Consider the following 70,775-nt stretch of genomic DNA (forward strand, 5'->3'; position numbering starts at 1 on the left):
AAACCAAGAAAGTCATGATTCGTCCTATTAAAACCAAGAAAGTCATGATTCGTCCTATTAAAACCAAGAAAGTCATGATTCGTCCTATTAAAACCAAGAAAGTCATGATTCGTCCTATTAAAACCAAGAAAGTCATGATTCTATATGCGTTTCCATCAACTGCTCTTATACAAATCTTAATATGATGGTGGCAATAAAAATGACTAAATTCATTCGATTTTGAAAATGTGAAATCATAGCAATCCTTACCTGAATAAGTCGTAAATCAATCCTACTATACTTGCCTTAACGTCAATTCTCCCATGTACAAATATGACTCGAATCGATAGCCTGTGTATAGCTTAAGTAGTAGACTAATCCATTGCTCAATCCAAATTCAAGATGTTCATATCCAACCAATGTTATGAACCTCTTGCACAAATCCATCAAAGATCAACTCTTGGACTAAACCCGACCCGAACTTTGGGCAAAATATGGGCCTTTCGGGTCACGGTCATTGGTGAGGATATGGTTGAACAATCTAAAATTTACCTTTCAGATGTGTTTGGAAAGGCTACAAGATCTTATTCCTTGTGGTAGTTTTACTTTTGGTCTCCAAATTTCATTAATTCAATATTTGTGTTGAAAAAAGAGAGAGAAGGAGAAGGAAACCCAATAATATAAATCAAACCAAACTTTTCATCACCAAACAGGGACTCAATCATGCATTCATTGTACAAAGGAAGAACAATTCTCCATAGGGCAATCAGATCTCAAATGTGCCACTTCAGGAGGTGTAATTCTCGTTCTAAGAGGCTAGTTTTTGCAAATTCGAAAAGAAGAAGAAAGATGAATTAGATAGAGTTTACGAACTGAACTCAATCACCTGTCCTAGCTACTTACTCTGGGAGGTGAACAGTTTTGGTTTCAGCCATTTCTCTTTGCACCCATAATACAGCAACCCAAAATCAATACTTTCCCAAGCAGATGAGGATCAAAGGCCTCGAAATCCTTGAAATTTTCATTAGAATACTAAGGAGGGTACTCGGTTTCTAACTTCTTAAGAATGGCTCTAGTAACACCCCAGTCAAAACCCCGGTATTGAAGCCACCTAACTATTCTCGATTTTCTAGTCTCTTTCGGTGCATCCCGGCCTCGCAGCCACTGTTTCGAGGCTTGAACGAATAAATGATCCATGGAAATCTTTGACAAACTCACACTGGACATTTCATCACCAAACTCTTCACCATCTTCAAAAACAAGTTTAATTGCTTTCTCAGCAACTTCCCCTCCTATCCCCTTGTTTACAAGTGCCTGGTTCGAAAATTAGCCTCTCATTCTCAGTATCATAACAAAAAGTTCCCAATTGGTAAACAAGTTTCTCGAGTCCTACCGACTAGCTTTCTTATCAACAATGAGAAGTGAAAAGGTTGAAATAGACGAGAAAATAAAGAAGATCAACTCTTTAGCTGGATCGCAAATGAAAATAGAAGTACGTACCTGCTTGATCTTCCTGGGTCCCCAACTGGAGGACGACCACCTTGAATGAGAAAATCCTTCAGCATACAGGCCATCGTTGATCAACCCCCTAAAATATAATTAAAGGGCTAAGATTAATGTCATATGAGTTGCAACGGTGGTTGAATTAGACATCAAAATTCATATCTATCATGTCAAGTGTAGAAGGTTAATTTTGCCGAGAAAATATAGTTGTCGAAAAGTACTGATGGCTAAGAACATTATTATAAGTTACGTAGCCATTCAGGACCTGCTCTTAAAATCATTGATCACTGCTTCCGCTGTGTCCAGAGAGAACCTCTTGCCAAGCAATTTCTTCCTCAGCTCAACTGCAGTGAAGGCTCTGTAGAATGCAATCACAAGCTTAATATTCTTCTTGCAAAAGAAAATACGTGTATGTTAACAAATTACAAAAGTAGGTCAAGCAACTCATTGATGGCCATCATTTTAAAGCTCAGGCAAAAATCCTTTGGGCACCACGAGACCAGCCCGAATCCAGCCAGGTTCTCTTTCTCATGTCGACTTCCCAACAATTGTACCTTGTCTTGGGGCTTGGCTTTACGAGAGAAAGCCTGCCAGAGAAAAAAGTCTTTCTCTTCCCATCCCGGATCATATTCCGGTGCGTCCACAGAAGAGGAAATCGCAATGCATCTTGCTCAGCAGGCGTAGCTTGGGGTGGGAGTGTAGGGTGGGTAAGGTAAGGAGGCCACCAGAGAGGAAGCCAAACGGCCTATTAAGCGCAGCTAAGCTAATATGCGCCGGAGAAAGCCAGGTGCCGGAGGTAAGCTCTATTCGGGCCAGAGCTCCAATGGAGTCTTTGCCCTCCTCTTGACACTTTAGTTTGGAAGGAATTCAAGAATTCTTTGTGGTCAAGAAATGAATGGAAATGTCTTTTCGGATTTGGCTACTTTATTTGTTTTTACTCTGTCTTCTACTTCAATTTTTTTTTTTTCTTTTTAACTTTCCTTTTTCATTTTTGTAGATATAGCCTAACTCAGATTTACACTAGCTGAACCTCTTTTTTGAAACCCAAAGGCATGTAGGGATATCTATCTCCCCCTCTTGTAAATCACTCATCTAATCTCTCACCGCTCTAAAAATTCTATTATTACTCTCGAGTCAAATTCACCACAAAATTGCAAAATTTTTAGACCGGTACACGTATAATTTAAAGTCCTAGCAGAATATTCTCACACAAATCTGTCCAAAACTTGTTTTGTGTTACTTTGACAGTGTCACCAGTTCAATCAGATCAGTGCAGATTCCAAAATTAAAAGACAGGAATCACAATTTACATACAGTTACCTTGTTGCAAGTAATTCAATTGCCAATTTCTCAGCATCTTGCCTGCTTTTATTTCCCCGCAAATCAACCTTTCCATCATAACGTTTCTTGCCGTAAATATTTTCCGTCTCACATACTGCCTTAGGCTCTTGCAAGTGATCATCAACATAGCTCAAATTGTCATGAAATTCATCTTCAAGTCCTAAAGATGAAAGCTTCATTGAGATAAAATCCACTAGGGAACAAAAGAAAGGGAAGATAGGAAATACTCTGAAGCCAACACTAAAGGAAATTCCCACAAAAAAAAAAAGAAGGAAAAGAAAAAAAAAAAAAAAAAACCCTTCTAATTGGTCACAATCAGAAAATGGAATAACAACAGATTCTGATCAATTCAACTTAATCATTCATCATGAAGAGCAAACACATATAACAACTTCAACGAATTAAAAAACTCCATATATCTATAGATATATATATAGATATAGATATAGATATACCTGCCATACTCCATATAAATGGGATATCTATCTCCATTTATCTCAGCTCGTTTTGAGATAAAAGTACAGTGATAGGACCGGTCATGTCACGAGAGCCCACCCAAAGGAAAAGAAAGAGTGACGAGACTATATGATGTGTAATATTTCAATATTGCTTATGTGGGGCTGTAAATATTATTTAGTTAGGGGAGGGAATACATAGAGACAGACAGATTCTTGGGAGCGTACGTTTTGAGTAATTAATTATCTTGATCTCTGAGTGAGGCAAGAGGGAAAAGACAGAGAAAGGGAGCACTTTAAATCTCCCATGGCTTGTACCATCTGATGCATAAATAAACTGGTTTCTATCACGAAGTTCATCGAACAGTTTCGGTCGATTCAGTAACATAAATAGATAACCATCAGAGGAACACAAGTACTTAAATGAATCTAAACTCAAGGAAGAGATCTATCAGGACACTAGTAAACCTACCTTTCCCCTCTTAGAAGCTTCAGTATGGCGTTCGAAACTCTCTCTTGGATGAAAAAGCTCTTTATTTTTCATATTAATCCTTTTACTATCCCGAAAAAACTTCACTCCACACAAGTTTCTTCATGAAACTTATGACCTTCCCAACCCCTATCTGGATCTTCAGTCTATCGAAGTTCGAAAAAAGATAGCAATTAAGTAAAACTCAGCCACATATTTCAACTTCAGAACGAGTACAGCCATAAAGCAATGTTTTTAAAGCTACATAATGCGCCAAAGTACAAGCATTACAGATTCAAATTAATTCAACTTAATCATTCATCATGAAGAGCAAACACATATAACAACTTCAACGAATTAATGAACTCCATATATATATATATAGAGATATAGATATAGATATAGATATAGATATAGATATAGATATACCTGCCATACTTCCACCAGCTGAATAGTTCTTCTTCTCGTTCGGATTTTGATCACGAAATTTATCACAAAAATTACTTCTCCGTACTGCACCCCGATGTTTAACCTCAATCCTCGGAGAATTAACATCCAACTTACTACTGAAATCGTTTCCATTTACAATTTCCGGTGTCGAAGGTGTTCTTGATTTCTTATCATTCAAAGACCTTTTTGGAGTATACCTAACAGGACCTGACGAGCTATACACTCTAGCATTCAAGCAAGTAACAACGCCGCTCTTCTTCACCCTGGAGATAATACCTCCACCATAAAAATCAACACAAGAACGAACTACTTCAAGAATGATATTACCATATGGAATGAGAAAAACGAAAATCCAATCGCATGTTCGAATCCCTTTCTCTAGCTCGCTACATTCATTAAATTCTTGAAAACCAAACAACCGGCAGAAATAATTAAGTAAGGTTACGAAAAACTAATCACCAGAATATTGAAAGAGCTCTAAGTTGAAGCTGAATCGAGGCTCGGACGCTGAAACCCGCCATGGCTGTCATTTGTCGACGGAGTTCACGAAAATCGTCGTCGGAGTTGTAAAACCTAGAGATGATTGACGTTGCCGTTGCAACGCTGTGGTGGTCGAGAAGAGAGCACGAATGCAGTCTTCCGTTGAACTTGGAACTTTCTTCAGGTGACTGCCATGGCCGCTCACTGGATGAAATAATTCTCCGATCATCAACTAAGACTCAGTTTAATAAACTATTTGGTTTTTCTAAATTAAAGTAATATTTATTTATTTATTTATTTATATATTTTTTAAAAAAAATTTAGTGTTGTTTTTTCCACGAAGTTTTAATATATTTTTTAAGATTAACTTAATAAAAATATTCCTAAAAAATTTTGTATTTTATATATTTAAAATATTTGTTAAATTTTAAAAAAATTAAAAATACTATAATCCAAGTCTTTACATCAATTATATACTCCAACCTTAAAATATTTTTAATATTAATAATTCGAAATTTTAAAAGTAGTATTAACGCTCTTAATTTTTATAAAAATTTTAAAAATTATTAGAAATGGTCTATTATTATTTCCCGTATCATCCCACTTTTAACGATATTAACAACAACAAAAAATTAATTTTGTTCTAAAAGCTTAGTGATATTAATATTACTTTTCAAAGTTTTTAGGTACTTTTAAAATGTGATATTAACGGTTTGGCCAGTAAATTTTTTTTTTTTTTAATTTTTTTAAAAGTTAAAAGATATTTTGTTGAGGGTTTTGGGAGTGAATCTCATTGACTAATTTAGGGGATGATCATTAGTTTATAAGTAAGAATACTGTCTATGGGGTCTTTTGAGTAAGCCCAAAGCAAAGTCACGAGAGCTTCAAGTGGACAATATCATACCATTGTAAGAGTCGTTGTGCTCAAAGTGGACAATATCATACCATTGTGAGAGTCGTTGTGCTCAAAATAGACAATATCATACCATTGTGAGAGTCGTGATTCCTAACATGGTATCATAACTTTACCTCCTGAAAGAAGAATCCTCCAGCCCAACCATGCCCTAAACTTAGTCATGACTGGTATCATAACCCTACCCTAAACTTAGTCATGACAATAGAATCCTCATAGTGGAGCCTCCATTATATATTTATTAATTTAACTAATTTTATTTTATTATTGAAACTAATTTTATAATCATTAGAGTAGGAACTAATTAGAGATAGATGCATTTATAAATTTTAAATACTTAAAAGACCCTACATTAAAAAAAAAAAAAAAAAAAAAAAAAAAAAAAAANAAAAAAAAAAAAAAAAAAAAAAAAAAAAAAAAAAAAAAAAAAAAAAAAAAAAAAAAACTTTAAATAATCTATGAGTTGTCGATGTAGGATTTAATAAAGTTAAAATGTATTTAATGAATTTTTTAAAAATTTAAAGGTATTTTTTGAAACCGTTTTAAAAAATAAAGTTTATTTTTTAAACAATTTTTATCCCAAATTAATGGTAATGATATATTTTAGATTTTTGTTAAAAGTTTAAAAATATTATTAAATTTTTTAAAATTTTAATGATATTTTTTTTTAGATAGAGTAAAAGGTTAATGAATATATTTATTAATTTATTCCTTCTAAAATACAAAGAATAAATTGTTATCATTTAAAATTAAGTATTTTTTAACCTAATATTATTATTATTATTATCTAATTTTTATGTCCATTGTCATTGCACAATCAATACAATAATATATATATTTATCATTAATAATCATTTATAGAAAATATTATAATTAGTGATTAGTAATTTATGATTTTTTTTTTATTATTCATATTTAATTATTTATAAATCACTCCTAAAATTTAGTTTAGGGCATTTACGTCTTTTAACTTACCCTTAACAATTTTTCGTTCGAGGTTTACATTTGGTAGTAGTATTATCGGTTCATTCGTGACACAAATTTTTATAAGAAAAAAACTATTTCCACGAACCAACACGTTTACTTTCAGCAATGTTTTATCTTTCACTCACATGTTTTTCATTAAAAAAAATTTCAAAGTCACTCAACGAATTTGAGAATTATAATTAATATACAAAGAATGACGGAGTGAAAAAATAAAGCTACAAATATATTTTTTTTTAATATTCATACCTCATGATGTTACCAAAAATTTCCCACGAGGTATTGATTTACTCCTTCGAAATTCAGACATTGATTTGTCGATGACTTCACTTTGATTGCGACTCTCATTCTCGACTTTGTTTGTAGTCGGTAAACTTTCAACGTGTACTCTATTCCATCGTAAATCACAAACAAAATCATTTAGTCAGTACAAACTCTATTTAAAAAAATAGATGTCTAATAGATCCGTTCAATATCCTTTCTATTTTCAATTTTGTATGTGATATAATCAAACCTTTAACCGTTCTTATATATTTTTAGCACCCTTCTTTCAGGCGTGGGCTCAAACGCTAACTTGACTCATGTCAAACATAAAAACTCCGAGCTCTATACTAGAATCATCTAATCATTGCTAAACTCAAAATTTTAAACTAATAACTCCGGCTCTACTAGTATCATCTAATCATTGCTAAACTCAAAATTTTAAACTTATAACTCCCGCTCTATTAGTATCATCTAATCATTGCTAAACTCAAAACTCAAAACTCAAAACTTCCGCTCTACTAGTATCATCTAATCATTGCTAAACTCTCTACTAGTATCATTTAATCATTGCTAAACTCAAAATTTTCAGAGTATGAACGTACCTTGGTGGTTCCAGATTCTGAGAATTCCTTGGGAAGTTCTGACGAGCTTTTTTTGCCTTCAAAGCACCATCTCCCCCTATAAAATGCTCATTCTCCATTTCAGAGAAGTCGCTCTTTCTTGCATCCTCCATTTTTCCAGCAGCATTAATGTCAGTAAGTAATGTTGTTACCACATGTTCAGGCTGCCTCTGGTTGTTGTTAATCCTAGCTGCTGCTGCTGCTGCTGCACCAGGCATCTGCTGTTGCTTTGCTTTGCTTTTCCCTTCATTTTTGCTTCTCCTTGCACCACCTTGCATTGTAGTTACAGACTGCTTCAACTGTTGTTCATCTTCATTGTTTTCCTGGCAAACCAGTTGTTTCTTCTTTGTTGAAGCCATTGTTTTTTGGATACCAACCAATGCATCAGAGACGTTTTCATGCTCTTGAGAACCAATGTTTACTCTTCCTCGATTATCGATTGCTTGAATCGAGGCCATTGACTTGTTAACGGGCACTTTCGTTGGAAATGAAGGCTTTGATATTGGTTGATTTTCGTTCGTTTCCGTTCGTACCTTGCTTCTTATAAAGGCACCACGATCGGTTGATATTGATCTCCTAACTGGTGGAGATGGTGACCTTGGGTTTCCAGAGCTGGAACTTGTTGTTGATCTCTCTTCAGCTAATAATGGCATTTTTATTGCATCTTTCTCTGTGAATGTAGAGGGAAATCTTGACCTTCTTTGCTTTCCTGAAGAGTAGCTTCTAGCCTGATATCATCAAATGTTGTTAAAACACATCATATGAAAGAGAGTAATGGTTTTTTTATAAGTTGACATTTTCTTTTTACCTCCAAAGTTTTAGCTTCATCCAAAGGCCTTTGACAATTTTCAGGCTTAGCACCTCCATTGGTACCATGCCTTAGAACACGGAAGGGAGAGGCAGCTCTCGGCTTCGGATTTTCTACGAAGGCTCGAGCGTTTCCACATTTGAGTTGTTCAAGCTCTGCATCCTTCGTCTCCAATGCCGATTTGAGATTTGATATCTGAAAATGAATATGAAGCACAAAGTTAAGGGATAGCTTACATGAAAGGAAAAGAAGAAAATGGAATGGTAAGAACTAACCTCGTCTTTAAGTTCTCTAATTTGACCATTTTCTTTATTGCAGCGAGCTGCACCTAATTCTATAGAGGCAACTCTCTCAGCAAACTTAAGCGTGCTAATTGTCTCTCCAAGTGCATCAACTTCGGGGTTTATGTGTACAAACATCAAGGTCTTAGCATGTCCACCTGTTCGTTAAGGAAAATGTTAAACGTGTCATAACTTACTTCGAATCAAGAACGAGTGTCATTCAATTTTGACAACATTTATAACGAAAAGCCAAGAACGAGTATCGTCCGACAGAAAGCTCGAAAGGTTACCTAAAGAATCCTGCAAGAGTTGAGTTAGTTTGCTATTCCTGTAAGGAATATGTGAACTCTTTTGTGCAAGAGCAGAAATCACATCTCCAAGTGCAGAGAGGGATTTGTTTATATGTTGTGCTTCCTTTAGTCTGTCGCCGACAGCTTCAGATTTGTCCACTCTTTCACTCCCAGCTAGATCTACTAGATGAAGACACCCTCTAAGGTTGGATCCGGAGACTAAATCTCTTCCAAGTACATGAACTGTTAGAACACTACAACAAGATGAAGATGTATAAACATTTAGCGAGGGTCCAGATTGCTCCCACGTTAGCTAATTTAGAGGATGATCATGGGTTTATAAGTAAGGAATACATCTCCATTGGTACGAGGGCTTTTAGGGAAGCCAAAGCAAAGCCATGAGAGCTTAAGCTCAAAGTGGACAATATCATACCATTGTGGAGAGTCGTGATTCCTAACATGGTATCAAAGTCATGCCCCTTAACTTAGCCATGTAAATAAAATCCTCAAATGTCGAACAAAGAAGTTGTGAGCCTCGAAGGTGTAGTAAAAAAAGTGACTCAAGTGTCGAACAAAAGGTGTACTTTGTTCAAGGGCTCCAAAGAAAGGAGTTGAGCCTCAATTAAGGGGAGGCTGTTCGATGGCTCTATAGACCTCAAGAGAGTCTCTATGGTATACTTTGTTCGAGGGGAAGATTGTTGAGGATTGTTGGGAGTGAGTCCCACATTGGCTAATTTAGAGGATGATCATAGGTTTATAAGTAAGAAATACATTTCGATTGGTATGAGGCTTTTTCGGGAAGCCCAAAGCAAAGCCACAAGAGCTTATGCTCAAAGTGGACAATATCATACCATTGTGGAGAGTCGTGATTCCTAACACAGATTTGTAGGAATAAGTCAAAAGGAGAAAAGCTTCTACCTATGTGAACGACTACTTCTCTCGTTTAAAGCCGTTGCACCAACAGCTCGATTCTTCTGGCCAACTCTCATCAAACTAAGAACATCTTGAGTACATGTCACAGGAACCCAACTTGCATCAGGCACATTGAGGCCACTGAGTTGAGAGTTGTTTCGTATATCTAACGTTCAAGTGGCTAAGAAAACCAATATAATTGTAGAGATATTCAACAAAAGAAGAAAGGTCCACTTTGCTAAAAGGATATTTTCTGTTCGAGCCATCACTGACTAACAAATCTCTCACTTGCTCATTGTATATTTCAATCATTTGAACTCCAACTTCATACTTCATCATATCCAACCTTGCATTTGATATCTGGAATAAGTCATTGAGAGCTCGATAATTAACGCCCCATGTGTCCTCAGTCATCAAATCCGGGCCACTCTGCAACAAAATAAAAACTGGTTTACATGTAGTATGTCACAAAAAACAATATCAAATTCTCCTCTTCTCTAAAGGACGAAAAATACTAAGAACTTGGTGCTTACCATTGTATACGTCTTTCCCGAGCCAGTTTGTCCATATGCGAAGATACAAACATTAAAACCATCAAGAACGGATCTGATCAACGGTTGAGTGTCGATATATATTTGTTCTGCAAATATTTGTGGAAACTTATCGTAAGTGACATCTAATTACAGATTGAAGTCCATATGGCACATATGTTGAATATGGGTAACTTTAGTTATAAATCTTAATTATCAATATACCTTGGGTAACATTAGTTCCATAAACTTTATTGAAGGAAAATACTCTTCTTGCTTCTTTGCCTTGCTTTAGAGGATTTGCAATCATAATGTTCCCATTTTCTCCAATATAGTCCACTGTAGAATGCTGGTTTGATTGTCCCGATAAGAAAGGCCTCACTCTACAGTACACCCTTATTGTTCCTGTGTTTACAAAATGACATTTGGTTCAGCACTCAATTCAATTATTCTCATCACCAAATAAGACGTCATTTTATAAACAATAAGGACATCCACACAGCAAGAACACGTTTCTTAAAAATAAACGTTTTTTAAATCCATGTATGTTTACAATATCCAACCTGTGTTCAGTGTGTTTCCTCAACGACTATTTGCGTGTGTCTAATAAGTGTCTGACATGTCTCCAATCATATGTCCAATATATGTCTTTAGTGTTATCAAAAAATGAAAGAAGTAAATTATTATTTACCTTTAAGGTCTTGAACTTGATTGTAAAGTATACGGTTCTCTTCCAAGACCTTGTGGTAAGAAGAGGAAGTCATCTCAAGGCCCTTGAGATGATGTTCTGGGAAAATAAACAGAATATAACACTAGTAATAAGTTCATTCTACTTCAAATGATGCAACTGAGTAAGGAAAAGAAGAACAAAAAAGGTTAGTTCTCACCTAGCCTTTCAACTTCTTCATTCCATTGAGACTGTATGTGTTTAACTTCAAGTTTGGTTTCTTGAAACGCTGATTTTAGCTCCTGAAGACGACAAAATCAAGGTATATTAGAAAAGATGAAAACTAAAATTGGCTTGTCTATGAGAATTCTGTATATTGACAAAATCCACACAAAATACAGTATGTTATCGCATTAAAACCTGAATCTGATTCTGTTGAGCATGAACCAGTTCTTCATGGTCAGCAGGAGCCCTATGAATAACCTCACGTTTTCCTCCACAAACACAGAATTTCGAGAAGTCGCTTGATGCCATATTCGCTCTTTGGTTGATGTATCGGGATATTGCTTCAATGAATTCAAATTTTGATGATGAACTTAAATCACTTTTCAATATTTTCTTCAGAAAGAGTCCAAGCTGTAGAAACAAATAGATAAAACTTAAGAACGCCTTAAACTACCATGCATTTTGTTGAATGTTTGCATCAATTACCTGAGTGCCTTGAGACTCAAGCAGTGCAGAGAAATCCTTAACAACCTTGCTAAGTAATGCATCAATTACCTACAATGTTTAAAATACGTGATGTCAGGTTCAGCATTAGTTCGAGTCGTTTAAGATTTCGAGTAGATGTTTTGAAGCAAAAAAATGGTGTATAACACAAAAAGAACCTTACCTACCATTGCATTTAAAGGCAAATCTTCAATCCGATTACTCTCTCGAAGGTATGCTTGTAAGAGTATAAGTCCAAAACGATCAAAAAGAAAAGCAAGAACACTGCAAGTTCTGGATTCTTCAACTGAAACTTCATTAGAAAGATGGAGGAAGTCTAGTAGCTGCTCAAACTGAGACGAATCCGATTCATCTGTACTATCACTTTCAGTTATGGAAGGTGAACTTCTGGCAAGAGATGTGATCCGTACAGTTCCTCCATATCTCCAAACCCCAATCCCACCAGCTTGCTTCCACTCATAATATCCTTTCAAGCAGAGAATACACTCAACAACTTTTCCTGAAGTACCTCCCTGCATACACCAAATTCCAAGCAAAACATGAACATTCTGAGTAAAAATTTTCATTCAACTAAAATAGACTGAATTATATTGAGATAATGTGATTCGTGACCAAGAAAAAACTACTAAACAGAAGTTAATTAAGGTGTAGAGAAAGAAGGTTAGAACCTTTTCCAAGTCGGAAGCTTCAAACGTCAAGAGCTTCATGTCTTTAACCGCCTCCAAGAAGTTCCTCGTGTTCTCAAAATATTGAATTGCAGATTGTGCTGCTCCTTCTACTGACTGTACAGTTACAACTGGACTCTCCACCACCTATAATTAAAAAAAAAAAAAAACATTTTTTTCACCCCCACTTGAACTATTCCTACTCAGAATATGCACAAGAGGAATGAAGTCAATAACATCAAGAAGTATATTATAACCTTAAGAACAGCACCAGGATTGACTTTGTTGAGGACATTGCAGAGGATAAGACCATTGCGAAGTGAAAGACAGAATTCTTGTTCAGAGGGCTCCTTCGATAGTACTCCTGATGCTCCATGATCCATTTGGCGTAGCCATCCTGCTGCTTGATTCCTCCTAAATGCTGAAAAACATCACATTTACAAGTAGCACAAAGAAAATATTAGCCATAGATAAGTGAGCTTGATCTCATCTGAACCCATTTGGCTCAATTGCGACTACTAAGTTTTAGTTTCATCTCAAATTTTTAATGCACGCTTAGTGATCTTTAACATTGATTCTTTTAAAAAAATTCAATATGATATGAACATACATTTTTATTAAAAATACCTTAATCCTAAATATACTAACTTATAAAACGGAAAATCTGGAGCCACAACAACTGGCCCAAACCAAAATATACTGCGACTTACCAATCAAATCAAAACTTAGGATAATAAATGGAAGTANATCGGAATCAAATTCTTCTTCAAGTGTATCCGCATAGATTTTGGCAAGAGAATGAAACTAACGACATTTGTTTCGACATCCTGATTCTGATATCAAAATATGACTCACGATCAAAATAAGTAAAGAAGCAAACGAAAAACTTGATCATACTGATTGATTTAGGTCGGGTTGATAAGTTTTTCAAATTATGGAGTTTTTTTAACACTCATCTTTAACAAATTTATGAGTAAATGAGGCTTTTTTTTTTTTTTTTTTTTTTCTCTTCTTTTTGTTGGTCCTTAATCACATTTTTCAATCAAGCTTGTCTTCAATTCCTAAGGACAACTCTTTTACAGCCAAATTCAGCCCATGGAGAAACTTTAATATAATTGAGTAATCTAAACTTTAATATAATTGAGTAATCTAAACTTCAATATAATTGAGTAATCTAAACTTCAATATAATTGAGTAATCTAAACTTCAATATAATTGAGTAATCTAACGGCGTGCGGGAGTAATAGTTAATGGGAAGAAGACCCTACGGGGTCTATCTCTACCAATATAATTATTTCCCCTCCATTAATAACGCCTAAAGGCAATGCCTCAATGATGAAGAACAGAGCTCCTTCCCTCTCAAAAATATATCTCCCAGTTCTTCACCTACTACAATTGTTGGTCAAAAAAATACTTTTCTCATTAATGATTAAGCCTCTATACATACACCAAATTTATTTATAAACTACAAAATTGAATCATTTTACATAATAAAATATGATAATTTTGATGAAATCTTACATGATAGAAAAGATTAGAAGTGTGGGGATGATTAAAGGTGTTTTTAACCATAATTGTTCTGTTCCAAAAGATTAAAAAGCAANAAAAAAAAAAAAAAAAAAAAAAAAAAAAAAAAAAAAAAAAAAAAAAAACTTCTTTCGGCTGAAAATGGACCCATCTCTTTAGAAGACGGACCCCAAGATTACTTGAAGCGAAATTCTGGGTTTCATTGGCAACATTACTCCCACGACTTTACTCTCATCTCTCTCTTTTTTCTTTATTGTTCTGTTCACCTTCCCCCACTCACTCACCTTTTCCTAAATTCCAGGAATTAAACTCTCCCCACATTCAAACATCTCACTAGTATTATTGATGAGCATCAATATAAGAAAGTTTTATAGTTAAATTACCATTTTAGCCCTCATCATATATTTTTTTTACCATTTCAATTAATTAATTTATTATATACAACAATTTAAATTTTGTATTCAATTTTGTTTTTGATAAATTTGTGAATTTAGAACAAAAATATATAAGAAAATCTAGATATTAATTTGTAGTTTTGAAGGTTTTTGGACGAAATAAATAAATTTGTAATTTGTAATCTAGAATTTCTATTTTAGAACAGTATCATCTAGATGGTAATTTTAGGGGAAAAGTAAACAAGAAACGAACTGTACGGATTTTTCTCAGTCATTTTAAATTTTGAATTCTGGTAGTTTACGGAGTGAATTTCAAATTTAGAGAGGGAAAAAAAGAAAGAAAGAACAGAATGTGGTGTGGCTGTGAAGAGAAATTTAAGAGGTAGGTGAAGTGGTGAGGCTGTGAAGAGAAATTTTAGAGGTAGGAGAAGTGGTGGTGGAAAAAGAAAGAAGATGAACAAATTGGAAGAAATGAAACCTTGAACAGAGAGTCATCTAAATAACTAATTTGAAAAAGAAAAAAGAAAATCGAAAGAACAGTTCATCGATTCGAGAGAAACAGAAATCAGTGCAACGAATTTTAAATTCATACCAGCTTCTTCGGCTTTGCGATTAGCCAATTCATGATCATTGATAACCTCCTCAGAAATCACAGAATTAGAAGAAACCTGATCATTACAATTCGTAACCAGAGCTTTCAATCCTCTCGGCATATTCTTGTTCGGAGACGTTAAAACCGAATTCCGGAAGCTTAATTCCTGCGGCATTTTCGATGAATCTAGTGTTCCTCTTTTTCAACAAACAGATTTACAGATGATCAAAATCCTTCTCACAACCTAAAAACAATCAAGAAATCAAACAATGTCGATTCTACAAAACAGAAAAGGAAAAAATATCTAACAAATTCAGTGATCAAAGTGTTTACCGGCAAAGAAACTTCAACTTCAACTTCAAATTAATTAGTAGCAGAGAGTTGAACGAGCCTTCTCGTGATCGTCGTTGAAATGATGAGGATTTCAAAAACAAAATGAAAATCCAGAAGCGGTTTATTAAGTGCTGCTTCGACGTGGGGAAGGTTTGAGAGAGAGAGAGAGAGAGAGAGAGAGAGAGAGAGAGAGAGGAATCTAAAGAAAGCTTAAATTGTAACGTTATGGAGTGTTTATGGCCTCCATGAATCCCTTGGTGAAATGACCAAAATCTCCCCCTTATTATTTTCAATATAAAATATTACCCATTTTATTTCTTATATATATATATATATATTTCTGGTTTTATTTATATATTGATTTTATGTTAAATATTGCTAATTTCTTTATTTTAATTTCCATAAACCTTAATTTATATGATTCAAAATCACACGTTGGTTGGGAGGAGAACGAAACACCCTCTTGTAAGGGTGTATAAATATTTCCCTAGCATATATGTTTTAAAAACATTGAGGGGAAGTCCGAAATGGAAAGCTATCTGTTAGCGGCGGTGGGTCTGGGCTATTACAAATTGTATTAAAGCTAGACACGAGACGATGTGCCAGCGAGGAGGCTGAGGCCCGAAGGAGGGCAGACACGAGGCGATGTGTCACTAAGGACGCTAGGTCCCTAACAGGGTGGATTTGGTGGGGGTGACCCACGTCGATTGGAGAAATGAACGAATACCAATGAGGAGACATTGGGTCCGGTGGATTGTGAGATCCCACATTGGTTGGGGAAGAAAACGAAACACCCTTTATAAGGGTGTGGAATAAACGGGGTGGATTGTGAGATCCCACACTGGTTGAGGAGAAGAACGAAACACCTTTTGTAAGGGGTGTAGAAATCTTTCCTAACAGAGGCGTTTTAAAAACCTTGAGCTGAAGTCCAAAAGGGAAAGCCCAAAGAAAACAATATCTGGTAGTGATGGGTCTAGGCTGTTACAAATGGTATTAGAGTTAGACACGTGGTGATGTGTCAGCGAGGAGGCTGAGCCCCGAAGAAGGGTAGACACGGGGTGATGTGTCAGCGAGGAGGCTGAGCCCCGAAGAAGGGTAGACACGAGACGATGTGTCACTAAGGACGCTGGATCCCGTAGGGGAGAATTTGGTGGGGTCCCACATCGATTGGAGAAATGAATGAGTGCCCGACGAGGAGACGTTGGGTCCCGAAAGGGGTGGATTGTGAGATTTCATATTGATTGGGGAAGAGAACGAAACACTCTTTATAAGGGTGTGAAAATCATTCCCGAACATACGTGTTTTAAAAACCTTGAGTGGTTGGGGAAGAGAACGAAACACCCTTTATAAGGGTGTGGAAACCATTCCCGAGCAGAAGCATTTTAAAAACCTTGAAGGAAAGCTTGAAAAGGAAGATCCAAAAAAGACAATATCTACTAGCGGTGGGTTTGGGTTGCTACCGTTAACAAATATACATGTATAATCAAATAAATCCCATCTCATAATATTGCCAAGAAAATTATTTAAAAAAAAAAAAAAGCATAGTAAAAAGAATATACTCTTTAATAAATAATAAATAAAAAATGTAAATAAAAACAACCAATAAATAAATAATATATATATTTATATATATATATATATTTATAAGGGATGAGGTACGAATTCCAATATTATTTTTATCCACAAATAAAACAAATGCAATAAATAAACAAAAAAACAATATTCAAATTTAAAATTTAAAAAATGGAAAAGATTCTAAGACAACGGCCGTTGCTTAACGGCGGGAAGAAGGGTTTAAATTCGGACGTCAATAAACGAAGCACCGTCAGAAGCCCCATACGGCATTAATAATTTAATATTAAATAAGTCAAAGGCTTTGAGTTTTAAAGAAGAATGTTGACTTATTAAATACATTATCTGAAACAAATGTAATAATGACACGTGTACATTGTCCTTCACGTCGGACCTCTTAAAGTAGTTGGGTTTTGTTACGGTACATTACTCACACAGTTGTACGCATGGTCCTTCCGAAATCAACGGACGGCATTGGGACTTAACCGTTACTCCACAAATAGGAGAATATATGTTTACTGGTGAGCTTGAGCTGTTACAAATGATATCATAGACAAACATCTGGCAGTGTGCCAATGAGAGCGCTCGGCCCAAGGAGGGTGGATTGTGAGATCCTATATCTGTTAGAAAGGGGAACGACTTTGTAACAACCCAAGTCCACCGCTAGTAGATATTGTCTGTTTTGGGCTGTTGCGTATCGCCGTTAATCTCATGATTTTGAAACGTGTATGCTCGGGAGAAGTCCCGACCCTCTGTAGGGAATGCTTTTTTCTCATCTCCAACCGATGTGGGATCGCACAATAAATTAGAGTGTGGAAAAACCTTGAGGAGAAACCCGAAAGGAAAAGTCCAAAGAAGACAATATCTGTTAGCTAATCATATTTTAGTTTAAACCCACAAAAACATTCTTCGAGTTCAGCTAAAGAACTTCAAACCAATAAAAACACGATCATTTCTCGTGTACTCCAATTCAATACATATCATCGACCATTTATGGCTCTAACGAATCTTTTTAAAGGGTCGATGGTTTAATTTGCAACCCACATTCTCACGTTCTCATCTATGAGTACAGCTCGATCATTTTTTTTACTTTTCTACCGTGTTCGTATTTCTATAACAGTATGGTATATGTTGAGATATATTATTTATGGAATATATCTTAGATATTATATCTTAATATTCTTCCATTTATGGTTAGATTTATAGTATATTTTATTTTATTCTAGTATTTAATTATTTTATATTTTCCTCATTTGTACTGGCTTGTATCCTATTTAAAGGATATCAATATCAATGATAATACACACCTTCCCAATTATATTTTCTATCTCATTCTTAACATGGTATCAGAGCACCGATCTTGATATTCCTAATATCAAAGCATCGATCGTGGTATTCCTAATACCCCCTTGGACTCTGAGTCCAAGGGGAGTATTACCTAAAGCCAAACCCTAACCAATCAGTGAAGTCTTTACCATCGTCAATCATCCAATATCAAGAATACGTTATAAGCATCTTCAAATTTCTCACCAAGCTCTAAGGTGACATATTCAAGATGTTCGTATTTTCTTTCACAGCCTCTCAAGTGATCCAAAGCACCGATCTTGGTGTCATTATCCACTAAAGCATTTATGCATGGACCAACAAGTGATCAGGGAGGATATTCACTTGTTCCAAATCAAATTAAATGGACAAGTTATCAATCCTCGAGTCAATCATTGCAGTCTATTTCTAAAGCATTTATGCATGGACCGAGAAGTGATCAGGGAGGATATTCACTTGTTCCAAATCAAATTAAATGGGACAAGTTACCAATCCTCGAGTCAATCATTGCGGTCTATTTCTGAGTCTTGCATCTTTCTTGAAAATTCAATAATTTCTTGAAAGTCTAAAAATGCAAACCAATCAAAGGCGGTCTATTTTTTTTACGGATATTTTCATTACTGAGAAGACAAGAGTGAAAGACAAGTTGGACGTGATTAACATACACTCTCCAACTTGAGGGGGAGTGTTGAGATATATTATTTATGGAATATATCCTAGATATTATATCTTAATATTCTTCCATTTATGGTTAGATTTATAGTATATTTTATTTTATTCTAGTATTTAATTATTTTATATTTTCCTCATTTGTACTGGCTTGTATCCTATTTAAAGGATATCAATATCAATGATAATACACACCTTCCCAATTATATTTTCTATCTCATTCTTAACAGTATATTATCGACTTTCAAAGCTTATACTCGAGCAGGTTTCTTTAGTTTCAGCTAAAAGACCTCAAAGCACTAAAAACGCTATCGTTTCTTGCATACCCGAGCCATGGTACGACACTCGCATCTCTAATTCAATCAATTATTCCTTTAATCTTACACCTTAATAAAATCATTCGGGTATCCGAGACGAGCGGGAAAAGTGGAAAGAGTAAAAGGAATTATGAACGTTGGATCCTCCTAACTCAAATGATTATGGAGGCAAACTTTTGGCCATGCTACCTTTTTTTACATTATGTGACCCATTTATTCGACCACATTTTCTCTACCAAAATCATTATTATTATTATTATTATTTTCTCTTTTTAACTTGAGTCAAAGGTGTATTCCTAACGTATCCACTAAAGAAACATTTCCAATTTTACCCTCGTAAAAAATGTTTCGTGCTCCTCTTCAACTAAAGTGGGATCTCACATTTTTACATTATTATCATGTAAAATTCCAATTTTACCCTTATTGTTTCGAGATCAGGCAGAATCTATAATCAAATTGTTATTTTGTTGGGGCGTTTATGTGACCTGATAACTCAATCCATCGGGACTACCAAACTCAAACCATAAACGTTGAGTTGGGTTAATTATTCTTCGGTTTGGATTAGGTTGAATATTTGAAAAGACTGAAAAATTCGATTTAATTTGCCAGTTAACTTTTTGTTAAATTCACTGGACCAACCTCAAAATAAGGTCACAACTTAACCCAACCCTACCTTACTTATTAAAAATATTAAATGTTTGTAACCAATATCAGTAAGTAATTTATTGTAACCTGTGACATTTTATTTATTTATTTATGGGCGGATAAAATAAGAACAATTGGGCTAAAGAAACTCTAATACAATCAAAGCCCACTATGGTAATTGGGCCCAAAGGCTAAATTATCAAGCCCAACTATAATACAATTGGGCTAAAGAAACAATTGGGCCTGACCTCACGTCCACGTCGAAAGGATGAGCCCAAAATCCAAGCCCACGTCGAAAGTAATTTGGTTTTAATAATCGAACTCAAAATTAAGTAATTAGATTATATTTTAATATATTTAATAAAAAAATTAAAATTTTATCATTTAAAAATAAAAAGTATACATCAAGTTTATTTTCTTATTAACTTTTAAATCAACATATTAATATATATATTAAATTTGTGGTGGGTCCCACAACTTATCAACACGAATTTTTTTATATTTATTCTCTATTTTTAATTTTCTCATTAGTAATTAAAAATAAACAAAAATTTACTAATATTTTAATTTAATTTTTCGTGTCTATATATGAACCACACACAAACATGAGATCCGACGAGTATAAAACATCAATTTTGATATATGATGCAATATCGTAAACGTGCGACTGACATAAATACATCATTTAAAAATAATGGATAACATTTATCTTTCATAAAACGTTCATACCAGCTCCATGACTAACGTGTGTTCATTTCTAATAATATGGCGAGCATTCATACAAGAACGACAATGTGACATCACGTACAGCAAAGAGTTCGTTCAAAACCGAGCATATTGCATTTCAACAATAAATTCACTTACCTCAAGATAGGTGCTTGAATAAGAATAAGTATTAGCATCATCAAAATTTGAAAAATTGGTTAAAAAATAGTCCAAATTGAGAAAAGAAAAAAAAATCAAATTAGACTTAGAAGGAAGAAAATGACCTAAGTCGAGAGAACCGAGATACATCGAGCAAAATTTCTCATATCGAGCAAATTCTATTGATTGTTGACTTTAGAAGTTGACTTGCCCCACAACTAAAAATAGATCCACTCGACTCAACCCAATCTAGACCCGAACAGAAGCATATCAGATTTGATCTGTAAGATCCCACATTGGTTGGAGAAGGGAACAAATCATTCCTTATAAAGGTGTAGAAACTTCTCCCTAGTAGATGCGTTTTAAAAACCTTGTGTAGATTATACCCGAACATGAACCAAAAGAATACAGTATCGGCTAGCGGTGAGCTTAGATTATTACAAGATCATACCCGAACATGAACCAGAACCTACTTTTTCTTGGAAGATCGGGTGCATAGGGGTTGGGTCGAAATTTTTTTTACCCATTCAAATTTTGAGTTTAATCGAGGTGGTGAGTAGAATGACCCGGTCACAACCCAACCCAACTCTCTATTTTGAAGTTGGGTTGTTTGTTTTTTTAATAATTTTAAAAAAATATACTTATCTACATTAAATATTATATTAATAACCAAAATATCATAAAACTTAAATAACATTCAAAAGTTACAATCCACCCATTTGGGACCCAGCGTCCTTACTGGCACACCGTCTCGTGTTTACCCCTTTCGGGGAACAGCCTCCTTTTCGTTCTCCTCCCCAACCAATGTGGGACTCTCAAAATCCACCCCCTTTGGGGCCAGCGTCCTTACTGGCACACCGTCTCGTGTCTACCTTATTTCGAGGAGCAGCTTCTTCGCTGACACAACGTCTCGTATCTACCCCCTTCAGGGAACAACATTCTCTTCATTCTCCTTTCCAACCAATGTAAGACTTTCAAAATCCACCCCCTATAGGGCCTAGCGTCCTTACTGGCACACCATCTCGTGTCTACCACCCTTCAAGGAACAGCCTCCTCGTTGACACACCGTCTCGTGTCTACCCCCTTCGGAGAACAACATCCTCTTCGTTCTCCTCCCCAACCAATGTGAGACTCTCAAAATCCACCCTCCCCCCTTTGGGGCCTAACGTCCTTACTGGCACACCGTCTCGTGTCTACCCCCTTCGAGGAACAACCTCCTCGCTGGCACATAGTCCGGTGGGCCCAGATCCACCGTTAGCAGATATTATCCTGTTTGGGCTTTCCTTTTCGGGCTTCTCAAGGCTTTAAAACGCGTCTAACAGGGAAAGGTTTCCACACCCTTATAAATGGTGTTTCGTTCTCCTCTCCAACCAAGGTGAGACTCTCACATGTAATGCATAGTTTATCGGGATGAATATTCTTTATATTTTTATTTTTTAATTCCGATTCTATCGAATATTCTTATTCCCTATATCTCCATATTTATTTTTAAAATGGGTAGAAAGTAGGATTTAAAATAAAAAAATCAATCTATTATTAAATTAATGTTTTATTAATATATTTAAGCATCTAAAACTCAACCTTTCTAAAAGTGTATATATTCGACCGTACGGAGATATTATTTTTATTAATTAAAAGTTGACAGAATTTTTTAAAGGAAAGAACTTACTATAAATAAATAAATAAATAAATAAATAAATAAATACACATTATTTAAAGGAAAAGACAATTTATTGGGAAAAGCAAACCTTTTGTTTTTAAAATAATGAGAGAAAAAAAAAAAGTTATTTTTATTTTTATTTTTTTTATTTTTTTTATTTCTTAGAGTTCGAGTTTGGTGCGTTTGGTAACGTTCAAGTAACATGATGAGTACGGACGCATACGTTACGAAAAGGAAACTGATTGCATGTTTAATATGATACTACGACGGTTGCTATTCCTTTCGGGTGTCCGACAACAGCACTAGAGATGCTAGCCTGACCAGTACGAGGTCCAGGGGTGTGCGAACCACTTGGTGGGTTCATATTTGCGCGTATGAACTGTGTGTATAATAGTAAATACACATCCGATGACTCGGACTGGAAAGCTGCCAAAGAGAATACAGTTTTGAATCATAGGTTTGATTCATGTTGCATGTGTTTGCATTTTCTAACCGTGGGATCAGTTACTGAATATTTCTTAAACTACTCAAGCCACGTGCTACTTTTATATTTCAGATAAAGGCAAGACACCACTGTATGATTGACGGCGATATCGCATCACAAACCATGGAATCTACATAGAGTAGTTGCATTTATTTATCTATTGACTTTCGGTTAGTATACCGTAAAAGTTGGGCTTGGGTTAGACTTTGTTTTTCTGGGTTGGGTTGAATTTTTTGTTATAATATTTTCCATGCAACACCGAACACAAATATTATACTCCCAAACATTCTATTTCTAGGCATTTTTTCGGGTATCCTAAGCAAAACGTTCAATCAAACAGCTCTTAAAAGTAAGAGAAACCCTCCATTTTGTATGCCTCGGAAAAATTCCCACACAAAAATTAAAAACCCTCCCCGAACACGAGACTTTCTTTTTCCGGGTTATTGTATTTGAAAGGCGTGGGATCAAGCTTGGACGGAAATGATAGAATGTAGCTCTTGAATTTGAAGTGAACGTGAGAACTCAATACCCATAAATGAAAAGCTTATAACTTTCGATTGAAAGCTCGATATGTCTAACGATTGACCAGTGTTCATAATTTATAGAGGGAAGACCCACCGGTTAACATTTTTTTTTATCAGGTCAACTCGACCACCGAAAAATAGGGTTACAATTCAACCGAAACCTACTTTATTTTCAAAATTATTATAAACATTAAGAATATTTGACGTTGTTTGTAACTGATATTAGTGAGACGTGAATCGTAAATATTTAATATTTAAATTTTATCAGATTTTAGTAATGTGGATAAGTAATAATTTTTTTAAATAATAATAAATAAATAAAAAATCTAACCCTTTAGAATTGGGTTGTGAATTTTATCCCAGTCAGAATTTAAGAAAGGTGGGCCCACATCCAAGTCAGCGCCACGGTGGAATCGTAATTCTTGATAAGTTCTTCCACAGCACAGCCGTACGGAAGTGCCAGCTCGGACAGCAATGCCATTGGTTATTATTTTCTCTTCGCATTTATTATTATCGTCACATTTAATGACTTTCTACTTTTAAACTATTGGTGAAAAAAATTAAATTTTTTTTATCTTGTTTAATAAATTTATAAAACACGTTTATTTGATTTCCGAGCATTATTTTTACGGACACCATAAACAAAACTTTGAACCAAACCACTCGTAAGGGTAAACACAATTATTTGATTCCCGAGCATTATTTTTACAGACACCATAAACAAAATCTTGAACCAAACCGCTCGTAAGGGTAAATACAGTTATTTGATTCCCGAGCATTATTTTTACAGACACCATAAACAAAATCTTGAACCAAACTGCTCGTAAGGATAAATACAGTTATTTGATTCTCAAGTATTATTTTTACGGACACCATGAACCAAACCATTCGTAAGGGTAAACACAGTTATTTGATTCCCGAGCATTATTTTTACGAACACCATAAATAAAACCTTGAACCAGACCGTTCGTAGGGTAAATACAGTTATTTGATTCTCGAGCATTATTTTTACAGACACAATAAACAAAACCATGAACCAAACCGCTCATAAAGGTAACATAGTTATTTGATTCCCAAGCATTATTTTTACGAACACCATAAACAAAACCTTGAACCAAACCGCTTGTAAGGGTAAACACAATTATTTGATTCTCAAGCATTATTTTTACGAACACCATAGACCAAACCACTCGTAAGGGTAAACACAGTTATTTGATTCCCGAGCATTATTTTTACGGACACCATAAACAAAACCTTGAACCAAACCGTTCGTAAGGGTAAACACAATTATTTAATTCCCGAGCATTATTTTTACGAACACCATAAACAAAACCTTGAACCAAACCGCTCATAAGGGTAAACACACTTATTTGATTCTCGAGCATTATTTTTACGAACACCATAAACAAAACCTTGAACCAAACCGTTCGTAAGGGTAAACACAATTATTTAATTCCCGAGCATTATTTTTACGAACACCATAAACAAAACCTTGAACCAAACCGCTCATAAGGGTAAACACACTTATTTGATTCTCGAGCATTATTTTTACGAACACCATAAACAAAACCTTGAACCAAACCGTTCGTAAGGGTAAACACAATTATTTAATTCCCGAGCATTATTTTTACGAACACCATAAACAAAACCTTGAACCAAACCGCTCGTAGCGGTAAACACAATTATTTGATTCTCAAACATTATTTTTACAAACACCATGAACCAAACCACTCGTAAAGGTAAACACAGTTATTTGATTCTCAAGCATTATTTTTACGGCCACCATAAACAAAACCTTGAACCAAACCACTCGTACATCTTAATTAATTATTTATAACGATAAATATATAACAAAAAAAAAAAATTTAAAATATCTATAAAGATATTTAAAAAATATAATAAAATAATTGAATTTTAGATGATAATTAATAATTATATGTCAAAATCTAATAATTTTTGAATAAATATGGAAATATTAAGAGAAAAATAATGGAGAAAGTGGGCCCACCGTTCTAAAATGGAATCGGGATACAAGGGCTCCCCCTCCTCCGTCTCCGGCTCCCATATATATATCTACAGCCACCGCCCACCCCTCTGTATCAGGAATGAAAAAAATACCTTCATTTTCTCTCTCTAAACCAATTTCCGGCTCGACTTCGGCAGGTGCGTTCGGAGCGAACTGCATTTGATTTCTTTGCAATCAATTTGACTGAATCTTAGAATAATCTCAGTTTGTGTTTCTTTAATCACGACAGTAATAAACAATAATTTTTCAAAAGGATTTGCATTCGCTCGCTGATCGCCGCGGGATTTGGATTGGATCTGCAGCGTATAGTCGTACTAGTATGTGAGATAACTTTGAAGCTTCTTTGATTGTTTGGATTTTTTTTTAAAATCAATCATGTAGCGTTGTTTATGATTTTGANTTTTTTTTTTTTTTTTTTTTTTTTTTTTTTTTTTTTTTTTTTGTATGTAGATTAATGTAGATTATTGTTGATGCTTGTCGTACGCGGATTCGGTTTTCTGATTGTTTAATTCTCTCGATTTCTGTGTCTACAAAACCGAGTGTTTTTTAGGCGTGTTTGGTTGGGACTCTAGTTCTTCTGCTGTAAGGATGATAAATATGATTGTGGTTTGATTACCTCAATTATGTGAATGAGATTCTATTATTTTGAGGTGTCGTGCTTAGTTAGAATTCGGAAAAAATCGGATGTTAGAGAGTTAAGTAGTTTGCTGGGTTGCTGGACATTCCAAATCTACTCGAGCAGTTAAAATTAAAGCATCTGCGATCAAATTTTATGGTTCTTATTGGAAAGCGATATTAAATGAGACCCGGTTATTCAGGATGGTGTGGATAGGGAATATAAGCGCTTCAACTACTATGACATAATGGGGTTAACATAATTGTTGTGGTTTATAGATCTTTTGAGGCCAATTATTCTATGATTGATTTGTTGTATTATTAGTCCTTGAACTAGTAGGTCTATATGTCTTGTAGAGAGGAGAATTTTTGTATGTTTGTTCTTATGACGCTGGGTGTAGAGTAAATGAGTTATGAATGACTTGTGCCGTTGAAAATATTATAAATGGTTTTCCTCTTTAAATGAAGAATACTCACTGCTAGTTTCTCTCTATTATAGTTAAGATTCTGGGCATGGGCTCTGCTTCAGTTGCTGATTTAATAGAGGCATCCTCTGGCGTGCACTTTTCTGGACGTCTTATTGATAGAAAGCAACAAAATGGACATACAAGGAGATTGATGTCAGAAACTGAAAATTTTCATAAACAACCTTTTGTCATTGGCAAGTATTTTCATGCACTACATGCTTGATCTCTTTGTCTTGGATATATGAAAGATGCTTGAAACTGACGTTTATTTCTGAAGAAAGTGACGTGTGTCCTAAATTTTTAGCTGGTAACTGTAATGATGCATGATATTGTAATTTGTTTGGTAGGTAACAGTAACTGACGTTCATTCTCTTTTTTCTTTCATCTTTCCCCCTTTTTAACTGATTGAGAAAACTCAAAATGACGTCAAGGGTCCAGCTATAATGAATTATGTCATCTTTAATTTGTTTTTTATGTTGTTGGTGGGCGTGGCAATCTGTTATTTTTGAACAAGGTTTTCACTCATCTATTTTGTTATGTTCTTAATGTACTCTGTAACTTTAAGTTCTCCCAGCACACTCAAATTAATGGGTTTCTTTGATCTTCAATGTGTATAGCTTACAAATCTTCTTTCTCTTGAAGGGGTTGCTGGTGGTGCGGCCTCTGGAAAGACTACAGTTTGTGATATGATCATTCATCAACTTCATGACCAGCGAGTTGTTCTTGTAAACCAGGTAATTTTCTCGATGTAAATTTCATATACTGGTGGTGAACGTCAGAAGGATTGTGTTAGATTAATTACCTTTAACTTGAAAATCTGAGCCACGAAAAAGGAGAATTTGAGAACATCAACTGCTTGGAATTAGTCTTAATTCTAACCACCATCCTATATATATTGACACCTTATTTATTTATTTTTCTACTTAATTTATATCACCTTTTGCCACTTGGCTCTATGGAGCATAGAGGACAATCACAAGCGAGGATTTAAATCTGATGAGCTTCTGGCACTGATATTGTTATTATATGTTTGTCTTATAGGATTCTTTTTATCATAATTTATCTTCCGAGGAACTTACACAAGTACACGAATACAACTTTGACCATCCCGGTAAGTTTAATTTAATGTTTCCATTACCTTAGAATAATTGAATAATTCCTCGGGCTTGATGCTAATATTCTCTTGATGGCATATTCTTCATTGGAAGTTACTAATTGTTCGTTTAAAAATTTTGCATCTTCCATGTATTCCTGTCATCTATTTTACTCAACTCATCTTCCATGTATGCTTGTTCGTTTAAAAACTTGAACATTCTGGTTGCATTAGTTTTACAGTTGTTATAGTTGATACTCATATCCTTTATGCAATATTTAGAGATGCTTCTAGTTTTTACCCTTTGAAAAGCTTGAATGCTAATGTTTTCCACGTTGTAATCTTAATAATAGTCTGAAGGACTTTCTAATGATCAGGTTATATGTACTGCATGAGTTTGGTAAATATTGTAGCTGTGTTCTGGATTGGGGTGTGAAAAACTGATGGAACGCTCCTTTCTGATGTAAAATTTCTTGTTATCAGATGCATTTGATACAGAGGAACTTCTAAGCTCAATGGAAAAATTGAGGCATGGGGAGCCTGTAGATATTCCAAAATATGACTTCAAGAGTTATAATAATAATGTGTTTCCACCAAGAAGGGTATGGAAATTAGACATAACTGCCATTCTTTCGCTGCAGTTGAAATGTTATTTATGCTTTTTTGGCTTCTAGATTTTTCTTCTGATTTGGCATTATTATCATGAAAATAGATTCTCATGGTGCCGTCATATATCTTTAGGGCACTAGGACATGCCTGTACAATGAATTTGATTCTTCTCTTCTACTCTGTGGGTTTTGAGAACTTGATTGTGATCTGGGAGACATGAAAGTTTGTAGAAAAGAGACCTATACAATAGGTAAAAATTATAAATTGATGAATGCTTGATAGACTCATTTATACCTTTAAAACATTGGTAATTTTTATGTAAGCTTTAATTAATTATTATTATTGAAAGCTGAAAGCAAAGGTGTTGCTATTTGAATTATAGTGGGGGAGGTGTTTGATATTATGGAGGATTTTCTTATTCGCCTTGATTGTGCTGTCTAGTCAATATCTTATATGACACTCACAAATAAAACCAGCATATATGTCATGGCATCACGCATTTCCTTTTTAATTTTTTTGTTCTACAGAGACAGTTACTGTCTAATTCTCATTTGCAGGTTAACCCTTCGGATGTAATCATTTTGGAAGGAATTCTTGTTTTCCATGACCCTCGCGTTCGAGAACTGATGAATATGAAGATCTTTGTTGATACAGGTCTCTATGCTCTGTCCTTACTTTCGAATGTGCTGTTTCCATTCGTCTAAGAAATCAAATTTATTAGCTTTTGAGACTTTTTGGATCTGAGATTAGGTCATAAAGGTCCTATGGCTTTGTCTCTACTTCTAAATGTTGTTACCATCATTCTAGATAAAACTATTAGCTCTAGAGACTATCAGGTCTGTAATGAAGTATTTTCTTTGTGGACTATGCATGTATTTGGGTGGAGATGGTGGCTGAGATAAAAGTATCAACGTTCTCATTAACATTGAGACAATAAGGCTTCACTTAGTTTGTAGTTTAAGAAATGTTCTATATCTTTTCAGGTACTTTGATTACTACCATTACAAAGATCATGCATTGGAAAGGTTTATGGAAATTGTGAAAACAGTTTTTGGATTCAATTCCAGAGAACAAATGGAAAATATATAAATTTTGTTCTGTTTCCAAATTTTATTTTCTTGATGTATAAATTATTATATTTCTATTTCTTTATTTAAACGAATCTGCTTTAATAATGTAACTTAAAATAATATATTATAATATTTGTGGATATATTTTTAAAATATACTAAATAGTTCTAGCTAAACGGGTGGAAGAGAAAGTGAGTTAATCTAATTATTTAACTTTCTTAATTTAGTCCAAATGTTTTCAAAGAACTGTGTCAATAAAATCTTCATGTTATTAGTTAGTTAAAAAATTCTGCAACCAAACATACTTTTCACAGGCTCCAGTTTCCTCCTGATAACCCTTTGTTCTATCATAAACCAGACGTTTTTCAATGGCCCATCCAAAATTTGGGGAAATATTGAACCTACTGTGTTGAATAATTGCTTCACATTTTATACTTTTCAGTGCAGATGCTGATGTTCGTTTGGCGAGAAGGATAAGGCGTGATACTGCAGAGAAGGCTAGAGACATAGCTACAGTACTTGATCAGGTTAGTAGTTTGTGCCATCAAACATTCACAGAAGGTTAATAGTACATGCTGTGTTATTTTTTGTTTTTTTTTTTTGTAATTGGAGTGCTTCTTTCGGGGATAATGGTTCTCTCAATTTTTACTCACTAGATTTTCCTACATATGCTAATAACAAACGCGGAAGTTAATCTACGATCCCAATGGGCCAATTACATATTTTTTCCACCCGTTTGACTTTCACTGTATGTGACATCTGAATGAATGTTTTTTAAATTTTCAGTTGTTTCTAAGTTATACTTTTTTTTTAATAATTTATTATTTCTATTTTTATAATAATGTTTCTTCTGTGTTGTTGATGCAGTATTCAAAATTTGTAAAGCCTGCTTTTGATGACTTCATACTTCCTACAAAGAAGTATGCTGATATCATCATCCCCAGAGGGGGTGATAATCATGTTGCCATCGACTTGATCGTACAACATATTCGCACAAAGCTTGGTCAGCATGATCTTTGTAAAATATACCCTAATTTATACGTCATCCAGTCAACATTTCAGGTATGTGACCCGTCTATTGTGTGTTTTGCTATTAGCTTAAAGAATGCTAAATATAATTTATTATTATTATTATTATTATTTTGCATTTTGTATTTTTCTTTTGTTGGGGATTAATACTGCTGCTTTTTATTGTTTCCTCCAGATACGAGGCATGCATACATTAATTCGAGATGCTAAAACTACAAAGCATGATTTTGTGTTTTATGCTGACCGATTGATTCGTTTGGTAACTTCTGTGCCTATAGAAACCTTTATTCTATCAGTGGTCAACTTTGCTTATAGAAATTATCCTATAAGTTTCTGTTTGGTTTTTATTCCGTCATAAGCATGACTTCCTGACCCATGATTTAGGTTGTTGAACATGGTCTGGGACATTTACCATTTACAGAAAAGCAGGTGACCACTCCAACTGGTAAGCCAGTTATCTTTTTATCAATGTATTTATGTCATTAAGGCTTCTGGTATTAAATGTCCATTTATTAATCTGTTTGAAGGATGGGAATCTATGCAATTAGTTACTACTGTATGCCTTTTTATTTATTTTTTCCAAATTTAAATGCCTTTTTATTTTTATTTTTTTAAATAATCAAATCTGAATGATTTACATTATGCTCTCTGGCATCTATGCTGTTGTTACCAAAGACATTTGTTCAATGAAAAAAAAAGTTCTTTTTAGTAAAAAAAAACATTAAATTATAATATTTAGTTGAACTATAAGGTTCGTTTGTATTTATTTAGTCCCTAAACTTTTAAAAGTGTCTAATAGGTCTTCAAACTTTTAACTTTTGTGTCGAATAAGTCCCCAAATTTTAATTTTGTCTTATAGTTCCTAAACTTTCAATTTTGTAACTAATAGATTTTGACATATTCAATTTCTTTAAAATATTAATTGATAATTTGAACTATTTAATATAAAATTGAGAATTTTGTGTCTAGTGGATCCTAAAATTTCAATTTCAAGTCTAGTAGGCTGTAGGTACAATAATTAAAAAATATGTTGAATCGTACTTTTCAAAGTTCAGGCTCTTATTGACACAAAACAAAAAATTTTAGAGACCAAATAGACACAAATCTAAGAGTTCGGGATTAAACTTGAAAAAAAAAAAAAAAAAAAATTCTAAAGCTTCATTCTCAAGTTCTAGGTGTACACTGTCATGTTTTCTTCTCTGCATGAACGTTGGCATTTGGGTTGGAACCAACAAATTATATTTTGTTACAAGAATTTGACAACTCATCCGTCCATATAAATAAGTCTTTTCTTGCTTGACCCAGAAATCATAATAGATTAACTTTCAATTAGCCATCCCTTAGTAGTGATTCTCTCGTCAAGATATGTATTGAGCTCAATGATGATGCAGCATGCTTCGTAACTCAATTGTTCTCATTTGGATTTGTTCTCTTGTTGAGATATGATGTAATACACTTAATTATACGTTGTGGAATAAATTAATTGTTGTTACAACATGAAAGTTTTTGGTGTGTACACAGGATCTGTGTATAGTGGCGTTGATTTCTGCAAGAGGTTATGTGGCGTCTCTGTCATCAGGAGGTTAGACGTACATTCAAATTCTTTTTGCAGCTTCGGCATTTTTCGTCTATTACTTGATTACCAAAATGTTTGTTTCATTTGTCCAAAAGGGTGTCTCTTATTTCTATAGATATTCTGTTTTTATCTTGATTCTTATAAGTAACATTGTCAAGTATATTACCCTGTTTTCAGTGGTGAGAGTATGGAAAATGCTCTGCGGGCATGTTGTAAAGGCATAAAAATTGGAAAGATTCTCATTCATAGGGAAGGTGACAATGGCCAACATGTATGTTTTGTTCTCGTGTATCGTCTTTGGTTTCGTTCCTAAGAAATAATATAAGTACGCAGTTTCCATACATGAACTGACATGGTTCTTGTGTTGTACGCTTCGTGCAGTTAATTTATGAAAAATTACCCTCAGATATCTCCAATAGGCATGTATTACTTTTGGATCCCATCCTGGGCACAGGTTAGCCGTTCTGTGATATTAGCTCATGCTCTTATATAAGTTTTACAATTTATTCTTCCTGCTTCTGCTCTCTTTAATTTCTAATTTTTAAGCTTTGTCATGGCCATTGATTACTCTCATGTGATCAGTGGCATGAAATAAGCCGGTTGTGAGGGCTAGGAACAAAAATTTGACAATTTTCTACGTAGTTAATCACAATTAATTAATACTTAATTATGTAGCGCATGCGTAGGTCTGATAATCTTGACATTTCTTCAGGAAACTCGGCGGTGCAAGCTATTTCTTTGCTCATAAGTAAGGGTGTTCCAGAGCCTAATATTATATTTCTCAATCTCATATCAGTAAGTTTACAAAGTGTTTTAATGAAATTCATTTCTACCGAAGAGCCTGTTTTCTCTATTTTCTTATGGAAATGTCACTTTCTTCCTCACCTTAGGCACCTCAAGGCGTACATGTGGTGTGTAAACGCTTTCCAAGAATAAAGATTGTGACATCTGAAATTGAGATTGGCCTGAATGAAGATTCCCGTGTGGTGCCTGGTATGGGTGAGTTTGGGGACCGGTATTTTGGAACCGACGATGATGAACAAGTGCGGGCCTCTCCACAGTAGTTGCTCTTTCAAGTAATAAAACACCCCCACGAACACAAAAATCATAACCAGTCGTGGGTTGTGGAGAGAGAGAGAGATCTTCTTGCCTCAAAATAATGTGCTTAGATTATAGGATGCGTTTCACGAGGTCTTTAGAAAGAAATTATGACTCATAAGTGCCTTATATGGATACAAACGCCACGCCCCATATTATTATTATTATTATTATTATTATGATTAATATTGATTATTATTACTATTCTTATTCATTGGCTGTGTAGTTCACTTTTGATTTGCCTATGCTTGCCTTGCTTAACTCTATTCAGACAGATTCTGAATATGGCTGATTTCTGTTTAGCTCTATACTCTCTAATCTTTGAATCTTTCTCGAGGTCGGAGCAACGTAGCTAATCAGCTACGTTGTTTTATACCGTTAGATGTATGAGAGAAATTATAATATGCTTTTAGAAGCATTTAGATTTTGAATAACAGGATTTTGAGTTGTGTTCATGTACATCGGGGGATGGATAATTGAGGGAATGAGTTGCCACTTGGCTTAGAAAGTCACCACACATTCCTTTATCCAACCTCGATAACCCCCTTTAGGCTAACTCTGTGACACGTGTCCTTGCATTTGCATGGGCTCCAATTCTGTCAGGCTATTCCATGACCAAGCTTATCTATATAGTTACAGTCTTCTGCTTTTGCTCTTTCGCCCTTCACCTTCCCATCTCTAACCATGTCTGCCTTTGTTGGAAAGTATGCAGGTACGCCCCTTTCTCTTTCTCTAACCAATAACAGTTTGTGTTGTGATGTGTTCTGAAAATAGTTCAATTTTCTCTTTGTACAGACGAGCTGATTAAGAATGCCAAGTTCATTGCGACCCCAGGGAAGGGCATATTAGCAGCTGATGAGAGCACCGGCACAATTGGGAAGCGGCTGGCTAGCATAAGCGTTGAGAACGTGGAGTCCAACCGCCAAGCCCTTCGTGAGCTTCTCTTCACCTCTCCCGATGCTCTCTCTTATCTCTCAGGTGTAATCCTCTTCGAAGAGACCCTTTACCAAACGACATCAGATGGGAAGCGGTTCGTGGAAGTGCTTCAAGAGAACAATGTGATTCCAGGCATCAAAGTGGATAAGGGCACTGTGGAGTTGGCTGGCACCAATGGCGAGACCACAACACAAGGGTTTGACTCTCTTGGTGCTCGCTGCCAACAGTTTTACAAGGCCGGTGCTCGCTTTGCCAAATGGCGTGCTGTTCTTAAGATTGGCGGTTCTGAACCCTCTGAGTTGTGTATCCAACAGAACGCTCAGGGCTTGGCTCGCTATGCCATTATCTGTCAGGAGAATGGGTTGGTACCCATTGTGGAGCCTGAAATCCTCACTGATGGTCCTCATGATATCAACAAATGTGCTGCTGCTACCGAGATTGTGCTGGCTGCGGTTTACAAGGCGCTTAGTGACCACCATGTGCTCCTTGAAGGAACTCTCCTCAAGCCCAACATGGTCACCCCTGGCGTTGGTAGCCCAAAGGTGTGTGATAATTCTCTACCTTGTTCATTTCCTTGTTTTCACTGTCGGATTAAAATGATGTTATGTGATGCCAGGTAGCTCCGGAGGTAATCGCCGAGTACACGGTGGCTGCACTTCGCCGGACGGTCCCAGCCGCCGTCCCGGGAATAGTCTTCCTATCCGGAGGACAAAGTGAAGAAGAAGCTACACTCAACCTCAATGCCATAAACAGACAGGAAGTGTTGAAGCCATGGACTCTTTCCTTCTCATTTGGGCGAGCATTACAGCAAAGTACGCTGAAGATATGGAGTGGGAAGACGGAAAACGTTGCGAAAGCTCAAGCAGCCTTCTTGGAGAGGTGTAAGGCCAACTCGGAGGCGACTCTCGGCAAGTACGGCGGTGGGAGTGGCGGCGGCGGCGGGTTGGCCTCCCAAAGCCTCTACGAAGCTGGTTACAAATACTAAAGTTAACTTATTCATCATTATTGAGACAATACCGTGTATGTGCCTAATGTTTATGTTCATAGTGTGATTTTTCTCCCATATAATAATATGCACTATGACTTTTTGTTAAACTCAATACTCACATACTTGTATGAGCATTGAGGAAAAGATCGAAGCAACAATGTTGTTTCAAGTTTGAAGGTGGCAATGATGACCACGACGGTTTCGAGAAGTTTGAGCACAAATAGGAAAAAGACTGGATGAACAACAAAATGCATAGAATAGAATGAACTAGTCGTAACTAACCATGTTAACTTCATCCATGACGAAGATAGCATTGATGTTGGAGAGTAAGAGGATAGTGATTCGAACGATAGTGATTCTAAAATCTTTACGAAAAGAGGACAAATCGAATTTGAGGTTGAAAGGAAATAAAAAGAGCAAAACTAATACTAGTGACATTTAAGAAGGAGAGGACTCTATTGAAGAAAAATTTGGTGTAAATTTGTTTTGTCTCACGATGGACCAAGTAGAATCCACTCTAGCCATACACTGAAACCTTTCCCTATGTTAAAACTTGGAAGGGAAGTTCGGTGGTGAGATCACACCTTGGTTGGAGAGGAAACGAAACATTCTTTACCAGTAGAAACCTCTCCCTGAACGAAGCTCAAAAGGGAAAGTTCAAAGAGGACAAACCTCTTCCTAAACGAAGCTCGGAAGGGAAAATTCAAAGAGGACAATATTTGAAAGGGAGGATCACTACCCGAGTGTAGAAACCCCTCCCTGAACGAAGCTCGGAAGGGAAAGTTCAAAGAGGACAAACCTCTCCCTAAACGAAGCTCGGAAGGGAAAATTCAAAGAGGACAATATTTGAAAATTCAAAGAGGACAATATTTGAAAGGGAGGATCACACTGTAAAGTTCAAATAGGACAATATTTACTAGTGGTTGGAGAGGGAGGATCACACCTTGGTTGAAGCTCGGGAAGGGAAAGTTCAAATAGGACAATATCTACTGGTTGGAGAGGGAGGATCATACCTTGGTTGAAGCTCGGAAGGGAAAGACAATATCTACTGGTTGGAGAGGAAGGATCACACCTTAGTTGGAGAGGAGGAACGAAATATTCCTTGCAAGAGTGTAGAAATCTCTCTCTATTAAACGAAGTTTGGAAGAGAAAGTTCAAATAAGACAATATGTACTAGAGTTCGTGAGGTTTCACCAATTTTGTTTCTTTAGAAAACAACAAATAAGTAGGTATGATAGAGCAAAACTTGAGGAGGGTATAAATTGATAAATTTTGTAATAAATTAATTTGTAAATAAACAATTTAAAATAGACCTATGATATTAAAAATTAAAAAATCTACTTATTAAAAATCTTTGAAAATCAGCTCAATAAAAATCTATTACACAAAATTCTACGTTTCAAATTTTCATCTCAAATTATCTTTCACCTAATTTGGATTCGCCCATAATTCTGGACTTTCTGCTCTGCTCAACCTTCAACGCCTTTCAAATCGCTCTGTCGAGGAGGTTCTTAGGGTTTCTCCTGATTTTGTTGTTGTTCTTGGCCTTCAGCAGAGCTTAACGCCTTCTAGAAATAATGGTTCTTTGAATCTGTTGAAGTTGATGTAGAAGAAGGCGCTTGGGTTGCTTGTGGAATCCGAAAAAGGCAATGGCAGTGCGGTTTCATCGTCACAAACAGTTGATTCTGTCGAGAAAGTAAAATCAGAATCTAATACTGAGAAATCCGTTGAAGACTCAAAGTCGGAAGATAAAGGAAATCGCAGTTCTGATGTTCGAGGAAGTAGAGGGAAGAGAATTAAGGAGAAACTCACTTTAATTTGAAGGCTGTGTCGAAGGAGTTAGAAGGCATAGGCTCGTTTATAATCTGTTGCAAGAAGATTTCCTGAGTGTACTGGACGTCCTAGCCATTTCAGCAAAGACACCTGATGAACTCTGAAGCCAATGGAGAAAAGGTTCGTCATCACAATTCACTTGAAAGAGTTTTTCCTTCAATTTTACTGTGATTTCTGAGGAGTATTTATGTTATAATCTTCATAATGTTAGGCTTAGAGGTTGAAGTTTTGGTGTCAATGAATCTGTAAACAATCTTTTCATAGGTAGAAAACAGAAAGAGAACAAAACTCATCATTTTCCAATGGAATTTGTGATTGATTCATTTCATAGGTAGAGAACAGATATAATGTATTTCTCTATCGTGTGGGTTTTGATTAACAAATTCTGCTAAAATTTCCTGAGATCTAAGTTGGCTTTTGTTCTTACTGCCTCCAAGCTCGTATGTACTTGTTCTTCATTGGAACTTGGGTTAGTATCTTATGCATTCTTTTACCGAATTATGGCAAAATCTAAAGCTCAGGGACCTTCTAGCCATTGAATTTGGGGTTTCTTCTCTGTCTAGTGGAACTGGTTCTGGACAGGGGACTGATTTTGATTAAATTGATGGATAAGAAGTATAAAAATGGAGGAAAAAAAAATCTGATTTCATTGAGTTCCATTCTGAACAATGTCAGAATGAATTATTATCCCATCAAACAACTAGAATCAGACATGAAAACACAATTTGAAATCTCAACTTCAGGAATTATCTTCCAATCTTTGCTTTCTCAGCCACTTCAGGTTTTACATTGTGCCTTGTTTAAAAAGAATTCATCAAGAAGATCAGTTGATGTTTCAATAGGAATTCTCAGTGTTCTCTTTATTTTCTGGTCATGTGAATCGCCTTCGGTTTAGATTTTACTAGGTTTTAGGGTATGGTATTTTCTTTTTATGTTTCAAGTTCTCTACAAGCCTAGAGTTGAGATGGCGTTTCTTATTTTTCCTTCCCTTTCTCATGGAAAATGTCTTTGATTTTAAGATTGAGCTATCTCGTCATGCACTCTCCATCCAGCGGTTGTTTTCGAGAGTGAGGGAGTCGATTTTTCCCACCAAGGCTCAATCACTAGGAGTATGTATTTTGCTGGTTATTCCCAAATGAGGTGCTTGATTTCCATGAACAAGTCAATAACTTCCAGAGCTACTCAAGATGGTCAGCTTGTTTTTAAATCAACTATAGTTGATCTTCCCCTTTGGTATTGATGCACTCACAGTTTGAAGGTAGAATGATCAGGATGTTATATTCGCTCTAATTTCAAACCCTTCCAGTAAAGAATTATCTAAACTTTGTATTTCATGCATGGTTTTCTTTTTGAAACATTCATTAGTGGACTTGCTTAATGATGGGAACTTTGATTGGATTAATTGATAATAAATGGTATAGTGGAGTTGGATTATCAGTCAAGGTAACAAATAGCAAGCGGTAAATCTAGATCCTTGTAAGGTTTGGATTCAATGGTAGCCATAGGTTATATAATATCTTTATAAAATTCCCAGCAGCAAATGTGGTAGATTGGACAGTGTTCTGTAGCATTAAGCTGGCCTAGAAATCAATAGTTATATAAAGGAAAACATACAAAAATGTTAGTTTGAAAAAAAAAGTTATTGGCAGAAAATCCTCAAGGGATATTTGGTTAATACTCACAAGTCACGCATATTTCCCCTTAGCAATTGATGATGAGTGCTGTAACTGTCGATGTATTTGTCCAATGTATCCGTCCAAGCCCACCGCTAGCAGATATTGTCCTCTTTGGGCTTTCCCTTTCAGGCTTTCCCTCAAGGTCTTTAAAACACGTCTGCCAGGGAGAGGTTTCTACACCCTTATAAAAAATGTTTCGTTCTCCTCCTCAACCGATGTGGGATCTCACAAGTGCATTAGATCAGGAAAGAATAGCAGCGAAAAAAAATGAGGTTGTTATTACTCGTCAAGAACTAAAATGTCAAATTGATATTGCCAAAATACAGCAAGATCTGGCAGAATTGTTAAACTGAAGATTTTTCTTCATCAGTTGTGCTTCTGTAGTCTATATGTTGGTTGATCCAAGGCTCTTATGCGCTAGTTGTTAAAGAAGAATCACCTAAAAAGCTCACACACAACCCTAAAAATGGTGTAAACCATGTCAAACAAGATGAATGGTGTTCAACTGATATTTCAGATCTTTTCAGACTTATATCCATAACTGTGATTTGGACAATGCATATAGAGATATCATAGAAGGTGTGCAACATAATATTTCTGCTTCTTCACCTCTTGGTTCTGCAACTCCGAGCAACTAGAGCGCCAGTTGGCGGACTAGTCATCACCAACTCGCATCGGCTATGCAGCCAGTAAGAGTAATGGACGAAACCCAGAGAAGCTTTGACCTTGAAAGTTCCTCTGATGTTATAGACAATCTTGTTGTTCTGTACCTGTCGTCGAAGTACCAACCCGAAATTCTGTGGCAAGAAAACTAGACTGGATATCAAATGAACAGGTTGTAACCTCACTTCTTTTTTTCTTTGACTGAAGGGCTGGATTGCTTGAGTTGCTATGAGTCGATCCCCAAAGAAGAGCTCTATGTCTGCATTCTCATATCTCACATCGACTCTCTGGTTCGGGTTGGTGAAGTTTGCGAGAAGAGTGAAGTCTCCATTGAGATATTCAGGTGCATCAAAGTAGATAGTGCTGAGGCTTGCATTTGGTATGTCAAACACAGGATTTCTTGGTCTAACAACCAGGAAAATGATCAAAGTGGCAATTCCAAGGAAGATGAGAAGAAGACTAAAAAGTAGACACAGGAATGCAAAACACCATATAATCGGATTCGTTTGGCGTGGCCGAGCTTGCTGTAATAACTGTGGCTTACTATACTTACTAGAATCTATATGATTTGAATTCAGCAGTGGACTATTCGGTTTCATAGCTCGATTTTGCACAACTATTTGCTTCAAAGAAGCCATCTCTGCCTCTCTTGAAGATGAAGCAGCAGGTGCTTGAGAGACTGCAGCAGAGGCAGGGGACAGTATAGTTGTTGGTAGAGCGGCGGCTCTGGACAGCGGCGACCTTGTCGATGGAGATATAAAAGATGGCGGCGGCGGAAGAGGAGGTAGAGGAGGTTGAGGAGGCATCTGAGCAAGGCTGTATGAAGAATCCTCTGAATCAAGGAAGAAGATGAAAGGTGATATCTTTACCAAATTGTTTATATGAACTGTTAGGTGGTGATTGAAGTAACAAAAATGGGAGCTAAAGAAGCTTTTGAAAAAGGATGGTGGGTCCAATGAGCTGTGTTATTGATATTGGGAAAAGAAGAAGAAGGGAGTGTCCTAAAAGGTGAAATAAAGTTGAAACCAAATAGGTGTGTCTCTGTTTGAAATGAAGAACTTCAGCTTTTGGAATTGCAATTCCATTAACCAAAACTCCAAAAAGAGAGCCATTTATGTATTAATCTAATGTATTCCATGTAATCTTAGGGATTATATTGTATAGTTCTCTTATTTTGAAAAGGGTATGTTATACTCTTAATTTAGTACTTTTTTTTTGTTCTTATTTTTGTTCTTATTTTTGTTTCCTAATGTCGAGATATCTATCATAGGGGAAAATTATAAGCAAATTTGTGAGATCCCACATTGGGTGGAGAGGGAAACGAAGCATTATTTATAAGGGTATGGAAATCTCTTTCTAGTAGACGTGTTTACAAATCTTGAGGGGAAGTAAAAAAAGGACAATATCTGCTAGTGGTGGGCTTGGGCGGTTACGATTGGATTGTGAGATCCCACATCGATTAGAGATATGAATGAGTGCTAGCGAGGATGCTAGGCTCTGAAGGAGGTGGATATTGGAGAGAGGAACGAGTGCCAACGAGGACGTTAAGCCCTAAAGGGGGTGGATTGTAAGATCTCAAATCGGTTGGGGAGGAGAACCAACGTTCTTTATAAGGGTATGGAAACCTATCCCTCGCATACACGTTTTAAAACCTTGAGGGGCTCGAAAGGGAAAGGTGGATTGTGAGATCTCAAATCGGTTGGGGAGGAGAACGAAACATTCTTTATAAGGGTATGGAAACCTATCCCTCGCATACACATTTTAAAACCTTGAGGGGCTCGAATGGGAAAGTTCAAAAAGGACAATATTTGTTAGCGGTGGGCTTGGGTCGTTACAAAGGGTATTAGAGTTAGAGACCGGGCAGTGTGTCAGTGAGGACGTTGGGCCTTGAAGGAGGATGGATTGTGAGATCGCATATCGGTTGAGGGGAAGCGTGAGAGGGAAAGCTCAAAGAAGACAATATCTGCCCGTGGTAGGCTTGAACCGTACTTTTCACTCATGTCGAGGTTGAAACCTGAAAGAGAAAGCTCAAATAAGACAATATCTACTAGTGGTGAGTTTGAACCGTACTTTTCATTCGTGTCGAGGTTGATATTAAGATTGTTGAAAGTCGATTATTGAAAAATTTTAACTAACTTATTAATGATTCCATTAAAAACTACTTTTTTTTTCTTTTTTCCTTTTACAAAGTCAATCACAAAATATGTTCCATGCTCGTTTTTTAAAATAGATTCTTTTAGAATCGGATGTCTCTACTTGAAAATTTTAAATTTTTTTATTATTTAAAAAATTAAAATTGACTTTATAGATATCTTATTTTTAGTTATAAATTATAAGAATTTAATATTGATAGATACGTTATTTCAAGTTCAAATTTCGATATCTTTTTTAATAGAAAAATATATCGGTATTATTTCATACAAACATAATTTTTTTTATGAACGACTTTTAAGTGATTTTATTTTCAATATTAGAATTAACCATCATATTTATAATATCTGTTGTAAACCACTTTTAAGTGATTTTATTTTCAATATTAGAATTAACCATCCTATTTATAATATCTGTTTCATTAACTTTTGATTTTATTTTCAATATTAGAATTAACCATCCTATTTATAATATCTGTTTCATTAACTTTTATTCGACTAACTTTTATTCGACCCTTTGAATGATGACTCCTATGGATATAACATTAGGGGTGTGTGCGGTTCGGTTTGGACCGATTTCTGATGAAATTGTTGATCAATTTTTCAATTTCTGACACATCCCCAATTACCATGTTATGTTTCTTCATGCTCGTTCGTACTTTTGTATCTTCTAAACTTTATATTTTTACATTCAGAAAATTTAGAAATTTAAATGTGAAAAATCAAATTTGAAGATAAAAATTATAATTTTTCTTAAAAGAAAAGTCAAATGGAAAAATTAAGACGGCCACGCCTTTGGAAAAGAGAAAAGGCCTTTTTTTTTTAATTATTCGTAGCCATTAAGGTTTATATTAATGTATATTTATGTTTTAATTAATAAAAAAATATTTCACTAAAACGAGTTTTCAAAAATTTAAATAATATTTTAAACTTAAAAGGTTCCAAAATACTCCCGCTTAATTTTAAATAAAAATGATTAAACTTAAAAAGAAAAAATTTTAAAAATATTGTCTAATTCTCTTATTTCATTCTTCGACCGTCACAATGTTCACACAGTTTTGTACGATCGAATGTAAAAGAGAGAAAATATGAAAGTACCTCAAATTTATCTTAGAATCTAATCTTATAGCTATTACGAGTTGGGTACGATGTTGCTTATAATAGACCTATTACCAAAACAACTCTTCTATTACATACGCATATCAAACAAAGCAATCACGGATGTCTTTTCTAATCTCGACCTTAATTACAAAGGATTGAATACCAACAAAAGCCTAATCTCGACCTTAATTACAAAGGATCGAATACCAACAAAAGCCTAATCTCGACCTAAATTACAAAGGATCGAATACCAACAAAAGCCTAATATTTCACGGATGTCTTTTCTAATCTCGACCTTAATTACAAAGGATCGAATACCAACAAAAGCCTAATATTTCCAAAACTATTGGGACGAACTAAAAATTTTCTCAACTCGAACCAGCTTAACTCAAACTCATAGAGAAAAAGAGTTGTGCAAATTCAGCAGCCTTGGCCAACCTCTTCTACATCATTTTCTTGGACAGTGTTTTAACAAACTTGAAAGTGCTGCATAGTCCAACAGGGAAGGTGCGGTTGCTGTCTTGTGGGTTATGTGAATTTCCCCATTTTTTGCCAATAGTTCTTTTGCATTTCTCAGAAATCTTCTCACTAGATTCTGGTGGAGTCTGTTAAAAGAAAAACCGAGGCACGAATCAGATATAAATGTTATAGAAAGCTGACTTGCTAGATACTTTTAAGATTTAGTGATTTCTGTGTCGAGGATAGTTGGAAGAGGAGCCCAACATCGAGTAATTAAGGGGATGATTATGAGTTTATAAGAAAAGAATAAATCTTCATTGGTATAAGACTTTTTGGGGAAGCGAAAAGTAAATCAATGAAAGTCTATGCTCAAAGTAAATAATATCATACTATTGTGTGTGGAGAGTCCGTGGTTTGTAACAGTTTAGAATTCTGATAAAACATGTTCTTAAACTTAAAAGATCAAATATGTCAAAACTCGTTTAGACGCAAAGTTGATCGTTTAAAAACTTATTCCTACGAAACGATGAAATTATATGAACATGTGACAATAAACAGGAAAGTTCAAAGACTAAACTTGTTTAAAAACAATCACAAAATTGACGGTTTAAAGACTTATTAAGAATTCCTACTAAACATTGAAATTTTATGAACATGTGACGATAAATAGGAAAGTTCAAAAAGGCTAAATTGGTTTGAAAACTCGGAAAGTTAACTGTTTACTTATTAAGAATTTTTTCTCAACAACGTTCTAATTTTATGAACCTGAGACAATAAACAGGAAAGTTCAAAGACTAAACTAGTTTGAAAACGACCGCAAAGTTGACTGTTCATTAAGAATTTTTACAAAAAAATGTTGAAATTTTATGAACCGATGACAATGAGCAGAAAGGTTTAAAGGCTAAACTAGTTCGAAAACGATCTCCCAAGCTTATATAACTTAAGGAGATCCGTCTCACTTTCTCATACCTTAAGTCAACCCATTTGCAAAAAACAATAATTATCAGCAAAAAAGAAACAATAATTTTCTGGGAATATGTACTTACTTGATTTGTCTGGTTTCATGTTCTCTGGAGTATTGAAAACCAGCATGAGGAAAATTGAAGACAATGCGATCAAACAAGGAGTGAGAAGTGGGAGTTGGCTCATTGTCATTACGTCCACTCCATGCATCACACTAAAACCCAGCTCCTTCAGCTCTTCCAAGGTTGTCTTAATGTCCGAGCCGTACTTTCTCACCAAAGTCTCTTTTCAAAATTTATTGAATTATTTACAAACAAACAAACACCAAAACCAACACAAAAAGGTTAGATTTTACGACACCGAATTAGGACAACCTTAAAAAACATGCAACTACTAAGATTAAATCGTATTTTGGTCTCCAAAAAGTCTTCTTAATCTTTGGTAATTAAGGGCAATTATAAATCTTTCATCGTTCCTTACGTAGTCTTATTGTTTAGGCCAAAAGAGATGCAGAAAAAATTCACACATGCATAGAGATTTTGTCTATCAAAAGTTCAAGAATCTATGAAAGGACATCTAAGACTACATAAGGAACGATGAAAGGAAGTCCATTACTGAGAAAAGTGTGCTCTCATCTTGCTTGCTGGAAGAGAGGAAGCTTCCAGACCACCTTTTCCAGCCAGATAGTGAGCGATCACTCAGAAATTCACACTAAGAGAAAGCGGCCAGGAATGAGTACCTATCCCTTATGGGAATCAAACCCGTCTCTTCGACATGAAAAGACGATATCCTAACCACTGGATGAAAGGGACTCAATTTGGTCCACCCTTTTGCGCTCAATTCGGTCCACGCTTGTGCCTTTCTCTTTCTGGAAGTACATTTCATTTTGATTTAAACTACCACTATCTAGGGACTTTGTCTTTCAGAGTTTCTCTCAAAGTTTTTAAAACACTTATGCTAGAGAGAGATTTTAACACCTTTATAAAGAATATTTCATTCTTCAAATGACTACTTTGGTCCCTAGAACTTTAAAAAATCGAGTATATATAATAACAAATTAAGTACAAAAATGATTTTAAGCTTAATAAATTCTTCATGAAGATTAAGCAAAACAAATTTAAGGTAAAGAAACAGCAACAGCAACATAACATCGATCAAAATGATGGTTTTTTAAAAGTCGAGGAAGGATATTGTTCAAGAATAAAGTACCTTCGGAGTCGAGAGAAGTGGCAACCACGTAGGTAGCAGTGCCGAAGGCGGAGGCCAAGCAAGCTGAGAAGGAGAAATTGCCTTCTCCAACAAGGAGTATGTCGTGGGAGCTGCTGTAATGCGTTATCCATTTTCTGGACGACTTTCCCATATTGATATCAAATCTGAGAACAACAATGTAATATATATATTGACAAGTACAGAATCTGGAAAGGCATTTTGGGAAGATGGAAGGTTTGATCTTTAATGAGAATTGGAAGAACATTGAATAAAGTGAAATGATTATATTGTATAGTATTGGGGGAGGATTTCGAGAATAATTCATGATCATAGAAAATGTGATTAAATCGAGGACTTGAAATGTCAGATAAATTCAAATTCAAATGTTATAAAAAAAAAAATATCAATCATACATCTCAACTTTTATCTATATATATATATATTGATTGATAAAAAAATTGAAACAAAAGACAATAATACAAAAACTAAAATAAACATTTGGAAACTACCCAGACAAAATTTTAATATATAAATACTAAAATTAATCTTTTGAAAATCCAAACTAACATAATAAAAATTAAAAAGTATATAAAATTATATTAAAATCTAAAAAAAGAAAAAGAAAAAAAAAAGGGGTGAATTTTGCAACTTATAATTTCTCGATATAAATTTGGAGTTCTTTTTTGGTCTACCATTAAGATTTTATCATGTAACTTTGTACTGAAACCGGTTAGGAACCATTTTTTTTGGGATAATTATTTACAAGACTTTTTTCTTTTGAAAATTAACCATTTAAATAGAGATTTTTCAAAAAAAAAAAAAAAAAAAAAAAAAAAAAAAAAAAAAAAAAAAAAAAAAAAAANTGCAACTTATAATTTCTCGATATAAATTTGGAGTTCTTTTTTGGTCTACCATTAAGATTTTATCATGTAACTTTGTACTGAAACCGGTTAGGAACCATTTTTTTTGGGATAATTATTTACAAGACTTTTTTCTTTTGAAAATTAACCATTTAAATAGAGATTTTAAAAAAAAAAAAAAAAAAAAAAACAAAACAAAACAAATCATTCTATTTCATTAAATTTTTTTTAAAGAAAATTAAATGGAGAACACAATCCTATGATCTCTACGAAAATAATTAGAGGAACTCATGGAAAGGGAAGTGTACTTTATTCGAGGGGAGGTGTTTGATGATAAAAGTCCTACATTGACTAATTTAGAAATTTGATCACAGGTTTATAATCAAAGAATACTTCTTCCATTGGTACGAGACTTTTGAGAGAAGTCCAAAACAAAACTATGAAAGCTTATACTCAAAGTGGAAAATATCATATCAGTGCGAGAGAGTCATGTTCATCTAACACACTCTATGAACATCTCTAATTTCATCTTTTATGTATTTCAATTCACATAGCCCTACGCCTCCAAATTTAGAAAATAGTTTAATTTAGTCCCTTAATTAACATCTTCACTAATTACGTGTCTCAAATGACATCATTTTTGTAATAATTAAAAATAAAAAAAAAAAAAAAAAAAAAAAAAAAAAAAAAAAAAAAAAAAAAAAAAAAAAAAATCTCGAACGACAACCCTCATCACCAATTCAGACTCGAACGACAAGATCGTCGTTCCTCTAGATCTAAACAAGACTTTCTATGAATGTGTTTAAACTCTTGGAATAAAAGTTATTAGCTAAATTCATAAGCTTAGAAGCCTTCAATCTTTTAGTAATTTGATCCCCCTTTTAGAGCTCAAATTATATGATTCTCTTGTACAAGTTGAGTCTGCTAATGATAGAACATTTACGTGTTACTATGAATGAATGAATGAACGAAAGTACCGATTTTGAGTATAGTTTGTGAAATAGAGGACCTGCTAAAACATCATTTCAGCAGAGGTTTTGAAGGGAGCATTATTCTTCGTAGATGAATTGCTGAAACAAGAGTTCAGCATCAATTGAAGAATAATTGGTGTCCTGAGCTTGTTCTAGGAGCAAAATTTCAGTTGCTGAATCAACTCTTATTGAGTTGGCTTCTTTTCAGCTGAATCACTTTTGTCCACTTAAAAGAAGTAAATGATAAAAGAGAAATTCAAGACTCAACTCAAATGAATGCATTTTTTCGATAACTTTATCTTCGTCTACTAAACTACTAAACCTCTCCAACTCGAGTTTCACTATTCGAGTACTTTGTTTTCGTCTTTTCTCCTTCACCTTCTTTCGCCTATTTATTCAAACACTATACATTCGGTTTCAGTGCTATTTTCTTCTTTACTATCTCTTTTTCTTCCTTAAATCTCATCCTTAAATCAGATGAGGGAAGAACAATTAAGAGTGCATTTATTACAAAAGGAAGAAGATATTTATCCTTGCAGACTCTTTTGGACAAGGAGGAACTGGAGACAAGAAGAAAAGCACCATTGGAAGCTCCTAGTTCTAGTGTTCTACTTTTTCTTGTTTCTTTCTTCTATTTGACCCTACTGCACACTAGCAACACACTAAGAACTTCAGTAGTTTAGTGGAAATTAAGCTACAGCTTTGGGAAAGATACTTTGAATGTTGTTGTGTGAGTTTGAGGGAACAAAGGAATTCCTTTCAACTTCAATGCAATGCAAAACGTCCCTAATTTGAGCCTATTTTCTATCTCCTCTTACCATTCTCTTATCATTATTCCAATTACCTTATTTCAGATTCGAATCTCTTATAATTATTCCAATTACCTTATTTGAGATTCGAATCACTCCACAAGTAAAATCGGTCATGTCAAACTTGAATGATTCTAAACCTGCAATCTAATTACCCCTTAACATTTACCCTTAATGATAAGGAACCACTCCAAGGGAAAGTAAAATTTGGATTACCTTGTTGATCAAATATCTCGAGACAAAAACATTTGATTGAGATTCGAAACACTCCAAAAGCAAGATCGATCATATCAAACTTAAATGATTCTAAACATCTAAACTACATAGAATTATAAAAAAAAAAAAACTTATTCATTGGCTAAAGAAAAGCAAAAATACTCTTTTCTACTACATTTTTCGAGTCTCCTCGTATTTTCAATCTCTTGTTACCATTCTCTTCTATTTGTCTGCCTAGAACAAATATATGGCTAATTTGACACACGCTTAGGTCTAAGAAACAAATATATGGCTTATNAAAAAAAAAAAAAAAAAAAAAAAAAAAAAAAAAAAAAAAAAAAAAAAAAAAAATGCTTCTATTGGCTACACTAACACAAGCATCTATTGTTTGCACTCGAGTTGTATTAGCTACCACTTTTAAAGCAAAACAAATACCATGTCATCACACACAGTATCCCTGTTAACTACATAATGGAGACCTGATTTCAAAGGCTAAATCCAACTATTTTATAAAAACTAAGGTCCAAACCCACGATCGAAGTATCGATTACCTTTTTCCCTTGCCTTATATTAATGAGCTAAACAAAGGATTCTATTGGTTCAATCAGTGGAGGCTCTTGAAATGGTTTGGGGCAACAAGTTCCCAAGTGAGCACATTATGGGAACCACCAAGCATATGTAATAAAGGCTAAGATCTCAAAATACGAATTTAAAATAAATTTAATAGAAATTGGAAAAGTTGGGAAACAAAGACTTCGTCAAAAGTAATTTGCGTGTTTGTTTAGAATTAGTGCATCCCATTTAGATGAATCTACCACTACCAAACTTTATGTCATTTTTTCTAAAGCACCAATTCACGATGCAAGTTTAGGGTCCCATTCTACTAAAGAAAATATTAAATAATAACCCATTGGCATTGTGTAGATCTCAAGATCCCTTTATTTCAATATAATAATTCAGTGTCCTAAATTATGACCTTAGATTCATCACCCATTTACTAAAATTTCTTTGCACTTCACCAGTCAATAATCTTACAGGTTGAATATTCATTCTTAAAAAGAAAAGGAAAAAGAAAAAAAAGTAATTAATGTTAATGTTGCAATGGGTTGGTTGAAGCTTTCATGTTTATTAGAAAATTTACAAGAATATTTATATATATATTCTATAAATATAGTAATTTTTATATTTATTCAAACATATCTTAATTAGTATATGTGTCAAATATTTAAATTTTCAAACATGATTTCTTTGCATAATTTTTCTCAATCTAAAAAATGACTACAAATTTTCCATGCTCATGCTCATAGGTAAGCATCCAATCTTAATCATAATTTAATCATAATTCAACTATGTTACCGGGTAAGTTTAGTATTAAAAAATATCTGTAAACTTTAAAATTGTCTAATAAATCTCTAATTTTTTTTTTCTTTTTGTCTAATTGATCTGAATATTATGATATAAATTCTATATCTTATACAACTTTAACTTTTAAATTTGTATTTGTAAATTTGTAGATTTTAAATAAATGTCAAGTATGACAAGTTTAAAGACTTGACAATCTTTTTTTAGTTTATTTGATACAAAATTTAAAATTTATTAACACTTTCTAAAATAACAAAATAAACACTAACTCATTTACCTACTCCAACTCTCTCGTTTTTATCTTGATAAAAGTTTCTTCTATTTAATTCGAAAGGCAATCCATCATGTCGAGCTATAAGATGAGATTTTGTTGTTGTACTATTAATAAAAACCTTTACGTCAAAAATAGGAAGACTCTTGTTTACACAGTAACACTTTCCTACCCTACTAGTAGACTGTTGCACAAAAGGCTAACCAAAACAACCTTTTTTTTTTAAGCGCGTTTTTCAAATACTTAAGTTTCAAGCTAACAGTAAAAGGTTTCTAAGTTTGAAGTTTTGAACCCCAGGATGGTCATCCAAAACGTGCTAAGCAGAGACTTTTGATTGATGATTCAAAGAATTATTGGTGTGGCCCTCGTTATAAGATCATAAATAGTTGAATGGTAAGAAGACACGTACAGAAAATGATAAGAACACGTCCCTCAAAGTTGCTCAAAGTGATGTCTTTTGATTTGACAGAGTAGAAAAGGACAGAAAGCTAACGAGTGCCAACTGCATGGATGAGATGAGAGATCATATGGGCCATCCAATAACCCTTCCTCTGCGCAACCAAATTAAATGGGTTCTTTTGTATAACAAGGAAAGGATGAGTGTGTTGGCTATTGCGCTTGGAAGTTGCTTCTAATCTTGGGAATTTGGGATTCTTCAGCTTAACTAGATTCCTTAGGATTCCTTTTCCATGTCCCACTTTCTCATACCTTTCTTCATCAACAAAAAATGAACAAGGTTTCCTCTTTTTTAAATAAATTTCACTGTGGGTTAGAACTAAAGGGGTATTTTGATAATTATTCTGGCATGTTCAAATAAGTTTCCTATGACAAACAAGCGATTAGGATTAGGATTAGGAATCTCAATATAAAATAATTCCAATACTCCTAAGTTGAAAGGTTGAAATTTTTTACTTCTACCACATGTACACTAACTCAAGGTCATTATAGAATCACAAGTTTTAGTTTTACTTCTAAGATGAAATCCAATATTTTTTTTAGGTTAAAATATAAGTTTTGTTTTTTAATTTTTAGAGGGGTTTCATAAACTTCAACATTATTTTAACTGGTTTCATAAATTTAAACATTAATAAGATTTAATGAACCTTTCCCTTTGGAGGTTCTTTCCATTTAAAATTGTAATAAGTTTTTTAATTGTATTTTAGTTTTTAAGTTTTCAGTAGAAATAATCCAAAGCTTTAAGACTTATTGATGCTTTTAAAAATAAAAATTTAATAAAATAAAATTAAAAGCTCAGCACACACATCTTCTAAAATTATCTTTTAAGATATACTAAATTTGTAACTAAACTTATTTCTTACATTAATTACTAAATCGTCTCATAAATTAATTAATCGAGGTAAGAATTCTAGATGAGAGCATTTTCAACAACAGCATGGATTTAGTTGTTGCCTTTTGCGGAGGCTTACTATGCGTCAGGAGACCATCATTGGCCTCCAGAAAAGGACAGCAAGAAGATAAATAGAGTGAGGAAAAAAGATAAATACCTCCATGACGGGGGTCCACGAGAGCAGAGTGGGCTTTTCTTATTTCTGGTGTTTCCATGATTCACCAACAATCAACTCCTCGGGAAATGACAAATAAGTCCCCATAAAGGATTAAGTAGATACTTTGCTTTGAAGGAGCAAAGACTACGCCTCCAAGCCAAATGCTGAAATAAGATTGACATATATTAATATGGGAAAGAAAACCCAAAAAGATAAAAGAAGACCAATAAATGATCCATTAGCTTTACGATCCAACCACCCACGACCCAGATACGCCCTCGCAATTAAGTGCAGTGTAAGCCAACAAACAAGCGTTTTAAAACCCATTTCATCTCTCAACCAAACAACAAAACCCTCTTCACAGAATCAAACCTTCAAGAACAATGGCGTGAAGCATCGACAACATCTTGGCGTGCTGGGTACCACTGAAAGCGTCAAATTTCATGAGATAACAAAAGCAATAAATACACAAAAATCAACGTCATTTGTTTGCTCATATATTCTTGTGCTTTGATCAGTGAGCAGTGCAGAAAAGAGCGAGAGAGAGAGAGAGTATTTATCTTTACAGGTTTTGTTCTGTATATGTTTATGAGTAATATCTGCAGAATTCGTCAACCTGGGAAAGTCCGGAGAGCACATCCTAGACGGTATCTTCGGCTGCATCAATGAAATCACAGCAGCCCTCGCGTTCGCCAGGATGAGTGACTCAGCATACAGGGTAGAAACCACATCCCGTCTTGCCCAATGGAGGATCGAAAATCTAGCTTCCTGCACCTACCGCAAATCCGATCCTTTCAAAATCGGCAAGTGGAAATGGTAAATTAATCTTTCTTTGTTCATTAGTTTCGTTTAAAGCTACATTTTTGTGAAATACGGTTAAATAAATAGATACCCACTTATCCTAAGAGAAACTAATTTGTATGTGGTGACGAATGGTGAGGATAAGATCCTAACCATCTCTTCAAAAGAAGAGAAAATGGAAGATAATGACAATAATCTGTTTTCCCCCTTCTAATTGGAGATGTTGCATGTTTTTTTCTCTTCTATCCAAACAGGATAGGGATGTATAGATATCTAATATTTTTGTTTGGATTGAAGGCATTTATCGGTGGAAAAAAACAAGCTTTTATATGTTAAATTATACCCAGAGATATCGAGCGTAACAAGGGCCAATCCCCCGATTGTATCTTTCATCATCCGAGTGGTTTCCTCTGTAGGAGATCGGAAGGCTTTGACTCATCCAGGTAATTTCCTTCTCCTTTCCTGTACATTTTCAAGACAGAGTAGTTAGTTTTCAGATTGAAAACACATTCACCTTCAATTATATCTTCAGGTTCTGATTCATGAATAAAAGTTGAAATACTTCTCCCAAATAAAATTAGACATCCGTAATTATTTGATGGGGAACATGGCTAATCTCTGTTCAGAAATTTGATTTGTTGTTGGACTTTTATTAAAAACTTCTTCTTTTCTTGATGACCTTCAGTTCCTCTAATGACCAATAACGTTACCTCATCTTCCTCTATGCAGAAATTATAGACAAACAGCTCAAAAACAACGACGACTTTATTTGGCCAATTGAAGTTCCATTAACGGGAAAGTTCATTATTGATGTCGAATTCCTTGACTTGAAGACTGCCTCACCCGAGGTAAGCATATAAATATTTGTCCGTTGCTAGTGCATGCATATTTCTTCCAAAGATGATTGTGGAGTTGGCTATAATAACACAGAACCTAAGGATCATAGATAATAACAAGTCAAATGCAGAAGCAGTTGATAAAAGTTATGCCTTAAGATTAAGAAAAAAAAGTTATCAACGCCTGTGTTAAAGAAAGAACGATTGAATACCTATTTCGCTCCTCTTTTAACTCATTGTTGTCAAATTACTAACAGGGTGGGGAACCTTCCTCCATCTGGGCGGATGGATTGACACAACAACGATCGAATTCAAGAGCTCTTATTTCATTGGGTCGAATGTTGAAGGAAAGCATCCACACCGATATCATAATTAATGCATCTGATGGAAGTGTTAGAGCACATCGTGCTATTCTTGCTTCACGATCACCTGTTTTCCACAGCATGTTTTCACATGACCTGAAAGAAAAGGAACTATCTACGATAAACATCTCTGATATGTCTTTTGAAGCTTGTCAGGCACTTCTTAATTATCTGTATGGTAATATCCAACATGAAGAGTTCCTCGTCCATAGACTGGCACTTCTTCATGCAGCTGATAAATATGACATAGATGACCTAAAAGAAGCCTGCCATGATAGTCTGCTAGAAGATATTGATGCCAAAAATGTTCTTGAAAGACTCCAAAATGCATCTCTTTATCAATTGCCAAAACTGAAGACCAGCTGCATGCAGTATCTTGTGAAGTTTGGCAAGATACTCGACATCCGAGATGAATTCAATGTCTTTCTGCAAAATGCAGAAAGGGACCTAATAGCTGAGATCTTCCATGAAATTCTTAATGCTTGGAAAGGTTTCTAGCTTGATGAAGAGGATGATTAATGTTGGTGTGTTTATGGTGTACACATAAGATTGCTACAAGGATTTAGTGTCAGAATTTGTAACCTTGAAAGGTAATTCTTTCTCCAAATTGTTTGTCCTGAAATTAGTCAGGTTTCTCATGATAGATGACGGTGTTATGAATACAAACACAATTGAAAGAAATGTAAATAATTTCATGTTCTGTTTGGAATTTAATTTTTACATAGTTTAGTAGTTTTCCATCACACAAGATCTCACAGTACCCTGATATCCATAATGCACTCGTAACCATCTGCAAAAGAAAATCAACCCGATCGTACAGATGTTTCAGGTTCATTCTCTCAGCAAGATATTGCATTGTATAAACTTCCATAACCATAAAAGATCATAATATTCACAGAGTAATAAATTCTGGAACCAGAGTATGAGCAGCATTTAAGGCTGGCAACGCAATAAGAAAAGCATTCAACATTACACAAACCTTACCAACCTTGAAAACATTGACCAAATCAACCAAAATCTGCTAGCCATTAAAGAAACGATCAAGTAAAGCTCCACAAACTCAAACCATGAAAATCAACTAAAGTCGAACTATAACGACAACCTCACATACTCGCAAACTAATCACCTAATTCAAAACTCAACAAAAGGCAAAAAGCTTCAAGGAAGAATTTCACTACCAAACACAACATTTTCAAACGCATTACAATTCAATAAACCAATACAGAACACAAATAGTACCTCAGCGAAAAGATAAACGCAGCAACTCCATCCACACAGTTGGATCGGCTGTTTACTGGGAAGAATCGCTCTGAACAAGAGTCCATATCCGATCCAACTCTGTGAATCGCTCTGAAAAAGATTTCATCTCCGATCCAACTCCGTGAATCGCTCTGAAGAGTTGAGGAATTGAAAATGCAGAGAAGAAGGAGATCGAAAAGCGAAGGGGGAGAGGACGGAAATGGAAGGCGGGAAGAATGGAGGGAATATTGTAGGAATCTGTTATGTCTATGCTTTGCGTGGCAATTTTAAGCGGACCCGCTCTTGCAATTCATAATTTCTTTTAAATTTTGAAACATTTGAATATTGATTTTTTTTTTTTTTTAAATGTTTATAAATATTTATTTTTATAAATGTAATTATAGATTTTTTTAATATAATATTACAAATTTAGTCTCTGAACTTCGAGATTTATATATATATATTCGGGAACTCTTACTTTAACGTTCAAACAGTTTAAAAAATAATTATTTTATTATATATAAATTTGAATTTTAACAATTTTTTTTATAACATTACAACCTTAATCTTGTATTATTTTCTCACTAANTTTTTTTTTTTTTTTTTTTTTGGTTAGATATAAAAATTGAATTTTGGGTTTAATTTATCTAAAATTTAAAAAAAAAAAATTGAAGGACTAGATAAGCGAACAAAAATATCAAAATTCAAAAATGGAAATTGTAATTTAACCAAATTATTTTTTGAAAATATTTTTACAACTATATTAATTTTTCTTTGAAAAATAATTCATTATTCTTTTATCTCTAATAATGAGATTTTATTGATTTATTACAATGGGTGGGCTTTTAAAATTGTAAAATAAATTACGTGTGTTGTTAGCTCGAGGGTTCCCCACAATTAGTAATGGCATAACCAAAAGAGAGGTAGGAGAAAGAAGGTGTTAGCTCGAGGGTTCCCCACAATTAGTAATGGCATAACTAGAAGAGAGGTAGGGGAAAGAAGGTTACGTACTGGTGCTCAATTCTACTGAATTAGAAGGGCTCGAGGGTTCCCCAAAATTTGTAATGGCATAACCACAAGAGAGGTAGGAGAAAGAAGGTTACACGCTGGTGCTCAATTCTACTAAATTAGAAGGGTTCGAGGGTTCCCCACAATTAGTAATGGCATAACCAGAAGAGAGGTAGGGGAAAGAAGGTTACGCGCTGGTTAGCACAGCGCATCTGTTTCAGGTACAGAGGTGACGAAGGGTGCCAACCCAACCACCCGACCACCCAACCCAATAGGTCAGGGGAGAGTCGATCATAGGTTCGAATCCTACCACCTTTCTTGTAGATCATCCTATGGTTACCGGGGATGATGGGAACAAGAAAGCATAAAGTAGGAAACGAGCCCGACGTGTTTTCAGAAACCAAATCAAATTCTAAAAATTAAAAAGAAAATAAATAAATAAAGTAACTTTAAAATTCTTTCTAAGATGAACTTGCTAAATAAATAAAGTAATTGTTCATTATAACATTATAATGTTTGAGCTTTTGGTTTAACATAACATAAATATTGTTTGAATAGCAAGGAAGCATATGAATGTTTGTGGATTAAATTGATAATTGAAAAATCTAAAACAGATAGATAATCCACAAAGAAATGGATTTCTGTATTCAGATTATTACTCATCCAAAAAGAAACCCAGCAGCCTGTTCTTCATTTCCCTCGAATAGTTTCAGAGCTTGTATTACAGCCTCTCTTTGGAATCCCAATTCTACAAGCTTGGCTACTTTCGCTTCGAATTCCGGACCCTGTAATCACAATATCGAAAAACCTAAGTTTAGAGGTAAAAGTTTTGTTAAATTATAAATTTAGTCTATGAAACTTCGAACATTTTGTCTATTTAGTCCCTTGGTTTAAACACGAGTCCCTGTTGCTAACAATGTGGACTAAATGAATGACATGACTGTCATAAGACAGATATTACTTAATTTAGCCCAACAGAACAAACATGTGACAAGAAAGTAGAGTTATGCATAAAATAAAGTGGCATAAGTCGGGGCGGGGCGAGCAAGTAAGTGTATCTAAACCGTCTTTATGTTATCTAACTAGACTGCTTCTTTCTTTCTAGAACTTGTCTAGTACGTGCCAAATCAATCAGCTATTTTTCGAATAGGTATCTCATGTCATCATTTAGTTAGCTAATGGGACGAGCAAGTAAGTGTATCAGCACCGCCTTATTTTATCTAGCTGGGTCACTTCTTTCTTTCTAGAACTTATCTAGTATGTCCCAAATCAATCAGTTATTTTTCGAATAGGTATCCCATGTCATCATTTAGTTAGCTAATGGGACGAGCAAGTAAGTGTATCAGCACCGCCTTATTTTATCTAGCTGGGTCACTTCTTTCTTTCTAGAACTTATCTAGTATGTCCCAAATCAATCCGTTATTTTTCGAATAGGTATCCCATGTCATCATTTAGTTAGCTAATGGGACGAGCAAGTAAGTGTATCAGCACCGCCTTATTTTATCTAGCTGGGTCACTTCTTTCTTTCTAGAACTTATCTAGTATGTCCCAAATCAATCCGTTATTTTTCGAATAGGTATCCCATGTCATCATTTAGTTAGCTAATGGGACGAGCAAGTAAGTGTATCAGCACCGCCTTATTTTATCTAGCTGGGTCACTTCTTTCTTTCTAGAACTTATCTAGTATGTCCCAAATCAATCCGTTATTTTTCGAATAGGTATCCCATGTCATCATTTAGTTAGCTAATGGGACGAGCAAGTAAGTGTATCAGCACCGCCTTATTTTATCTAGCTGGGCCACTTCTTTCTTTCTAGAACTTATCTAGTATGTCCCAAATCAATTAGCTATTTTTCGAATAGGTATCTCATGTCATCATTTAGTTAGTTAATGGGACGAGCAAGTAAGTGTATCAGTACCGACCTATTTTATCTAGCTGGGCCACTTCTTTCTTTCTAGAACTTGTCTAGTATGTGCCAAATCAATTAGCTATTTTTCGAATAGGTATCTCATGTCATCATTTAGTTAGTTAATGGGACGAGCAAGTAAGTGTATCAGTACCGACCTATTTTATCTAGCTGGGCCACTTCTTTCTTTCTAGAACTTGTCTAGTATGTGCCAAATCAATTAGCTATTTTTCGAATAGGTATCTCATGTCATCATTTAGTTAGTTAATGGGACGAGCAAGTAAGTGTATCAGTACCGACCTATTTTATCTAGCTGGGCCACTTCTTTCTTTCTAGAACTTGTCTAGTACGTCCCAAATCAATCAACTATTTTTCGAATAGGTATTTCATGTCATCATTTAGTTAGCTAATGGGGCAAGCAAGTGTATCCACACTACCTTATTTTATCTAGCTGGACCGCTTCTTTCTCTCTCTCTAGAACTTGTCTAGTATGTCCCAAATCAATAAGCTATTTTTCGAATAGGTATCTCATGTCACCATTTAGTTAGCTAATGGGACGAGCAAGTAAGTGTATCTACACCGTCTTATTTTATCTAACTGGACCGCTTCTTTCTTTCTGGAACTTGTCTAGTACATGGCAAATCAATCAGCTATTTTTCGAATAGGTATCTCATGTCATCATTTAGTTAGCTAATGGGGCGAGCAAGTAAGTGTATCCGCACTGCCTTATTTTTATCTAGCTTGACCACTTCTTTCTTTCTAAAACCTATTTAGTACATGCCAAATCAATCAACTATTTTTCGAATAGGTATCTCATGTTATCGTTTAGTTAGCATAGCTAATGAGTGAAATCATGCATAAAATCACAACTCAAATCTAAAAATATAAGTACACCTTTTTCAGGATTAGGGAATAAACACACAACCATCATAATTTGAAGAATAAATTTGTAATTAGACAAACTTTTATAACAAATTTACCTGAGCCTCTCCCCCAACATGTCCTGCTGTTAAGACAGAAAAAGCAAATAAAAATTAGATGTAAGATTCAGAAATGAACATATCTATGGAGACTAAGAACATACAAAGCCTCACAAGTTTATAAAGTAAAGTAGCAGAGCCATGAACAATAGAAAGTGCAGATGTGGGAGAATAGTGCTTATATTATGATAGAATCTCCTTGGATATCCATAACCACAGAGAGATTTAACATCTTTAGGTTAAGAAACTAACAAAGATATCAAGACATCACATAGTGTAGAGAAGTAAACTGCATTCACCTGTAGGCTGGCCAGCTCTTGCATTTCTGCTGTTATCTGATGGGGATGAAGCCACCTGGAAAACGCAAACGATAAAACGGGCAGTTCAGAAAGACAGACATATGTGAAAATTTATTCATCAAAGACACGTTTGAACTCTTCTACATCGGAACATGTTTGATTTATAATTTAGAGCTTCTTTTTCCTGAAAGTATTATCTCCCACTCCCTTCCAAATATTTCTAATAACTTTTTGTTATAGGAAATATTTATAAAATAATTGTTGTATTGTAATAATATAATCTTTTGAAAATGTTACAAGAATAGTTGTCATGATCATTGGTTGTGGGGTGGCAACCCACAACCTTGTAGCCTAGAATGGAGTTCGTCCTGGGAGAAGACTGGAAAGTGGAAAGTAGGTACACTTTTGGGGTCTAGCAAAACCGACAGGCGCAAGTTCTGATTCTATAAATGTTCTCTTCTCTATGGAACTGGTTTGAAAGAATAAGGATACTTCCAACTTTTTTGGAAGATTTTTGGTACCTTAATAGGCTTAGGCAGAATACCGTCATCCATTCTTACTAAGAAACTGAAAGAAACGGAGAAAACGAAAGAAACAGTGGAAGGGGGAAAGCGAGGAAGAAACATATGTAGAAATAGAAACCATTTCCGAAACGAAGGGGACTAAACAGGAACAAGAGGAATCCACCGAAGAAGATACTTCTCCTTCCCTTTCCTCGGAAGAAAAGGAGGATCCGGACAAAATCGGTGAAATGAAAGAGATTCGAGTGAATGAAAAGGAAAAAACGAAGGATGAATTCCACTTTAGTATCAACAAACTTCTAAATTATATCGAATATCACGTCCAATCAACTCTATAATTATGATTTTTTTTTTCAAATTAATGCCAACTAGGAACCCCTACCTGCATTCTGCACCCTAACCTCTTCTTCTATCATACATGAAATATGCTAACCGGTGAATAGAGAGTTGCAACTCGTGACGACATAAAACCTTTCCCCATCCTCATCATACAGAATCGTACAAGAAACTTGAACATGTCAGTTTGTTATGATCTTTGGAAATCATGATTACTACAGTTTGGAAAGATATCATCCAGAAATCCAGGATTTAAAATTCCTTGAGATGTTAATGAATGTACAGACTGTAAACTTTTTTTTCAAATTTTCTGGAAATGCACATATAAGAAATTTAGTGACAGAATGATGTTTAAGAACTCACTGGCGCTCCAGAGCTAGAGGCTTCCTTGGAGAGCCTTTCCTCATCAAAAAGAGAAGGGGGAAGATCTTTCTCTGTACATGAATTTTAAACACGAGAGGAAACTTCAGTATACTAAAGAATGTGCAGGTGGAGATGAAATTCGCAAATTAGAAATGCCAACCTTGCAAAAATGGTACAGCGACCTCTCCTCCACCAACTCTCAAAACATTCTCCTTCAAATCGATAATACACTGCAAGAAAATGGCTATGCTTTTCAAACAATACGAAGGAATGATATCCGTTCAATAACAATTGCAACCGTGAGTACGTCCAGTACAGCATAGAGTGCTACCTGGTGTTTCCGTAGCATATCCAGACCAAACAGGAAGTCCATATTTGGAGAATCCAGCACCAGAAATGAGCAGGGGTAGAATATATTACCAATCTAAAAAGAGAGACCGGTGAAGATTTTATAGACAGGAGTAAGCAAATTAAATTACTTCGCCAAGCACAAAAAAATTTATTGATGAAAAAAATGATACAAAAGATTATGTAGCTTGGTTTACCAAGTTAAACAACAATGCATTACTGCACATAGGGCCTGCTTCAAACGAGAAAAGAATATACTAGTGTTCCATACCTTGATTGGAGCTACATGGATTTGACCTAAGATCTCTGATTGGCCTACTCCACGAGCAATGCCCTTGTAGCGTTGATCTAAAAGCCTTAACAANCCCCCCCCAAAAAAAAAAAAAAAATCAACCTCAATATTTCAGTCTTATATAATATCTGCAATTGCAAGAAAGATATAGCAGCCATCTAAACAGCATTGGTCCTCATTCACTAGCACCGCCACAGAACTAACGATATCACCAGCAAGCAAATCAACACTGATAGTTTAAAGTAAGGAAGTATATGACCAATCAGATATTATGTTGCAGATACTTTGAATAAGCAGTTGAAATAGGTAAGATCTGAATTGCTTTTGATCGTATGTTAGGTATCTAGAATAGTATTCTAGAGTAGAAATATCAAATGGATGTCATAACACCATACAAGCCACCCACCTAAACTTCATCTCTCAAATTTTTCAATTTAAATTTCAGACACAAAAAGATAAAAGGCCAATATTTTACTTGATAGAATTTGATGAAATGGTGTGAGAAGATCTCATGGTTGAAAAATGTTTAGACCTTGGGGTACTCCTGAGATCGGCTGTGGTATTGGGCTATTAGGTTTTGGAGACTGAAGGTTGGGAGGAGATAGTAATTTACAGAAAATCCAAGCCCGTGAGATCGGTTGGGAGGTCAATTGTGGCCAAAAGGAATCCAATAGAATTGTGTCAAACCTTGGACCGTGTGATTAGCAGTTTTCTCAGAGCCTACACAGCAATCGCCAATGTATCCAAAGATTTTCTCCAACCACGAAGGAAAAGGGACGTTTCTGATTGTAATCCAGCCTCCATAGGTGCTCACCATCTCATCTCTAAAATAGTTTTGGAGTTGTCATCGAATAAATCTTAAGCTAAAGTTTACCAAATAAGGTCCAATTAGTGTGAAGCCATCTCGGCACTATAACAATGGATGAAGGCTTTATTTTCCAGGAAAGGGTCAATGGAGAGGCATTTGACCAAATTTTGTAAGGAGGCTCTGATGTCAATCCATGAATCATGTAAATGGAGACAATGGACAATAATTATCTCCTTCCAAAAGGATGGGTGAAGGGTGCTGGTCGGGTCAGGCAGGAGTAGCTGTTGCGGCTCCCTTTGCTAGAGAATCGAGTTATCGTGGGAGCCACTTATGGTATGACGTTGAGCTTTAGGTAGCTGTTTTTCCTGCTGTGTTGGCTTAGTCATAAACTCTTTGAAGGAGGAGGTCTTCCTCTGGTATGCTTCAACGAGATATTCTGAGATTAGTGAAAAGAAAGAGAACCAGCCTCTTTTTTCTTTGTGCGAGAAAATGATCAGCCGAGTGTTACTTCCATCATTACTAAGCTGATTGATTAATCTCAACGATGCATCCAGGCTGATTTTTAGTTTCTCAATCCAGATGACGTAATCTTAACTGCACTGTTCAGAAAAGAACTTGTAGTGGCAGGGCTCTTCAAGTAAACTTTTGAAGGATGATGCCGACCCGTTTAAAGAAATCCATATGATGGAGAGGGAATGGGAGGATGACTTACTGGACTCCTTTATTTTTGCTGAGCATCATGATAATAAAGGTCAATGCAATGGAAAAGGTCTTACGATCAAGTGTGAGATCCCATTTGGAACAGTTCCAGAGATCAGTGTTACAGGGATGGGTTCAGCCATGGTGAGAAAGCATGATCAGAGGCTTTACGGTTGTTAAGGGCGAAAGGTGAGGCCGGGGAGAAATGCATTAGAGATTTTATAATGCCATGGCTAATGGTTCATCAAAAAAAAAAAATGTTGCAGCCAATTAACTGGCAATAAGTATCAGCTAATTTCCTTCTTGCTACACTATGACACATACTTTGCATTTTTCAAATATAATCAGGTAGCGCATAGAAACAATGATGATGAAAAGCCAATTACTAATGCCAGTATAGAGAGGGGGAAATCAGATATTGCATAGATTCCACATACCCACATTTCTCAGCACAGCTTTTTGATATAATTGTTGATTGAGCTCCGCTATCAACAAATGCCTAAAACAATACCATTAAAGCACTTAACCTTTTTCTTTCCTCAGTTGACGTAAAGAAATAATGTCCATATACCACAAACAGTTGAATTTGTTCTAAAATGATTTTAGTTATTGATCAAAAACCTTTTTCTTTCCTCAGTTGACGTAAAGAAATAATGTCCATATACCACAAACAGTTGAATTTGTTCTAAAATGATTTTAGTTATTGATCAAGGACAATTAATAAAAATAACCAGATGAAATGCAGTGCCTTCTAACATTTTCTAAAATGTAGTGGAAGAGAAATTAAAATGAATGATGCGGGTTAAATCCACTAACCTTTAATGGAACACCATTAACTTCCATGTCAACGTACAACATGACCTGAAGAGTTACACATAAAATGACAAACCATGAAACAAAATATAATACAAGTGGACAATGTTGGTCAATGTTGGTCAATGTAACACTTACCACTCTTGCAAAAGCTTCAGGATTGTGTTCAAGAGCTGCAGCCCAATTTTCATCAATTCCTTTCTGCATAGGTATTGGTAATTTAAAACAGAAATCATTTTTCATATAATGAAAACTGAAGTCGGTTATCAAACATTGTTTAGTGTCAATAACTCTTCCATTTCAACCAGGAGAGAATTATGTCTGTGTTCAGTAAGAGAAACCCAAGACAAGACCCGACAGAGCCCTCTTGGTATCCTAATTTTTTGGTGGAAAAATAATCTTCATACAATCCCAAACCAGTCGTCTCACCATTTGACAACCAATATCAATGTCACAGGGTAACAACTTGTAATTTATGCTGGAATAAAATAGGATGATAAAATATTCTAACCTGACGAATAGCAGCTTCAATCTTCTTTTGGGCCTCAACATCAAAAGGATCTGCATACAGAAGGGCCTAATAGACCAGAATAAGGAGATCAAAATCAGATTATCGATCAATTAGGCTATTAATAAAGAATAATAAATAACCTACTCACCATCTCCTCTTCTTGTTGACGCTGTAATACAGATCTCTGACGATGACGCTCTCTTAAAATCTGTTGTAGATTATTAAGGTTGTTTCCAACAATAGCTTGTGCCAATTCAGGGTCACTCTGTACAGCCCATGTATGATTTGAACAATTACTCACTAGTTGCATAATCGTTATAAAGAAAAATGAAGCTCAATACAGAAACTAGTTAATACATGAAATCAATTGGCCTGCACTAAGTGTACATAGCAATAACGATCCAGCATCTTGCTATCCTCTTTGTTTATGTTTGAGCTATTCAAGGACTGTAAATCAAATGCATAAATAAGAAAGATCATAAAGCTTTCTTGGTTCCTGGTTATGAGCTGTGGAGCTTGAACTCACTAGGTCTGTGTTTATTTAGATAAAATCATTGATTTCAAAGGAGGTGGGTGTATGCATTATTTGAGAATATTAAATCATGTGAGATGGAAGAATTCAAGGCTACGGCCTCTTTCATCATCGGTGATGTATGCATTATGGAAGACCAGAAAGTTCACTACAAAAATATATATATATTATGGTCTGGAAATTATCTTCTGAAGTAAAATCATCTTTAGCACTTCAAAAATGCTGTCTTTTCTGGAATATCAACCTAAGTACATGTACTGAGTCCAAAGGCAGGATAAAACGTTTCATTTGCTCTTTCATCAAAAAGTCTTGGGACTTTTTCATACAAAAGACGTTGAATCAATTGGGATTTTGATGCCACTTGAGAATTATAGTTTGCAATTAGTGGAGGGCATACATTCTAAAGAGATGCAAAAATTTTGTGGGTTAATATGACTCGAGCATTACCTTACGAAATTTGGGCCGAAAGGAATCAAATATTCTAGCAGGAGGGTAGGTTGGAATTAATTAAATACCAAGCGGCTTCTTGTGAGCTAATTCTAGAGACTTCTGTAAGACTGTAATTATTATGTAAGTGCAATCAATTGTAATTGACTTGTTTTCTCGTGATCTTTTAAGTGGAGTTTCTATATCCTTATGGTAACTCTTGAAATTCAATGAAAATTTTGTTTTGTTGCCCCCCCAAAAAAAGGATAAGTTGTGACTTCTATCTGAAAAGCAAATATTTATTGTAATGAAGCAACACGTCTGTTTTTACCTGAAAAAGTTGAGCCATTGTATTTGAATCACGCCTAATGTGTTGCTGAAAGGCTTCAGGGTTCACTGCAGAACCATCTGGGTTGAAGCTCAAGTTATTGGTAGAAGCACTGCAATGTTATTGATATTAGATTTTGAATAAAAAGCATGCAAAGGAGTGCAAAATAATGGGTAATTTGAACAGCACTACTCGTCCCTTGAACAGTAACCAAAAACGGTCACCTCGGTGTATGTCATAAGAAAGAAGAACAAATTACTATAAGTGCTATTGCGATGAGTAGTAATTTGAGTTTCAAGGGCAACGTTCAAAGGAGCTTTATGGTTAAAGCCTTTCTACTGAATGCCGTATTCCAATACAATACTCTACTTTTCTTTTTCTTTTTTTGGATAAAAAGTAATAATTATGTTAACAACTATAGGTTTTTTGTAATCAGCCTTTGTGGTTGGAAGGCCTTACCCTCCCTTTCCTTTTGTAAAAATTGGTGTGTGGCAACTAAACATTATTGGCTTCAAAAGCCAATATATGGTCATTGGCGTCCAAAATCAGTCCTCAAGTGAATAAACAACCAAATGCACCAACCTTTGATATCTTTCATTCTTAGAGCCACAAAAGGTGAAAAATTATGTCCCGAGCATTGACCTAATCTCACAATGATGAAAGAATGTAGGTGTATTTTTAAACCAAACTATCTGACAGACTTTTTTTTTTAGATGAAACATATTTCATTTTGAAAGAAATTTTTTTGGAAGACAATGATGAAAGAAATTTTTGCAAAATAGAAGCCATGAGCCTGGAAAGGAAGTTACAGAATGGACATTCATTAGGCCAAAAGTATGGCAAGACTGTAATCAGAAAAGGGGGGATGACATCAAAACGAAGCCATTAGGAGAACGTTGCTAAGTAAAAACTTATAAGTAGATTTGGTCCCATTTAAGGTTCTTTGATTCCTCTCCAGCCATCTTCACAAGGTAAAGCCAAGGACTTTGCTTCTCATTCTTGAGAGGTTGGTCAATGATAATTTTGGAGATAAAATCTGATGTATTAGCTGGTAGACCAGTGGACAAGCTGAAGCTATGGAGGATGAAGGACACAAAATTTTGAGCTATGGTGCAATGGATGAAGAGGTGTAGTGACTCAGAATCCCTTTTTTTTTTTTAATAACAACTTTCGTGAGAAAATTAGAAAGAATACAAGAACATACAAAAACCCAAGCCCACAAAAGGAAGTACTATTAGAGAAAGGGGCGCCAAATGCAATCTTACCTATAGAAAAATTATAACAGATCTTCAAAATCAAAGCCAAACATCACTAGGAGCCCTTCCAAACCTCTAAATGCTGTATTAGATAGCACAGACCCAACAAGCCATAAGAACTGACCCTCTCACAAAAAGGCAAATGGAGGAGGAACTTTCTGATTATATCACTATTGTCCTTGTGGCGGACTAGCAAGAAGTTGAATATCTGAAAAACCGAATTTCAAACGAATCTCAAGAACTCAGATTTCCAAATAATGTGATCCAAGTCTTCCTTTGGCTTCCGACCGAGAATGCAACAAGATAGGCTAACAGGGCATTTTCCTCAAAACCTATCTGAATTGTTAACTCGTCCGTGTAAAACTTGCCAGGTAAAGAACTTCTTATTCCTTGAAATCTTTATCCTCCAAAGAGCAGAAAAGACAGACATAATAGAGGATCAAACAGCAAAAGAAGGATTTACAAGAGAATTCCTTCAAAGGAATGGGACTCCAAACACGAACATCTCTCCTCCCAAACCTAAATCAAATTCCCCAATCGAAGACAATAGAAAGACAACATTTGTCACTTCCCTATCGAACCAAGAGTGACGAAACCCAAAAGAGAAGGAAACTAAGCTCCCGACCAGACCAAAAAGTCAGACAACAAACAATTTTAAATAAAAAAAGACAAATGATAGATACAGTAAAATGTAGAGGAGAGGTGTATATCCCCCACCCACTGATCTTTAACTCCATCTGACGCCCACTCCAAAGGATGAGGGTCATACTAGATAGCAATAATCCTATGCCAAAGAGAATTAAGCTCAAAGGGGAAACACCAAAGCCATTTAGCTAACAGAGATTTGTTACGAGTCCTTAAATTCTCAATTTCTAACCCCCAAGTTTACAAGCTTCTCAATGACTTCCCACTGAACCAAGTGCGCTCCTTTTCCTTCACCCATTGGAAAGGGCGCATAAGCTTCTCAATAGTCAAAATCTTTGGACCATAGCTTGTGTGTTGATATCACCATGAGCATGCTCCCGTAAGCAATAATTAATTTTCCTTCGACAAGAGTCTTTCAAAATTGCAATGTATAAAGGAGATGATTCTTAGTTCATTAGGAAGCCATTGAGTTGGTTCATTGAGGAGGCATTGAGAGTGAGCCATGGAGTTTTGTTCAATGTGTTCTTTTAGATTGATGATATTATGCCAATGAGGTCTTGTGGATTATATAGTTTTATCGTTATTATTTTGCCAAGAGTCAATGGAGCAAGTCACATACTTCCCTTTAGTAATTCTGCACTATAGAGCTTCATCCTCATGTATGTACTTCCAAATCCATTTTCTAAGGAAGCTATATTTCTGCGTCTGATGTTATCAATGTTGAGGCCACCACTAAGTCTTTTGAACCTCCTCCCAATAACAAGGTGAGCACCACCCTTCAATTAAAGGGTTTGTCCTTATTCCTCTCTATCATCGTGATCGGTATGAGTCAACTCTTTGAGGTATTTCTTAGTTTTCAAAAAAGTGAGAGACAAAAGCAGCCTCCACGATAATGGTTAGGGAGTCCTTAATAGCCTCAAACTTTGACTTTGGGTTGTTTGGGAACCGCTTGTATTTCCATGAAGTGTAGCATACTATATTTTTTATATTTTTGTCAAAGTGTAAGAAAGAGAAGACTGAGATGGTAGGAATCTAGATAAAGGGTGAGAAAAATGTGGTCAATTCTCAAAGATTTCATAGGTCTCATTGGCGACTCAGAGAGAATATGGATATTTGTTTTTAGAGAAAATAATAATAGGGGCCTTCTTTACAATCTATCCCCATATGACCTATTGTAGTATAAAAAAAAGTTTAGTTAAGATCTCAGCAAACAAAATAATTTGGAAATTACTAAAACGCAGATGAATCTAGACTAATCAACTAATCCATCTGACCCATAGGAAATCATTGTTATTCGGGTGCAATTACTAGGCTATGTTTGTTAGAAATCACGACCCTCCACAATGGTATGATATTATCCACTTTGAGCATCATCTCTCATGGTTTTGCTTTTGGTTTTCCCAAAAGGCCTCATACCAATGGAGATGTATTCATTACTTATAAACCCATGATCATATTCAATGCATGGGACTCCCACCCAACGATCCTCAACAATGATATCAAGTATCCTATAAAACTATACCTTCAGATCAAAATAAACGATTCTGCAGTATGAGAAGGAGAGAAACGCACCTAGAAGCACCAGCAGATACCATCATAATCAAATCTTCGTCTTTAACACCCAAGCCACTCAATTTTTCAAAATTTTTCATCTCCTTACCATTGTACAGCAGCTGCTGCCGCTGAAGCGGTACTTGGGTCTGAGAAGCAACAAAGTCACACATACATAGAATGAATGAGCTAACCATTGAAAAAGAGAGCTTCTACTGAACTTAATCTTAGCAAAACGTAGCAAAATCGCCAAAAGGCTAACTCATTCCCCAGTAAAGATCCAAACGTTCAATTCCCAATTTTCCTCAGCTACCGATCACAATAATCAAGACAAAAGACAAATTCTCACCTCAACCTCCAGCAGAGCTTTCACGTTTTCCACCTATTTGGCAGCGAAGAGGAAGAGTGGGTATAATCAGCAAGCAATCCAGGGCAAATAAAAAGTGGATATAATCGAACAAAGAAGATAATGCAGGAATGTGGAGTTGTGCGTTTCTGAATGAACAAGATAAAGAAACTTACAGATTCATTGGGATCAACATCCAAGGAAAGAATCTGTTCGTCGGCTGTCATTACAGTGATTTTCATCTTCTCCTTCTTCTTCTTCTTCTTCTTCTTCTTCTTCTGTAAACTGAATCACCTCGGATTGAGAATCTTCGCGGAGAAATCTGAGTGGGATTTCCGAGCTCGAATTCAACTCCACGAAGAACTTGGAGATTAAGAAAGGTAATTGACTACAGTATTTGGGTTTTCTTTTGCCTTCGCCTTTTCCAATCCCTCAATTCGATGTTTGTTGAAGCCGTTCAAATTCTAAGGATTGGAATGCTTCATCATAAATTTCGTCGCTAAATTAATAAAAATACAATTAACTTACAAAAACAAAAAAAAAAAATTAATATTACCTTTCTAACCCTTTAAAAACATCTAAAAAAAATTAGACATAAAAATAGAATTGGGATCGAAAACATAATCTTCATTAATATTTAAAACGGTTTAAATAAGATACAAATTATCAAATAAAATATATATAACTAACTGTAAATACGATAAAATATACCGCTAATCAAATCATAAATAAAATAAAAATATTAATTGATTACGGATATATAATATATATTTCATAACTAATTATTAAAATATATTCTTCAAATATCATATCTTAATAAAATATTAACCTTATTTAAAAATAATAATAACCTTAAAACTTTTAACTTAATTTTAAAAAAATAAAAAAATAATCTTTCTATGAAAAATAACATTAAAATCTTTTACCTTTAAAATTAAAAATAAAAAATAAAAATTATCATCAATATATGATGAAACCGTGTATCTCGACACCTCATAGATTATCTCCAAATGTTTTACCTTTATAAATAATATTAAAATTTTATAAATAATATTATTAAAATATATTCTTCAAATATCATATCTTAATAAAATATTAACCTTATTTAAAAATAATAATAACCTTAAAACTTTTAACTTAATTTTAAAAAAATAAAAAAATAATCTTTCTATGAAAAATAACATTAAAATCTTTTACCTTTAAAATAAAAAATAAAAAATAAAAATTATCATCAATATATGATGAAACCGTGTATCGACACCTCATAGAGTGTATCGACACCTCATAGATTATCTCCAAATGTTTTACCTTTATAAATAATATTAAAATAATAATACCTCCAAATGCTATAAAATTTTAAAAATAATATTAAAATCTTTTACCTTTATAACAAACAAATCTTATTGTCAATATACGATGAAACTGTGTATCAACACCTCATAGATTATCTCTAATGTTTGAATGTTACTTTTGAAAGTTTGTGAGTATTTTTGAAACGTGGTATGAACGATTAGGATAATTTTATTTTTCTTTTTTAAGTTTAAATGTGTTTTTTAAGCAAACATTTTGAATTTTAAGTGTGTTTTTGAAACATTTTTTAAAATATATTTTTGAATGTTGATAGTTCAATAATATTTTTTAACAAGATATTAATCATATATATATTTTTTTTTTTAGTTCTAAAAATATTTGTTAGACTTTTTTAATTTAAAAATATTATTGAGATTTTTAAAAATTTATGATTTTTTAAACAAAAGTTTAATTCTATTTTTATTAATTACGTATTAAAAAAACATCTCATCAATTTTAAAATCTTTCATTTTTTAAAAATGTTTATAGGTTTTTAAATTATCAATTTGTTTCCAATTAACATATTTGAAAATTTAAAAATTATTTAATTTATCAAATATAAATTTAAATTTCGTTAATTTAAATATATATATTTGAAAAATTCCTCCAATACGAAGAACATTCAAACTATTTCTGTACAGAAATCAAAATCATCACAAATCACACCAAATCCCTACCAGCAATGATCCATTTCCCATCGCCGGTGCGGCCTAGACCGCGAAAAATTCCTCCAATACGAAGAACATTCAAACTATTTCTGTACAGAAATCAAAATCATCACAAATCAACACCAAATCCCTACCAGCACTGATCCGTTTCCCACGCCAGTGCGGCCTAGACCGCGAAAAATTCCTCCAATACGAAGAACATTCAAACTATTTCTGTACAGAAATCAAAATCATCACAAATCAACACCAAATCCCTACCAGCACTGATCCGTTTCCCACGCCAGTGCGGCCTAGACCGCGAAAAATTCCTCCAATACGAAGAACATTCAAACTATTTCTGTACAGAAATCAAAATCATCACAAATCAACACCAAATCCCTACCAGCACTGATCCGTTTCCCACGCCAGTGCGGCCTAGACCGCGAAAAATTCCTCCAATACGAAGAACATTCAAACTATTTCTGTACAGAAATCAAAATCATCACAAATCAACACCAAATCCCTACCAGCACTGATCCGTTTCCCATCGCCGGTGCGGTCTAGACCGCGATCGAAGAAACGGCCGTCTCGTAAAAGAAGCCAAAGCGAGGTCGTATTGAGCCCTAGTTTCCGGATCCGAAAGCGTCTCGTACGCACTGTGAATCTCGAGGAAACTGCATCCATCACCATAATCATCATCATCGTCAAAAGAATCGCACTCCGATCTTCTCGTGGAATCAGGATGGTAAATCTTGGCCAGACTCCGGTAGGCG

General features: G+C 34.9%; 8 protein-coding genes and 1 pseudogene across 14 annotated transcripts in view; 3 read left to right on the forward strand and 6 right to left on the reverse strand.

The window, feature by feature from the left end:
- The window catches only part of LOC111796953, a 10,087-nt gene extending 5,154 nt beyond the window's left edge, over positions 1 to 4,933 (reverse strand). For 5 of the 6 annotated variants that reach the window (XR_002815451.1, XR_002815450.1, XR_002815452.1 and 2 more), the window contains exons 1-5: positions 4,657 to 4,933; positions 4,177 to 4,460; positions 2,803 to 2,983; positions 1,748 to 1,840; positions 1,480 to 1,567 (exon numbers count right to left, since the gene is read on the reverse strand). Coding sequence is in view for 2 of the 6 variants with exons in the window: in XM_023679777.1 (XP_023535545.1) it covers positions 1,480 to 1,567; positions 1,748 to 1,840; positions 2,803 to 2,983; positions 4,177 to 4,460; positions 4,657 to 4,727 (717 nt within the window). In the remaining 4 variants the exon portion in view is untranslated. Of the gene's footprint in view, positions 1 to 660; positions 1,294 to 1,479; positions 1,568 to 1,747; positions 1,841 to 2,802; positions 2,984 to 4,176; positions 4,461 to 4,656 lie in introns of those variants that run through there. The other variant, XM_023679776.1, reaches the window with a different exon arrangement.
- A 1,767-nt stretch (positions 4,934 to 6,700) lies between these two features.
- LOC111797147 (kinesin-like protein KIN-14F) lies at positions 6,701 to 15,357 on the reverse strand. The gene is made up of 18 exons (XM_023680071.1): positions 15,188 to 15,357; positions 14,855 to 15,098; positions 12,598 to 12,761; positions 12,344 to 12,487; positions 11,843 to 12,187; positions 11,658 to 11,726; positions 11,367 to 11,582; positions 11,167 to 11,248; positions 10,971 to 11,066; positions 10,505 to 10,684; positions 10,283 to 10,389; positions 10,000 to 10,178; positions 9,756 to 9,920; positions 8,838 to 9,091; positions 8,542 to 8,705; positions 8,267 to 8,461; positions 7,441 to 8,186; positions 6,701 to 6,963 (listed from the first exon to the last, which is right to left on the reverse strand). Exons 2-18 carry the CDS (start codon positions 15,027 to 15,029, stop codon positions 6,825 to 6,827), a joined length of 3,420 nt encoding a protein of 1,139 aa, XP_023535839.1. The 5' UTR covers positions 15,030 to 15,098; positions 15,188 to 15,357; the 3' UTR covers positions 6,701 to 6,824.
- A 9,998-nt stretch (positions 15,358 to 25,355) lies between these two features.
- LOC111797148 (uridine kinase-like protein 3) lies at positions 25,356 to 33,026 on the forward strand. The gene is given in 17 exon segments (XM_023680072.1): positions 25,356 to 25,408; positions 25,525 to 25,588; positions 26,386 to 26,547; positions 26,996 to 27,087; positions 27,395 to 27,464; positions 27,930 to 28,048; positions 28,613 to 28,709; positions 29,573 to 29,652; positions 29,993 to 30,187; positions 30,330 to 30,413; positions 30,539 to 30,599; positions 31,676 to 31,736; positions 31,908 to 32,001; positions 32,112 to 32,184; positions 32,443 to 32,525; positions 32,621 to 32,779; positions 32,781 to 33,026. Coding segments are annotated over 15 exon segments (1,446 nt in total). The 5' UTR covers positions 25,356 to 25,408; positions 25,525 to 25,588; positions 26,386 to 26,399; the 3' UTR covers positions 32,811 to 33,026.
- A 110-nt stretch (positions 33,027 to 33,136) lies between these two features.
- LOC111797149 (fructose-bisphosphate aldolase, cytoplasmic isozyme 1-like) lies at positions 33,137 to 34,859 on the forward strand. Its single transcript, XM_023680073.1, has 3 exons — positions 33,137 to 33,540; positions 33,624 to 34,306; positions 34,381 to 34,859. Exons 1-3 carry the CDS (start codon positions 33,513 to 33,515, stop codon positions 34,747 to 34,749), a joined length of 1,080 nt encoding a protein of 359 aa, XP_023535841.1. The 5' UTR covers positions 33,137 to 33,512; the 3' UTR covers positions 34,750 to 34,859.
- Positions 34,860 to 38,513: 3,654 nt separating this feature from the next.
- Positions 38,514 to 39,745, reverse strand: LOC111797152. The gene has a single exon (XM_023680075.1). It carries the CDS (start codon positions 39,728 to 39,730, stop codon positions 38,867 to 38,869), a length of 864 nt encoding a protein of 287 aa, XP_023535843.1. The 5' UTR covers positions 39,731 to 39,745; the 3' UTR covers positions 38,514 to 38,866.
- Positions 39,746 to 42,276: 2,531 nt separating this feature from the next.
- LOC111797153 lies at positions 42,277 to 51,264 on the reverse strand (annotated as a pseudogene).
- On the forward strand, positions 51,006 to 53,499 carry LOC111797150 (BTB/POZ domain-containing protein At1g55760-like). Its single transcript, XM_023680074.1, has 4 exons — positions 51,006 to 51,616; positions 51,899 to 52,044; positions 52,331 to 52,449; positions 52,695 to 53,499. The coding sequence occupies exons 1-4, from the start codon at positions 51,498 to 51,500 to the stop codon at positions 53,295 to 53,297; spliced, it is 987 nt and encodes a 328-aa protein (XP_023535842.1). The 5' UTR covers positions 51,006 to 51,497; the 3' UTR covers positions 53,298 to 53,499.
- A 2,023-nt stretch (positions 53,500 to 55,522) lies between these two features.
- Positions 55,523 to 68,490, reverse strand: LOC111797399 (DNA damage-inducible protein 1). 2 transcript variants are annotated; one of them, XM_023680389.1, is made up of 16 exons: positions 68,182 to 68,490; positions 68,009 to 68,041; positions 67,681 to 67,808; positions 64,211 to 64,319; positions 63,070 to 63,186; positions 62,922 to 62,987; positions 62,549 to 62,611; positions 62,414 to 62,458; positions 62,035 to 62,096; positions 60,070 to 60,163; positions 59,782 to 59,874; positions 59,611 to 59,680; positions 59,451 to 59,521; positions 58,231 to 58,285; positions 57,932 to 57,954; positions 55,523 to 55,831 (listed from the first exon to the last, which is right to left on the reverse strand). In XM_023680389.1, the coding sequence occupies exons 1-16, from the start codon at positions 68,245 to 68,247 to the stop codon at positions 55,706 to 55,708; spliced, it is 1,221 nt and encodes a 406-aa protein (XP_023536157.1). In that variant the 5' UTR covers positions 68,248 to 68,490; the 3' UTR covers positions 55,523 to 55,705. The 2 variants fall into 2 exon arrangements, with proteins under 2 accessions (XP_023536157.1, XP_023536156.1); XM_023680388.1 differs by having other exon boundaries at positions 57,932 to 57,957.
- A 1,599-nt stretch (positions 68,491 to 70,089) lies between these two features.
- The window catches only part of LOC111797453 (chaperone protein dnaJ 11, chloroplastic-like), a 1,005-nt gene continuing 319 nt past the window's right edge, over positions 70,090 to 70,775 (reverse strand). The window contains exon 1 of the mRNA XM_023680447.1: positions 70,090 to 70,775. This exon is cut by the window's right edge and continues 319 nt beyond it. Coding sequence (XP_023536215.1) covers positions 70,526 to 70,775 — 250 coding nt within the window. The 3' untranslated portion in view covers positions 70,090 to 70,525.

This window comes from Cucurbita pepo, chromosome LG06 (genome assembly GCF_002806865.2).
Source record: "Cucurbita pepo subsp. pepo cultivar mu-cu-16 chromosome LG06, ASM280686v2, whole genome shotgun sequence".
Lineage (NCBI taxonomy): Eukaryota > Viridiplantae > Streptophyta > Magnoliopsida > Cucurbitales > Cucurbitaceae > Cucurbita > Cucurbita pepo.

Excerpts from the sequence above, each read along its gene's own strand:
- LOC111797149 (XM_023680073.1), top strand. The coding sequence starts at position 33,513 with ATGTCTGCCTTTGTTGGAAAGTATGCAG. Across the intron at positions 33,541-33,623 it reads CTTTGTTGGAAAGTATGCAG|ACGAGCTGATTAAGAATGCC; the intron begins GTACGCCCCTTT and ends CTCTTTGTACAG. Across the intron at positions 34,307-34,380 it reads CTGGCGTTGGTAGCCCAAAG|GTAGCTCCGGAGGTAATCGC; the intron begins GTGTGTGATAAT and ends ATGTGATGCCAG.
- LOC111797150 (XM_023680074.1), top strand. The coding sequence starts at position 51,498 with ATGAGTGACTCAGCATACAGGGTAGAAACCACATCCCGTCTTGCCCAA. Across the intron at positions 51,617-51,898 it reads AAAATCGGCAAGTGGAAATG|GCATTTATCGGTGGAAAAAA; the intron begins GTAAATTAATCT and ends TTTGGATTGAAG. Across the intron at positions 52,045-52,330 it reads GAAGGCTTTGACTCATCCAG|AAATTATAGACAAACAGCTC; the intron begins GTAATTTCCTTC and ends TCCTCTATGCAG.
- LOC111797152 (XM_023680075.1), bottom strand. The coding sequence starts at position 39,730 with ATGCCTCCTCAACCTCCTCTACCTCCTCTTCCGCCGCCGCCATCTTTT.
- LOC111797147 (XM_023680071.1), bottom strand. The coding sequence starts at position 15,029 with ATGCCGCAGGAATTAAGCTTCCGGAATTCGGTTTTAACGTCTCCGAAC. Across the intron at positions 9,921-9,999 it reads AGTGATGGCTCGAACAGAAA|GTTAGATATACGAAACAACT; the intron begins ATATCCTTTTAG and ends AGCCACTTGAAC. Across the intron at positions 8,187-8,266 it reads ATGAAGCTAAAACTTTGGAG|GCTAGAAGCTACTCTTCAGG; the intron begins GTAAAAAGAAAA and ends TGATGATATCAG.